Here is a 60,948-nt window from a genome sequence, read left to right on the forward strand (position 1 = left end):
GATCCCTCCTCATTGAAAGTATGGGGAATTGAGAAATACAAACCCCATTGGAGGGGTGACAAAGTGATAAAACTGAGTCAGTTAGAATCTCGCTGGATCCATGAGCTCCGTACTTTAACGCCTTTGGGCCATAATGTGGAGTTTGACCTTTAATTGTTTTATTTCCAATTATTAGAGTCAATTTTTGCTGTACCTTGTTTTTTCTGGCCTCTAAGGAGCTTTCATTATGGTTATGTGAGTACCATTTTGTTGGGCCAGTATCCTTTGGATCTTTTCATCATTTTTTAATGGATTGAGAATATTATAATGCTTGATATTTTCCACATTGTTTCCTGTTGTTTAGTACCATTTATTTTGGGCTAGTATCCTTCGGATCTTCCCAATGTTAATGGATTGGGAATATTACAATGCTTGATATTCCCACATTGATTCCAGTTGCTTAATCGTTATACTTTTAATTTTGAATAGGTTCCATTTCCAGTTACTTTATCCATGTGGTATTTTATTATGTATACATGAGATGGTAGTGCTATCTACGTGCATTACTGTGATTCACCCATTAGAGGGGGGTTCTCCATTTCTCCATCTTTTTATCTCTAATTGTTATATTTTAACTTTTAATTTTATGAATATTATTTTGATTCAATATATAGAACATATTTTCCTTGTTTATACTGATTATTTTTAATAGGTTCTATTTCCAGTCATTTTACCCATGTGGTATTTTATTATGTATGTATGAGATGGTAATGCCATTGTTGTGCAATACTGCGATTGCCCATTAGAGGGGGGTTCTCCATTTCTCCCTCTTTTTATCTCCTTATCTTTAATTGCCATAATTTATGATTTTGACTTTTAATTGTATGATTAATATTTGATTCAATATATAGATGTTTGTGCCAATACTACCTAGATCTTAATTAATTTTAAGTTGTTGGATCATCGCTTTTAACTGCACTATGTCTAATGTTTAGAAGCATTTGTTCTCTCTGCTGTACGCTCGTGGTCTAGGGGTTGCTATGGCTACCTCTCTGCCGTAAGAGCGATCCGCCTCCGCCTGTCTCCATACCCTTTGAGAAAGTGATGTGACAGTCACGCAACGCGTCAGGGAGGAGAGAGGTGGGTCGTTCGGCTGCATTCGGCTCCCCGATCACGGCCGGGATTGGTGAGCAGTAATTAGCTGCAGTCTTTCATCGTTGGTTGTGGTTTTATATGTAAGTGACTAGAGGCTTAAAATAAAGATTTTTAGACTGTATCACACTATGGAGTCCCTCCTTCTTTTTATTCTTGGAGTGTTATCTGCCTGAGTCATCTGGAAGCAGAAGCCGGGAGACCCCGGGGGGATTCGTCATCAGGGAGATTGGGAGTTGCCCGTGTTATCCTGGCTGGCTTATTTGGCTGTTATCGTTCAGCCGTGAGGTGAGAGGCTGGGGGAACCATCATTTCCACTTCACTTTGTTTAATATCGGTCACACCTGGAGGAATCTATTTGGACACATTTTCTACCTATTGTCACGATGGGGATCTGACTGTGTATGGGACTTTTTTTGGGACTATTTATGTGATTATTTATTACTAACCATTTTCACTTTTATTACATTATTTTTGCTCACATTATCGGCTATACCTGGAGGAATTTATTCTGACACATTTTTCTAAACAATTATCACGATGGGGACTTGATTGTGCTATGGGATTTTTTATGGGTTTATTTATGTGATTTATGCATTGTTCACCAATTTTTCACATATTTTTCACTTTATTTTGTATATATTTTGTTTTTGAAGTACTGGATTCCAGAATTTATTTAAGTTGTAAACTGAAAGCTGCACTTTGGCTGTGCTCCACTTGGTGCACGTACCGTTATTATTATTATTATTATTATTTTCAGATTATTATCAATTATGCTGCACTGTTTTTATGCACGTGATTTATTCTAAGCAATTGCTTTCTTTGAATATTTAATTTGCTACATTATTGGTGGACCAGTTCCAGATTATCTTAAGTAGCTTATAGGTTTTATTGTGGTTTCATTGTGTGTGACACATTTTTCACATGACATTTGACACTTGGGATATGTGTTGTGGATTTTCGCTACACTTTTAATTGGTTATTCTTTTGATTTCTGCTACATTTTTACCCTATGTCTTCATTACTATGTTTCCCCTGTTTTTTCATCATTTTGAGGAATTCGTTGATTGGAAACATTCCTCTCTAATAGATTAACCCATAGGGGCTTCACGCCAGCTTGATTTAGATTCACTCTTTGATGCAATATTGGTTTTTGTGACCTCTGGTTGCACTATTTAGTGGAATATTAACAGTTTTTACTTTATACCTGGAGTTCATATATTTTTTGATCTTCCTGGTATGGTGTGAGTTGCACAAATATAGGGTTTCAACATTTAGTTAAGCGCCACAATTTACTACCTGTTATCTTGTCAATTGGTGTGTGAACACTGTTATTTGTGGCAGCTACCATTATTTTTACCTCATTGGGTCTGTGTTTATTTAGGATTGTGTAGTAGGTGCTTTATCTTTTCGCTCCGTCCATTTTTTTGGTGTGCGCACAAGTATTTATTACTCTCAGTAGCTAAAAATGATTGGGATAAGAATGAAAAATGCTGGGGTCAGAATGATAGTCTTTTCTATTTGTTAAGATTCAATTTGCGACAGTCATGAGACCAAAATTGTGTGTGATGACCAAAAAAGTAAAACTATGTCCCATTTTTCAAACACAGGAAAGTCTCAGCCAGGAGGTTGCGGGGGAATGTGGCAGTCAGGAGGTAGCGGGGGTAAGTGGCAGCCAGGAGGTGGCTGGACCCAGTAGCCTGACCGAATCCCAGGTTCCTTCCCTCCACCTTCCAATAAAAAGGCCCAGGAAGGGGAGGAACATGGAGGAGTCAGCGCTTTCTTTGATTCAGCAGGCTAAATCTTCAAGAGGCCTATGCCTGCATGACAGCCAGCAAAATGCCGGAAATGGAGGTGGGCCAACGCCTCATTTGTGAGGAAGTCATCTATCAGGCCCTAAATAAGGGGGTGAGGGGCGAACTCACAAACAAAAGTCATGTTTGTGAGTTGGACCATACTCCTCCTCCACCTCCTGCCACAACTCCAATACCACAGCCACAGTCTGGAAGGAAGCGTGCAAGGAAGCCTTGAGAGTGATGGCCAGGGTTCGGTCTGGTCTGGCAAAAGACGCAGGCTGTTGTAAGACCACAGCCTCGGTACATATATGTCATCTGCTGCTGCTCCCAATCTCTTGGAGTCCTAGACCGGATTGTGCTCCCTATTAAATGGACTACTCAGGCTACCAATTTTGCCTGTCAAATAATTGATATGTGTGCCCTGGGGTACAAAGGCTTCACCAATTTCAACAGTTTATCCAGCGTTGCCTTCCTCTTTAATTTGTTATGACCCGTAATAAATGTCTATTTTTTTCACAAATACTTGGCTATGTGTTTTACTTCAAAAAGGACAGTTTGTTTGTGAGTAGGCAGGTATATTTCAAAAATACAATGTCAAATTAACAAGGGACACCAACACCAACCAACTTCCTTGAGGTTAAAAAATATAAGATAATGTGTTGTGGTAACTTGACACACAAAACAACAAAAAATATTATGGAGATCACTAGAAAAAAAACATTAAAAAAAAAAAATTCCGACAGCAATTGGTGGAGCATGGAGCATACACGCGATCGGAAATTCCGACAACAAGCTCACATCGAACATTTGTTGTCGGAAATTCCGATTGTGTGTACAAGACATTATATATATATATATATATATATATATATATATATATATATATATATATATATATATATATTAAAAAAAACATTCCAGTGTGGTTGTACAGTGAGTCCGATTAGTACAGATCAGACTGGGGTTATCGGTCACCCTGTGCCCCTAATAGACACAGGGTGACTTAGACATAGGAGGTCCATGGGGAGCTCAAACAAGGGTTTCCCAACCTCTCCAAGGGATTCTGGGTTCCACGGGCCCGCCACCCAAAGTGACTCTCGTCACATATCTCCCCTTTCCGCAGGGGACTAACACAGGAGACCCCAGACGGGTTGACTCCGCAGTTAGTCAGTAGTTCCAGTCAACCGATGCCTGTATCCACACAGTACCCCTAATAAATTGTCCCAAACAAAGCATTACTCACCCAGCCAACCTCTGCCTCTCTCAGAGAACATACCCACCGCTGGGGAGAAGTGCAGACTGGCCCTTCTCCCTGGAGTCCTTTCAGCCACTGGAAAGAAGACAGGGTGGCTGGGCTCACTTCATCATGCTGTTGGGGATCTGGGTCGACTGCCCAGCATCTCTGGAGTATACAGGTGGATACCGCATCTTTTGTTAATTGAGGGCAGAGGCCAGCAGCACTCTGCCCTGTTGCCAGCCCTTATGCTAGGTTGCTGGCATCATTCTGGGGTGCCATCTGCTGCTGGAAAAGGAAGCCGGCTGCTTCACCTCCCTTACCCTCATCTGGCTGCTGGGACAACATGGTACTGTCTCCCAGGTGCACGGATCCTTGCTGGGGAGGAAAGACGACCACCTTCTCACATAGAGGTTCACCATCTCCTGTCCGTAGAACCCAGAAGATGTTATCGGTGCTGGGCAGAGGTTATCAGACCTCTGCCCTGTTGTCAGCACTTCAGCTTTGGGGACAGCAATCTCTGAAGTTACCATGGCCGATTCTCTGGCATGCTGCTGAACGTGTTCTAGCAGTTTCCTGTATGCCCTTTCCAGATAATGTTCCTTAGCAAATATTCCAGTTCCAGACAGTTTAAGCTCTGAGACCCCTGCAAGACTGAGCATAGCCTCTCTATAATCCTGCAGGTTGTGCTTCATTGCCAAACACAAAACCATCTGTAAGGCTCTCCCACAGCAATCCGGGGCTGCCAAAGTCATATCCCTCTGAGAGCATTCTGTTGTCTCCCCTAAATATCCCTGCTCTGCATGCCATTGCAGAGCCTGATATCTATTGTCCAGCTCTATCTCCTGCTGGATCAGCCTGTCCAGCTTGAACACCCATTGGTCCTGGGGGCTGCTCTCCCAGGAATGGCATCCGTAACTCCGGTTGGTCACTGGCTTGTTGCTCTGGGGTTGGAAAGCATTTGCCTTGGTGTCTACCAGCGACCTGGAGGGCTCCAATCCAGATCTGCACTCAAATCTGCTGCCTGATCTCCAGGTACTGATCCGCAAACACAGACCTGGGGATTGCTGAAAGGGCGCTCTGCAGCAGCCCTTGCAATTCTGATGTCAGATACATATCTCCGCTGGGACAACTAAAGTCTGCTATCCCAACCTTGGATCCAGGTGGAGGATTGGATGTCCCAGACTGCAGGAAGCCTCCGCTTGAGTGCTGTCGCACTCCGCTTGAGTGCTTCCATCAGCACACTGCTTCCTCCAGTCTGGACCTTCAGATATCAGATATTACAGCCCATCTATTGTAACTAAGAACCGGGTGAGACTAGCTCAGTAACACAGCTTGAATATGGAACTGTTTTTGAAAACACAGGCACACAGATATTCAATCTTCTCCTCAGTAGACTGACCAATCAGCAGGGAGAGCTGTTGGAGGAATCCCCCCCTCCCCTCTCACAGCTAATCTACATAGACATATACATCCCATAATAGGTTGCTCCCAAGACAGACAGACACAATGGGATACAGCCACAACTCAAACGACACAACAGAGACCACACCATAGTATAAGACACATATATATATATATATATATATATATATATATATATATATATATATATATATATATATTCATTCCAGTCTGGTTGTACAGTGAGTCCGATCAGTACAGATTAGACTGGTATTCTCGGTCACCCAGTGCCCCTAACACAGGGTCACTTAGACATAGGGGGTGCATGGGAGCTGAAAATAGGGTTTCTCATCCTCTTCAAGGGATTCTGGGTTCCATGAGCCCCCTGCACAAAGTGACTCCCATCACATCTTCCAATCAAAGGGTGTAGCAATCGACATAGAGTGCTGCTGAGGCAGAATGTTTAATTTAACCGCAATGAGGAAAATGCAGGCTTGATGGAGAGGTAAGAGCGCAATGGAAATGGGAGTAGCTGGCTGTATCTTGGATAGGGTCTATGGATAAACAGCAGAACCAGATGCATAGGTTGGTATAAGTCAGAACCACAACAGGAGATTCATAGCCAGATGTTGCTGGATATATATAGACTGGTGAGGAATCAACACACAAGTCCCATATAGCATTTACTGGGCAGCATATAGCCCCTGTATGTCAGGGCTGGCTCTGCCCTTGCTTCTCTTCTCCTGCCTTCGCCTTGGTCACATCAAAAGAAACCATCTCCTGCGTTCCTGTTTAAAGACAGCTTTGGCTTTGCTGACATCCCTTCTGGCTCCTTATCCTGCTTGCTGTTCCTCTACTTGGATCCCTGACTTCTGGCCTGGCTGATTACCTGATCTGGTTACTGAACTCTGGCTTGGTTGATTACCCGATCTGGTTACTGAACTCTGGCTAGGCTTTGACTACGCTTACTCTATTTACCTTTTTATTTTTATTAATAAACAAGTGTGATTTTACTGTACTTCTGTCTCAGTCTGGTTCATGGTTCTTGACAGTAGGCGAAGGCCATGAATTCAGAAGATACAGTCAATCCACTTGTTGGTAATATTTTTTCCAGATTGGATGAGCAAGATCACCGCATGGATCAGTTTGCCATGGCGTTACCATATCTTTGCTTTCTGAGAGAGCCTTGGCCTGGGCTAACCCTCTATGGGAGACGCAAAAACCTGTTGTCTTGAGTTACCCTGAGTTTGTGGCCTCCTTTAAAAGGGTATTTGACGTTCCCGCATGCTCCGCTTCTGCTGCCAAGTGCCTCATGTCCATCAGAGTACGAGAACTGTTGCCGACTAAGCCATTGAGTTCTGTACTCTGGCAGCAGAGGTTGCTTGGAACAATGAGGCCCTCGTGGCTGCTTTTTCTCATGGTCTCTCAGATTCCATCAAGGATGAGATAGGAGCCTGAGATATACCCACTGAGCTGGAGAGCTTGATCTCATTTGCCATCCTCATTGACTCCAGACTCAGAAAGACTTTCTTTTAAGGAGCGCTTGCAGAAGCCTCCTGTACATTTGCCTCCCACCCGTGCCTCCTGGTACCAAGTCGGTCAGTGAAGATGAACCCATGCACTTGAGCTTCACGTGTCTCTCTGTGGATGAGAGAGCCTTTAGGAGGAGGGAGAGATTGTGCCTTTATTATGGCCAGGCAGGTCACTTTTTGAAGTCTTGTCCTACCCGTCCTGGGAACACCCGAACCTTGAGGTCCTGTCATGGACAGACCTTAGGTGGCATTGTGTCGTCCCCAGTTATCCAGAAGGATAAGCCCCTGGTTTCGGTCACCCTTTCTTAGGTCATCTATCGAGATACAGGCTCTAATCGACTCTGGGGCTGCAGGCCTGTTCATTGATGCTGCCTTTGTATCAAAACACTCGATTCCACTGCAGCTGGTTGACTCTCCACTTGCCATTGAGGCTCTTGACGGGAGAGCTCTACAGCCTGCCCATGTGACTCATGAGATTGTTCCATTGTCCACGGCTGTAGGGGCTCTTCACCATGAGATAATCCAATTCCAAGTGATTTCCTCTCCTAAGTTTCCGCTGGTTATTGGTTATCCCTGGGTACAATGCAGTGAAACATGCTTCTGGAAGGTAGCCAAGGTCCTATGTACCTCTTCACTCTCCTCCCTGCCAGAGGAGTACTGTGATTTTAGCAATGTCTTTGACAAAGGTCAAGCCGGTAGTTTGCCTCCACGCTGGCCGTATGATTGCGCAATTGACCTTCAACCTGGTGCCACTCCCCCTCGTGGACGGGTTTACCCTTTGTCGGTCATGGAGGATAAAGCCATGGAGGAGTATGTTGCAGACACACTTTCTCGGGGTTTCATCCACAAATCCTCGTCTCCTGCTGGTGCTGGTTTCTTCTTTGTGAAGAAGAGTGGTGAACTGAGACCTTGTATTGATTATAGGGGTCTCAATCGTTTCACGATTAAGAATGCCTACCCGATCCCGTTGATTAGAGTTATTTGACCACCTCAAGGGAGCAACGGTTTTCACTAAGCTTGATCTGAGAGGGGCTTCTTGTGAGGATTAAGGAGGGCGACGAGTGGAAAACTGCATTTAATACCAGAACATGCCATTATGAGTATCTCATAATGCTTTTTGGCCTTTGTAACGCCCCGGCAGTTTTCCAGGAATTTTTTTAACGATGTCCTCTGAGATTTGTTAGATGTGTGGTGGTTTATCTCGATGATATCCTCATATTTTCCAAGTCCCTGGAGAGCCACCACACAGTTATCTGTCGTGTGCTTCAGAAATTAAGAGAGAACAATCTCTATTGTAAACTGGAGAAGTGTGAGTTCCATCGGGATCAGGTTAAATTCCTGGGCTATGTCATTTCCACTGCTGGTTTTTCGATGGACCCAGTGAAACTTTTGGCAGTCCTTGACCCGTGGGGTTACGTCCTCTGCAGCATTTCCTGGGTTTTGCAACTATTATCGGAAGTTTATTTTGAACTTCTCATATCTGGTCAAGCCCCTGACCGATATGACCAGAAAGAATGGTAACCCACAGAGTTGGTCTTCGGAGTCCATTAACCACTTCAGCCCTGGAAGAATTTACCCCCTTTCTGACCAGAGCACTTTTTGCGATTCAGCACTGTGTCGCTTTAACTGACAATTGCGTGGTCGTGCGACGTGGCTCCCAAACAAAATTGACGTCCTTTTTTTCCCACAAATAGAGCTTACTTTTGGTGGTATTTGATCGCCTCTGCGGTTTTTATTTTTTGCGCTATAAACAAAGGCTGATACGTATTCTACATATTTTTGGTAAAAAAAATCGCAATAAGCAATTGATCGGTTTGCACAAAAGTTATAGCGTTTACAAAATAGGGGATAGTTTTATGGCATTTTTATTAATTTTTTTTTTTTTTTAAATAGCGGCGATCGTGACACTGACATTATGGCGGACACATCGGGCATTTTTGACACATTTTTGGGACCATTGTCATTTATACAGCAATCAGTGCTATAAAAATGCACTGATTCCTGTGTAAATGACACTGGCAGTGAAGGGGTTAACCACTAGGGGGCAGGGAGGGGTTAAATCAGTACCAGGGAGTGTTTTTTATAACTGTCAGGGCGATGGGCTGTGTGTGTGACGTCATTGATCTCTGCTCCGATGACAGGGAGCAGAGATCGAGTGACACTGTCACTAGGCAGAACGGGGAGATGCTGTTTACATCAGCATCTCCCTGTTCTTCCTCCCTGTGAGGCGATCGCGGGTATCCCCGCAGCGATTGAGTCCGCGGGACCCGTGACCCGACTCACGGAGCCTGCCGCGGGCACCACCGGCCGCCTCTTAAAGGGCAACGTACAGGTACGTGATTTTGCCTGTACGAGCCCTTCTGCCGCAGTATATCTGCGTGAGGCGGTCGGCAAGCAGTTAAAGCCTTTGAAAGTCTCAAGGCTGCCTTTCTTTCTGCTCCTGTGTTGGCACATCCTGATCCTACGTTATCTTTTATCCTTGAGGTTGATGCTTCTGAGACTGGTGTTGGCACCCTTCTGTCTCAATGTCCTACCTCTGAGAGTGCTATGCATCCTTGTGGCTACTTTTCCAAGAAATTGTCACCTGCCAAATGCAATTACGAGATTGGTGACAGAGAGCTGTTGGCAATCTTTTTTGCCCTGAAAGAATGGAGACATCTCCTTAATGGTACAACTGTGTTGGTTCTCATTTTCTTACTGACCATAAGAATCTCACATTCTTGTCTGAGGCTAAACGCCTCTCTCCCAGAAGGGCACGATGGACTCTTTTTTTCTTGTCAAGTTTCCATTACATTATCTCATTCTTACCCGGTACTAAGAATGTAAGGGCTGACGCGACACGACAATTTTCCTCCACTTAAGAAGTTGCCCACTTCTAAGGAACTGGCTTCCATTGTTGCTCGGGAGATCTTTCGATTACATGGGCTACCCAAGGTGATTGTCTCGGACAGGGGTAGTCAGTTTGTGTCCCGGTTTTGGCGAGCCTTTTGTGCACAGTTGGGAATTCAGCTTGCTTTCTCCTCTGCATATCACCCGCAGTCTAATGGGGCTGCAGAACGAGCCAATCAGTCCTTGGAGCAATTCCTACGTTGCTATATTTCTGACCATCACAACAACTGGTTAGACCTATTACCATGGGCAGAGTTTGCTCACAACAGTGCCTTGAATTCTGCTTCCTGATTGTCTCAGTTTATGGCGAATTATGGCTTCCAACCTTCCATGTTGCCTGACTTGTTTGTTCCGCAGAGTATTCCTGCGCTAGTGGAGCATCGCTGTGGTCTTCGTTCCACTTGAGCACAAGTCCAGGAGGCTTTGCGTCATGCTAATAATAGGTACAGACTCCATGCTGACCGCAGACACCTGCCTGCGCCTTCCTACCAGGTTGGGGACAGGGTCTGGCTGTCATCTCGCAACCTCCGACTTCTTGTTCCCTCACTGAAGTTCGCACCTCAGTTTATTGGACCTTTCCGTATCCTTTGCAGGATTAACCCAGTGGCTTACATGTTGGACTTTCCTCCTAGTATGCGCATCTCAAATGTGTTTCTTGTCTCCTTATTAAAACCGTTGATCTGCAACCACTTTACCACCTTGGTGCCATGTCCTCACCCTATACAGACTGAGAACCATGAGGAGTATGAGGTACAATCCATTCACTCCCGTAGGTTCCATGGGCGCATACAGTACCTGGTGCATTGGAAGGGGTACGGTCCGGAGGAACGCTCCTGGGTCTCATCCTCGGACGTACATGCTCCTGCCCTCCTCCATGATTTCCATAGACATTTTCCCCTTAAGGCCGGTGGTCCTCCGAGGTGGCGGGGGCGTTGAGGAGGGGGTACTGTCAGGGCTGGCTGAGCCCTTCCTTCTCTGAGCTGGCCGCTCAGCTGTTGGCCAATTGCCAGCTCTCATCTCTCTCCACAGTTAATCAGCTGTTGTGGATCTGCTCGTCAGTCCCACCTATTTAAAGATCTCCAGCTCACTTCATTCCTGCCTTCGACTTGGTCACATCACAAGAAACCATCTCCTGCGTTCCTGTTTAAAGACTGGCTTTGCTGACATCCCTTCTGGCTCCTTATCCTGCTTGCTGTTCCTCTACTTGGATCCCTGACTTCTGGCCTGGCTGATTACCCGATCTGGTTACTGAACTCTGGCCTGGTTGATTACCCGATCTGGTTACTGAACTCTGGCTTGGCTGACTACCCGATCCAGTTACTGGACTCTAGCTATGCTTTGACTACGCTTACTCTATTTACCTTTTTATTTTTATTAATAAACAAGTGTGATTTTACTGTACTTCTGTCTCGGTCTGGTTCATGGTTCCTGACACTGTACATCAGTATGCTCACCACGTTTTGTCTCACAGAAGGGGGAGTTGTTGCAAATCCTCATGCCGTGTGCAGTCCATGCTTGCCAGCTCCTATTCCATAGTCCAATAGCCCAGAGAGATTGAAGTCCTACAAAGCAAACCTGCTTCCCTAAAGTTGGGTGGGGTGGGAGGGTGAGTCAAGCAGGGTAACCAGAGTTGCTGACCGGTTTCGTCCCCCTATCAGTGAACTTCTTCGGATGAAACCGGTCACGGTGATGTCACCACCATAGGCGTGCGCATGGGGTGTGCAGGATGTGTCTGGTCACACCATAATAAACCAGGGTGCCATGACTTTTTCCTTGCGGAGCAGCCGACATTCTATTTCAGCATCTCCGTCAATTGAAACTCAGACACTGAACAGGAGCAGCTGGGAGCCTGCAGGGGGAGGAGAAGAAGTGCCCGGCGTCGGCGGAGACTGAGGGCACCCCAGAAAAGAAGCAGGATTCTGGCAATGAACTCTGTCCAGCCCTGCCCCCTCCCCCTTCAGAGCCTGGCCGGCAACCTGTCAGATCACTCTGCACAATGTTGAGGTGTCAGTGGAGAATTGTGGGCCATCGGCGCTGGATCAGAGATTGAAGCTCCATGATCGGCCGATGAGCATGTTGTTTATGCACAGACAGCTGACCAGGAACAGATTTTGCAAGAGACCAACCGCAAACTCAGCCACAGTAAGGGAAACACCAGCCTGAGGCGCAGGGGGGGTGAGGGAGGAATTCTGAGCAATCTTTCTTATTACTGTGTGTTGTGTGTGATGATCGAGAGTGAGGGCTGGCGCCAGCATAAGACACACTTCCCTGCACATGAGAGAAAATAGTGTGTCCACTCCATGTGTCCTGTCACACTGTCTGTCCTCATGTTACTCTGCCCCCCCCCGTCACACTGCCCAGGTCCCCCCTCTCCTGTCACATTGCCCAGGTCCCCCCTCTCCTGTCACACTGCCCAGGTCCCCCCTCTCCTGTCACACTGCCCAGGTCCCCCTCTCCTGTCACACTGCCCAGGTCCCCCCTCTCCTGTCACACTGCCCAGGCCCCCCCTCCTGTCACACTGCCCAGGCCGAACTCCTGTTACACTGCCCAGGTCCCCCTGCCTCTCCTGTCACACTGCCCATATCCTATCACAATTCTAGGTCCCCCTCTCCAATTACAATGCCAAGGTGCCATCTGTGTCATAGCAAAGAGTCACCTCAGTTCCTGTGCCCCATCCTTGGTGTAAGCTGTGTGTTCAGCACATACTGCACAGTCTCAAGTAACTAGCACACTGAGTGATTGCACACTGGGACAGAGATCACCTTGCTGATCCTTCTGGCACCCAAAGAGGGAAGAGCAAATGTTTTATACAGGACGGTGCACAGTGTACATATAGAAAGTCTGTTCTGTGTGGCTTTCAAAAAAGTAGACGTTCATATGCTGAGATCTACCGTAAAAAAAAAAAATAATTTTATATATATAAATATTAACATTTTTGTGAGACAAGTTTGTGATCAGTGATGTGCACTTGCTGTTTATTCATGGTCCAGCAAAAGGCATGACATTTTGTTTAAGCTGCCCTTTATCATTGACATGCAAGAAAATGTAGGGGCTCTTTCACATGTGCATTTGAGAGGTGGTAAGGTGGCGTTGTATCGCCTCCACCCTGTGTGCTTTAACCCCTTGAACTCCACACTGCACGCAGTTTTAGAGAGCTTGCAGAGCGCCACTATTCATTTGAATTTGTCACTGTCAGTGGATACTACACCTGCTAAAAGCAACAGGGGGTGTAATTGCATCTGCGGCATAGGCGTGCGCACTACGCCTATGCCGCACTACATACAGTGCCGATTTCCCCTACTGCCCAGGGTTCCCCCGTGTTGAACCCTTCCCCCCTGGCCCCTAAGTGCTACTGGCTTCCCCCCTCTCTTCTCCCCCAGGGATGTTTCAGGATGGAGAGTGGGGGGGAAGGGGCTAGTAAATATGTAATTTAACAGCACCTTCATTTTCTAAATGAACACACTCTCACTCTGTTCATTCATAACTGAAGCATAGTAGTTATAATAGTTACTATGGTTCAGTTTGTGAATGAACAGGAAGCTGTTCAGCATAGAGCACTTCCCATTCATTCACTGTCCAGTGCAGCTGAGGCTGCAGAGAATGGCATGTGTGTTTGAGCTTTGGGGTGCACACCCTAATGCAATAGGCTGCACACACCTATCTGCGGCATGTAAATGTGGAAAAAAAAAAAATATATACTGTATATATGTATACACACGCGCACGCGCGCGCGCGCGCACACACACACACACACGTGTGTTTAAGCTTGGGTTCGCTGTACACAAACAAGAGTTGGATATAAAAGTCTGCAGCTGTTTATTATTGGTTTCAAAACAATAATACTTCAACATATAAAGATTAAATAAATAAACTGTAAACAACCTAGCCACTACGACTCAGGCTGTATATAATAATAATATATTGACTTTAATAACTTTCCAACCATGTAAATAAACAATAATGATTTCATTTTATTATACTAGTCCCCCTTTGTAAGCAGGTACTCTACAAAGGTGACACCACCACATAAGTACAGCCATGACAAAAAGGGGAGGGGGGGGAGGGGAACACCACAGCTATGTCTTCTGCGGGGAATGATCCTGACTGGACGGCACCTTTCTTATATAGCCCCCTTTAGAGCCAGAAAGAACCAGATTTAACTGGATTTTCCCGGGCTAACACACAAGACCCTAGAAGAGGTCGCCTGTGACCTCTCCTAAGACACATGAGTACTGCAGGTCTACCTGAGAGCAGGGCTCCCAGGAGGAGCTTGAAACTGTCTAATGTCCTGACGCTCTCCCATGAGGAAAAGGGGAATTGAAACTGCCTTCCCCTTTTCCTATCATGGAACAGCAGGCAGGAATGTCCCTAAACTCTATGTTTAATTTAAATAATACACAAACAAGAGTTGGATATAAAAGGCTGTGGCTTTTTATTATTGGTTTCAAAACAATAATACTTAAACATATAAAGATTAAATAAATACATTTTAAACAACCTAGCCACTATGACTCAGGCTGCATATAATCATTTATTGACTTTAATAACTTTCCAAAAGACAGGTGGCATATAACCACCTGTCCCCAGAACCCCATACCACGGCCATTTCAACACAGGAACTCAGATACGTATTGAAAATATCCAAACCTATATTAGATAAATGAATGCCATCCTGTCTGAACAAACCTCTCAGACAACCATCTAATTCTATACAGTGGGGACGGAAAGTATTCAGACCCCCTTAAATTTTTCACTCTTTGTTATATTGCAGCCATTTGCTAAAATCATTTAAGTTAATTTTTTTCCTCATTAATGTACACACAGCACCCCATATTGACAGAAAAACATGGAATTGTTGACATTTTTTGCAGATTTATTAAAAAAGAAAAACTGAAATATCACATGGTCCTAAGTATTCAGATCCTTTGCTGTGATACTCATATATTTAACTCAGGTGCTGTCCATTTCTTCTGATCATCCTTGAGATGGTTCTACACCTTCATTTGAGTCCAGCTGTGTTTGATTATACTGATTGGACTTGATTAGGAAAGCCACACACCTGTCTATATAAGACCTTACAGCTCACAGTTCATGCCAGAGCAAATGAGAATCATGAGGTCAAAGGAACTGCCTGAAGAGCTCAGAGACAGAATTGTGGCAAGGTACAGATCTGGCCAAGGTTACAAAAATTTTTCTGCTGCACTTAAGGTTCCTAAGAGCACAGTGGCCTCCATAATCCTTAAATGGAAGATGTTTGGGACGACCAGAACCCTTCCTAGAGCTGGCTGTCTGGCCAAACTGAGCTATCGGGGGAGAAGAGCCTTAGTGAGAGAGGTAAAGAAGAACCCAAAGATCACTGTAGCTGAGCTCCAGAGATGCAGTCGGAAGATGGGAGAAAGTTGTAGACAGTCAACCATCACTGCAGCCCTCCACCAGTCGGCTGAGCGACCCGACGGAAGCCTCTCCTCAGTGCAAGATACATGAAAGCCTGCATGGAGTTTGCAAAAAAACACCTGAAGGACTCCAAGATGGTGAGAAATACGATTCTCTGGTCTGATGAGACCAAAATAGAACTTTTTGGCCTTAATTCTAAGCGGTACATGTGGAGAAAACCAGGCACTGCTCATCACCTGTCCAATACAGTCCCAACAGTGAAGCATGGTGGTGGCAGCATCATGCTGTGGGGGTGTTTTTCAGCTGCAGGGACAGGACGACTGGTTGCAATCGAGGGAAAGATGAATGCGGCCAAGTACAGGGATATCCTGGACGAAAACCTTCTCCAGAGTGCTCAGGACCTCAGACTGGGCCGAAGGTTCACCTTCCAACAAGACAATGACCCTAAGCACACAGCTAAAATAACAAAGGAGTGGCTTCACAACAACTCTGACTGTTCTTGAATGGCCCAGCCAGAGCCCTGACTTAAACCCAATTGAGCATCTCTGGAGAGACCTCAAAATGGCTGTCCACTAACGTTTACCATATAACCTGACAGAACTGGAGAGGATCTGCAAGGAGGAATGGCAGAGGATCCCCAAATCCAGGTGTGAAAAACTTGTTGTATCTTTCCCAAAAAGACTCGTGGCTGTATTAGATCAAAAGGGTGCTTCTACTAAATACTGAGCAAAGGGTCTGAATACTTAGGACCATGTGATATTTCAGTTTTTCTTTTTTAATAAATCTGCAAAAATGTCAACAACTGTTTTTTTCTGTCAATACGGGGTGCTGTGTGTACATTAATGAGGAAAAAATGAGGTTAAATGATTTTAGCAAATGGCTGCAATATAAGAGAGTGAAACATTTAAGGGGGTCTGAATACTTTCCATCCCCACTGTATGTTTGAAACATATCATACCTAACCCTAATAGCAACTTGGACACTGCTTTATTATCTCGTTTTCTAATTTTCTCTAAAGGGCGCATGGTTGGTAAATAAAGCCAACCCAGCCTTTGTACTACTTCAGAAAAAATGACAACCGAGCGAGGAAAAGATAACTGAATTCTGAGTAGATCATCTCTAATTCTATAAATCAAATCCAAAGTCTTTTGCTTACCAATGTCGTTCCCTCCCAAAATGTATGATTAATACAACCAGGAGGGGAAAACGTCTAACAAGCTTCCTTAACTCTACAAATAAATCATCCCAACGCATACCCCTTCTACTAAACCAAAAAACTAGAATTTTCTCCGGATCCAAACCCAGGTTCTCATTATACACTCTATCTCAAGCTTTTAGCTGTGCCCAAAAAACAAACGAATGTCCAATGATCCCAATCACTCGGCATTCACCTAAAATGAATCAAAAATGTTTTATTAGGGCGAACATATAATAAATAAGTATTAGATTTTCATCTGCCTACTTTCTTAATCAAATTATCCTCTAAACCCAACCTGGAAGACTCCGTATCTGGACTAATCCTAAATGACCGAGACGTGAGCTGAGAATCCTGCAAATTGAATTTTTTTAAACAGAGTTTTAGTACACCAACAAATTGATATTTATTTAACGGAGAACCTGACTCATGAATGAAAAAACTAGACCTCTTTACTGGTCTAATAAGAAAATACATATGGGAGAGCCTTGACAGGTGCATAAATTGATCAAAGTACCCTTTCCCAATTGATCTGTTTTTCCTTGTCAAAAGAAGTTTATTGAGTATACAATGTTATAAAGATACATAAAGTAAGTTTACAAGGATCTATAAAGTAAGCTCATTGTTTTACAGTAGGGTTTATATAGGTAAATATCATGAAATTTCAAATATTAAACATTGGGTTCACGTAAACCTAATTTAAAGATATATATCATTTCCTTAGTTACTTTTGTAGGTATTTAAATGATTTATACCTACTATACATATTGTTTACAAGTAGAGTGTATATAGGTCAAATAAATTCTGATAATGAGCTTTAAACGTAAGGTGTAGAAAAGGAAAGAGAAAGAAGAAAAAGGGTTGAAAGGTAGAGGTATGGTCCACAAGGTTGTCCCGCTCGTCAGTTTATTATTCTTTTTAGTTCTCTTTGAAGCCTTAGAATGGGTGTCTCTGTAAGTCATTTAATCTGTTACCATGGCAACAGGACAGAGTCATTGAAGTTTGACAGGAACTGTTGTTTTATCCAAGGATGCCAAAGTTTTTCAAATTTTGGAATTTGATTTTGATCGATGGCTACCATCTTAGCATGGGACATTGTATTATTCATTCTGTGAATTGTTTCTGCTAGTACCAATGTAGGAGATTTCCATGCCTTGGCCACTGTTTGTTTTGCAGCCGTTATTAGTTGGATCATAAGTTTGAATTGAGAGAGTGTTAACCATTCCGGTTTTAGATTAAGTAAAGTTAAATATGGATCTGGTTGTATTATTTTTTTAAATATTTTAGATGCAATCACGAAGACTTCCTTCCAGAAGGTTTGGATTACTGGGCACGTCCACCATATGTGTAAATATGTGCCTATTTCTGGGAATCCTCGAAAACAAAGAGCTGAGGTATTAGATGAATATTTTGCCACTCTAGTGGGTACAAGGTACCAGCGAGTTAGGACTTTATAATTTGTCTCCAGTGCTAAGATGTTGGGTGAAGATGACTTAGATGTGAGCCATATGTTAGACCAGTCCGTGTCTTCTAAAGTTCGTCCCAGGTCCTCCTCCCACCTCTGAACGTAAGAGGGTCTATTAAGATTTGCTACTCCATATAATTGATTATAAAGTGATGAAATTGTACCTTTAGCAAATGGATCTTTTGTACAGATTGATTCAAAAATGGATAATTGGGATAATGGTGTATCCCCCTTTAGGAATGGTGTATAGAAATTTTTGATTTGGAGATATCTAAATATCTCAGAGTTTGGTAGATCATATTTTTCTCTAAGCGATGGGAATGAAAGGAATGATTTAGATGCTATGAAGTCATTTAGTGTCTGAATGCCTGATGTTGTCCAAGCTTTAAAAGAATTTGGGTAGATCCATGCCGGATAAAAGGCCGGATTTCTGATAAAAGAAAGGAGAGGATTGTGTGGAGATTGTAACTGATATTTGGTTTTTAGTTTATCCCAGAGAGATAAGAAGTGTTTAGTTATGGGATTATGAATTTTAAAGCGGTCTTTAGGATCAAGCCATAATAAATTTGATATTAATAGAGGGTCATTTTCTGAAGCCTCTATAAATACCCATAATGGGATTTCCTGTTTTGCATGGTATTTGGACAGACTGGCCAAATGTGCTGCTCTGTAGTAGTTAGTAAAATTAGGGTATCCCAGGCCTCCTTTATTTTTGGGAAGATGTAGTGTGTGTATAGGTATACGTGGTTTAGAAGAGCCCCATATAAACAAAGTTGTTCTTTTTTGTACTATTCTCAAAAAATAGGAAGGAATTGGAATAGGGAGGACTCTGAATAGATAAAGCAATTTGGGTAGAATAGTCATTTTGATTGCATTAATCTTCCCTATCCAGGATAAAGGAAGTTGCGACCATTGTTTTATTAGATTTGTGATCTGTCTTAATACAGGAGGATAATTGGTTGAGAATAAGTCAGAATGAGAGGCTGTTAAATGAATTCAAAGATATGGGATTGATTTTTCTGCCCATGTGAATGGGAGTGCAGCCCTAGCCGGGATCAATTCCATGTTTGTGAGTGAAATATTAAGCACTAGGCATTTCTTAGGATTAATCATAAGGCCGGATAGGGCTGCAAATCCATCAAGAGCTGGTATTAAGTTAGGACCAGAGACCTGTGGTGATGATAGAAAAAGTAATATATCGTCTGCAAATATACATAATTTGTGTGTAATACCTCCTACTTCAATGCCAGTTATAGTTTGGTTTGTTCTGATGTATTGGGCCATGGGTTCGAGTATAAGGGCAAATAATAAGGGAGATAATGGGCAACCCTGTCGGGTACCTCTTTCGATATTAAAGGCTTCAGATTTGTATCCAGCATATTTTATATAGGCTTTGGGTTTATTATATAATGCTTTGATCCATGTTAAAAAGTGGGGTCCAAAACCCCATTTTTGTAATGAATATTGCATATATTGCCAGGATACTGTGTCAAATGCCCTCTTAATATCGAGAGATAGAAAACATAAAGGGATTTTCAGTTTTTTAGCAATATGTGCCAATAACACTGCCCTGCGTATATTATCGCCTGCCTGTCTATTTGGCATGAAGCCTACTTGATCTCTATGTATTAATTTTCCTATAATGCTATTGAGGCGTTTTGCTATTATTTTTGCTAATAATTTAATATCGAGGTTTAACAGAGAGATAGGCCGATAATTCACACAGGAAGTATCATCAGAAAGGGGTTTTGGGATCATACAAACAATTGCCATTAGTGTTTCTTGCCGAAAAGAATGTCCATCTAGAAGTTTGTTAAAAGTTTCAGTGAGAATGGGAGAGAGTATTTCTGAGAATGTTTTATAGTATAAAGCCGAGTAGCCGTCTGGGCCTGGTCTTTTGTTAAGTTTTAGGTCTTTTATGGCGTTAGCAACTTCGTCTATAGTTATAGGCTCATCCAAACTGCTTTTTTGATTCTGAGATAACTCAGGTAAGGTTATTTTTGAGAAGAAGGATTCAGCCTCTGTAGGATTAAATTCATTGTTTGTCTTGTATAAAGTTGCGAGATGTGAGTGAAATTTATGGACTATTTTAACTGGATTACAAGTGTAAACATTTTTTAATAATTTCAAACGTATTGGTTTGAAAGATTTGTTAGTTGAATTTAATGCCCGAGCCAAATATGTACCTGGTTTGTTTGTATTCATGTAGAAATTGTGTTTGGAGCGTTTGAGGGATTTATCAACTGACTCAGTGAGAAATAGATCGTATTCCAATCTAGATTTTTCCAGATGAGATTTTGTACTCTGAGATGGATTATCTTGAAATGATATGTAGGCTGCATTAAAATTGAGTTCTAGTTTTTTTGCTAGATTTTTGCGTTCCCGTTTAACCACTTGAGCCCCGGACCATTATGCTGCCTAAGGACCAGAGGTCTTTTTCCAATTTGGCACTGCGTCGCTTTAACTGCTAATTGCGCGGTCATGCAATGCTGTACCCAAACGAAATTTGCGTCCTTTTCTTCCCACAAATAGAGCTTTCTTTTGATGGTATTTGATCACCTCTGCGGTTTTTATTTTTTGCGCTATAAACGGAAAAAGACCGAAAATTTTGAAAAAAAATGATATTTTCTACTTTTTGTTATAAAAAAAATCCAATAAACTAAATTTTAGTCATACATTTAGGCCAAAATGTATTCGGCCACATGTCTTTGGTAAAAAAAATGTCAATAAGCGTATATTTATTGGTTTACGCAAAAGTTATAGCGTCTACAAACTAGGGTACATTTTCTGGAATTTACACAGCTTTTAGTTTATGACTGCCTATGTCATTTCTTGAGGTGCTAAAATGGCAGGGCAGTACAAAACCCCCCCCAAGTGACCCCATTTTGGAAAGTAGACACCCCAAGGAAATTGCTGAGAGGCATGTTGAACCCATTGAATATTTATTTTTTTTGTCCCAAGTGATTGAATAATGACAAAAAAAAAAAAATATTTACAAAAAGTTGTCACTAAATGATATATTGCTCACACAGGCCATGGGCCTATGTGGAATTGCACCCCAAAATACATTCAGCTGCTTCTCCTGAGTATGGGGATACCACATGTGTGGGACTTTTTGGGAGCCTAGCCGCGTACGGGGCCCCGAAAACCAATCACCACCTTCAGGATTTCTAAGGGTGTAAATTTTTGATTTTACTCCTCACTACCTATCACAGTTTCGGAGGCCATGGAATGCCCAGGTGGCACAAAACCCCCCAAAATGACCCCATTTTGGAAAGTAGACACCCCAAGCTATTTGCTGAGAGGCATATTGAGTCCATGGAATATTTTATATTTTGACACAAGTTGTGGGAAAGTGACACTTTTTTTTTTTTTTGCATAAAGTTGTCACTAAATGATATATTGCTCACACAGGCCATGGGCATATGTGGAATTGCACCCCAAAATACATTTAGCTGCTTCTCCTGAGTATGGGGATACCACATGTGTGGGACTTTTTGGGAGCCTAGCCGCGTACGGGGCCCCAAAATCCAATCACCGCCTTCAGGATTTCTAAGGGTGAAAATTTTTGATTTCACTCTTCACTGCCTATCACAGTTTCGGAGGCCATGGAATGCCCAGGTGGCACAAAACCCCCCCAAATGACCCCATTTTGGAAAGTAGACACCCCAAGCTATTTGCTGAGAGGCATGGTGAGTATTTTGCAGCTCTCATTTGTTTTTGAAAATGAAGAAAGACAAGAAAAAACATTTTTTTTTTTCTTTTTTCAATTTTCAAAACTTTGTGACAAAAAGTGAGGTCTGCAAAATACTCACTATACCTCTCAGCAAATAGCTTGGGGTGTCTACTTTCCAAAATGGGGTCATTTGGGGGGGGTTTGTGCCACCTGGGCTTTCCATGGCCTCCGAAACTGTGATAGGCAGTGAAGAGTGAAATCAAAAATTCACGCCCTTAGAAAGCCTGAAGGCGGTGCTTGGTTTTCGGGGTCCCGTACGTGGCTAGGCTCCCAAAAAGTCTCACACATGTGGTATCCCCGTACTCAGGAGAAGCAGCAGAATGTATTTTGGGGTGTAATTTCACATATTCCCATGGCATGTTTGAGCAATATATCATTTAGTGACAACTTTGTGCAAAAAAAAAAAAAAAAAAAAAAAAATGTGTCTCTTTCCCGCAACTTGTGTCGCAATATAAAATATTCCATGGACTCGACATGCCTCTCAGCAAATAGCTTGGGGTGTCTACTTTCCAAAATGGGGTCATTTGGGGGGGGTTTGAACTGTCCTGGCATTTTATGCACAACATTTAGAAGCTTATGTCACACATCACCCACTCTTCTAACCACTTGAAGACAAAGCCCTTTCTGACACTTATTGTTTACATGAAAAAGTTATTTTTTTTTGCAAAAAAATTACTTTGAACCCCCAAACATTATATATTTTTTTAAAGCAAATGCCCTACAGATTAAAATGGTGGGTGTTTCATTTTTTTTTTTCACACAGTATTTGCGCAGCGATTTTTCAAACGCATTTTTTGGGGAAATAACACACTTTTTTAAATTTTAATGCACTAAAACACACTATATTGCCCAAATGTTTGATGAAATAAAAAAGATGATCTTAGGCCGAGTACATGGATACCAAACATGACATGCTTTAAAATTGCGCACAAAAGTGCAGTGGCAACAAAATAAATACATTTTTAAAAGCCTTTAAAAGCCTTTACAGGTTACCACTTTAGATCTACAGAGGAGGTCTACTGCAAAAATTACTGCCCTCGATCTGACCTTCGCGGTGATACCTCACATGCATGGTGCAATTGCTGTTTACGTTTGACGACAGACCGCCGATTGCGTTCGCCTTAGCGCGAGAGCAGGGGGCGACAGGGGTGCTTTTTTTTTTTTTTTTCTTTATTATTTTTCTGCTTTTTTTATCTTATTTTTAAACTGTTCCTTTCATATTTTTTTTTTTTAATCATTTTTATTGTTATCTCGGGGAATGTAAATATCCCCTATGATAGCAATAGGTAGTGACAGGTACTCTTTTTTGAAAAAATTGGGGTCTATTAGACCCTAGATCTCTCCTCTGCCCTCAAAGCATCTGACCACACCAAGATCGGTGTGATAAAATGCTTCCCCAATTTCCCAATGGCGCTATTTACATTCGGCGAAATCTAAGTCATAAAATGCTCGTAGCTTCCGGTTTCTTAGGCCATAGAGATGTTTGGAGCCACTCTGGTCTCTGATCAGCTCTATGGTCAGCTGGCTGAATCACCGGCTGCATTCTCAGGTTCCCTGTTGAGACAGGAGAGCCAGAGAAAAACACGGAAGACGGTGGGGGGGGGGGGCATTCCCTCCCACGGCTTGTAAAAGCAGTCTAGAGGCTAATTAGCCACTAGGATTGCTTTTACATGAAAGCCGACCGCTGGCTGAAAAGAATGATACCAAGATGATACCTAAATCTGCAGGCATCATTCTGGTATAACCACTCAAAGTCGTGAATGGCGTACCTGAAGACAAAAAAATGGTTAACAATAAAGCACAGTAAACGGTAAAGTATAAAAAATTGCATACCTGAAAAAGCAAACATGATAAAACATAATAACAATAAAACATTGCAGAATAGAATACAGTAAAAAAGAGCAGAACAATAGAGAGAGAATAGAGAGAGAGAGAACAATAAAACGACAACTATTTTTTTTTTATTTTATATATATATTTTTTTTTTGACACTTTTTTTGTAACTAACTTTTATAACTGTAACCGGTTCCAGGTTCGGGTCTCTCAAAATGCGATGGCATCTTGGGAGACCCTGTGAAAGTGTGCCTAGTCTGTGCAATGCTGTACCCTACGCTAATACTCAACTAGTGCATGGTAGCGTTCAAAACATTCACCAATGCAAAGACCAGGATTGTCAGGACAGGAGGGACAATAATAGCGGGTGTCACGCCTATATCCGCGCTTCCTGCAGACACAACATCTTTTTTGGGGGTTCGTTGGGTAGGGGTACTCGGGAGGACATAAAGAAAATGCCTCTCATGCAGCCGACTGCATTTGATTGGGGATGTGAATGGGGGAAGTACGGGCGCTGCAGAAGCGGTGTGTTCCCAATTAGGATTGGCGAATGCAGCAGGAAGGGCACTATGGGCACGACGGGCCTGTGTTTGTCTTTTTGGTGGCAGCGGGACACTACTTGTGCTTGTCACCTCACCAGCTTGAACTGCACTTATGGGACTCGCCACGTCACCAAGTGTTGCTGCAGTGCTGGTTTGACTACGACCGGGGTGTACTAGGCCGCTGGTGCTTGCCAGTTCACCAAAACGCTACCAAAAAAACTGTTAGCGATCGCAGGGATCAAGGCCTGACTCTGCAAACGCTGCAGTTATGCGTTTAGTGTTTTGTAAGTGTCAGTGATCGATCGATACTGCACTTGGGTGGGCTGGGCTGGGCCGGGCGGAGGGGCAAAACGCAGGTGCTAGCAGGTATCTGGGCTGATCCCGCTAACACTGCGTTTTTGGGAACCCTAAACTGCTGGGGACGCTAGTATAGATCTGATCGGATCAGATATTGATCCGTTCAGATACTATACCACTAAGGGAGGTGTATGCTGCATGCGTGGGTGTTAGCGGTACTGGCGCTAACCTGACGCTGCCTGGGGCTGGTGCTTGCCAGTTCACCAAAACGCTACCAAAAAAACTGTTAGCGATCGCAGGGATCAGGCTTGACTCTGCGAACGCTGCAGTTATGCGTTTAGTGTTTTGTAAGGGACAGTGATCGATCGATACTGCACTTGGGTGGGCCGGGCCGGGCGGAGGGGCAAAACGCAGGTGCTAGCAGGTATCTGGGCTGATCCCGCTAACACTGCGTTTTTGGGAACCCTAAACTGCTGGGGACGCTAGTATAGATCTGATCGAATCAGATATTGATCCGATCAGATACTATACCACTAAGGGAGGTGTACGGTGCGTGCGTGGGTGTTAGCACTACTGGCGCTAACCTGACGCTGCCTGGTGCTTGCTTGCCAGTTCACCAAAATGCTACCAAAAAAACTGTTAGCGATCGCAGGGATCAGGCCTGACTCTCCGAACGCTGCAGTTATGCGTTTAGTGTTTTGTAAGTGACAGTGATCGATCGATACTGCACTTGGGTGGGCCGGGCGGAGGGGCAAAACGCAGGTGCTAGCGGGTATCTGGGCTGATCCCGCTAACACTGCGTTTTTGGGAACCCTAAACTGCTGGGGACGCTAGTATAGATCTGATCGGATCAGATATTGATCCGTTCAGATACTATACCACTAAGGGAGGTGTATGCTGCATGCGTGGGTGTTAGCGGTACTGGCGCTAACCTGACGCTGCCTGGGGCTGGTGCTTGCCAGTTCACCAAAACGCTACCAAAAAAACTGTTAGCGATCGCAGGGATCAAGCCTGACTCTGCGAACGCTGCAGTTATGCGTTTAGTGTTTTGTAAGGGACAGTGATCGATCGATACTGCACTTGGGTGGGCCGGGCCGGGCGGAGGGGCAAAACGCAGGTGCTAGCAGGTATCTGGGCTGATCCCGCTAACACTGCGTTTTTGGGAACCCTAAACTGCTGGGGACGCTAGTATAGATCTGATCGGATCAGATATTGATCCGATCAGATACTATACCACTAAGGGAGGTGTACGGTGCATGCGTGGGTGTTAGCACTACTGGCGCTAACCTGACGCTGCCTGGTGCTTGCTTGCCAGTTCACCAAAATGCTACCAAAAAAACTGTTAGCGATCGCAGGGATCAGGCCTGACTCTCCGAACGCTGCAGTTATGCGTTTAGTGTTTTGTAAGTGACAGCGATCGATCGATACTGCACTTGGGTGGGCCGGGCGGAGGGGCAAAACGCAGGTGCTAGCGGGTATCTGGGCTGATCCCGCTAACACTGCGTTTTTGGGAACCCTAAACTGCTGGGGACGCTAGTATAGATCTGATCGGATCAGATATTGATCCGTACAGATACTATACCACTAAGGGAGGCGTATGCTGCGTGCGTGGGTGTTAGCGGTACTGGTGCTAATCTGACGCTGCCTGGGGCGACGCATATCACCGCCGGGCGATCAGGGGGCTAAACCTTTATTCGGTAATAAACGGCGGGTGCCCTGACACTATAAAAAATAAACGAACTAACCAGCGTCAACCGTAACGTTTATACGGTGATCAGTGGTGAAAGGGTTAACTAGGGGGCAATCAAGGGGTTAAAACATTTATTAGATAGTATATGGGGGTCCCTGACACTATAAAACGCTGACGGCGAACCTAAATATTTACCTCACTAACTAGCGTCACCAGTGACACTAATACAGCGATCAGAAAAATGATCGCTTAGCAACACTGGTGACAGGGGGTGATCAAGGGGTTAAAACTTTATTAGGGGGGGTTAGGGGGGTACCCTAGACCTAAAGGGGGGTAATACTAACTGTCCCAACACTGTAACTGTCACAAACTGACACTATGCAGTAATCAGAAAAAAAAAAAAAAACCTGCTGGTGTCAGTTTGTGTCAGGGGGGGGGTGATTGGGGGGGGATCGGGGGGCGATCGGGGGGGGGGTCGGGGTGTTTTGTGTGCCTGGCATGTTCTACTGTGTGTGTAGTGTGTTGTGCACTTACATTGATGTCTTCTCCCCTCGGCGCTGGAACGGAATACCGAGCCGAGGGGAGATGACATCATTTCCTTTGCTGCTGTTTAGCATACAGCAGCAAAGGAATGTTCCCATTGGCCGGCGGCGATCGCGAGGTGGGGGGCCACGAACGGATGGCCTCCCCCTCATCTCGGATCGCCGGGGAACAGAACGGGACCGCCTCAGGCACCGGGGGGGCAAAACGCAGGTGCTAGCGGGTATCTGGGCTGATCCCGCTAACACTGCGTTTTTGGGAACCCTAAACTGCTGGGGACGCTAGTATAGATCTGATCGGATCAGATATTGATCCGTACAGATACTATACCACTAAGGGAGGCGTATGCTGCGTGCGTGGGTGTTAGCGGTACTGGCGCTAATCTGACGCTGCCTGGGGCGACGCATATCACCGCCGGGCGATCAGGGGGCTAAACCTTTATTCGGTAATAAACGGCGGGTGCCCTGACACTATAAAAAATAAACGAACTAACCAGCGTCAACCGTAACGTTTATACGGTGATCAGTGGTGAAAGGGTTAACTAGGGGGCAATCAAGGGGTTAAAACATTAGATAGTATATGGGGGTCCCTGACACTATAAAACGCTGACGGCGAACCTAAATATTTACCTCACTAACTAGCGTCACCAGTGACACTAATACAGCGATCAGAAAAATGATCGCTTAGCAACACTGGTGACAGGGGGTGATCAAGGGGTTAAAACTTTATTAGGGGGGGTTAGGGGGGTACCCTAGACCTAAAGGGGGGTAATACTAACTGTCCCAACACTGTAACTGTCACAAACTGACACTATGCAGTAATCAGAAAAAAAAAAAACCTGCTGGTGTCAGTTTGTGACAGGGGGGGGGTGATTGGGGGGGGGATCGGGGGGCGATCAGGGGGGGGTCGGGGTGTTTTGTGTGCCTGGCATGTTCTACTGTGTGTGTAGTGTGTTGTGCACTTACATTGATGTCTTCTCCCCTCGGCGCTGGAACGGAATACCGAGCCGAGGGGAGATGACATCATTTCCTTTGCTGCTGTTTAGCATACAGCAGCAAAGGAATGTTCCCATTGGCCGGCGGCAATCGCGAGGGGGGGGCCACGAACGGGTGGCCTCCCCCTCATCTCGGATCGCCGGGGAACAGAACGGGACCGCCTCGATCGGACCCCCCACCCGCGGAAGGCAAATCACGTACATGTACGTGATTTTGCCTGCCCGTGCCGCTTTGCCGACGTAAATCGGCGTTAGGCGGTCCTTAAGTGGTTAAATAGTGCCATTTGTCTTTGTATTGTACCACGCAAGACAGGCTTATGAGCTTCCCACAGTGTTATTGGGGAGATGTCTGTTGTATTATTAATTGATATGTATTCCTTTAAAGCTTGTTCAATGGCCATCTGATGTAGTGGGTGTTTGAGCATTATGTCCGGTAAGTACCACGTTGGGTCATGCACTTTTGGTATGGCTGAGGCTATAGTAGTGTATACTGCATTATGGTCAGACCACGGAATCGGAATTATATCTGATGCAATAATTTCTGGTATCATTCCTATTGTTAGAAAAATATGATCTATTCTGGTGAAGGTTTGATGAGGGTGCGAGAAATAAGTGAATTTCTTTTTCATTGGGTTACTTTCTCTCCACGAATCTACCAGATTGTATTTGGAAAGAAGTTGAGAAAAAGGTAATCTAGAGGTTATTTTGGATGGTGTAAAAGGTGATTTATCTAGAAATGGGAGGAGGACCTGGTTCGAATCCCCACACATTATCACTGTTCCTATTTTGTGTGTATTAATCACTTGTAATATATGTGAGAGGAATGGTGTAGGTTGTTTGTTAGGAGCGTAGTAGGAAATCACGTGATTGCTGTATCCATTATATAACCCATGAGTATCAGGTATCTACCTTCTGGGTCTTTAATTTCTGATGATAAGGTGAATGGTGTGGATCGGTGAAATGCAATTAGAGTTCCTCTTTGCTTGGTACAGGCAGAAGCCGTGTAAATTTGTTGATAAAAAGGAGAAATATATTTTGGAGTAGAATCTTTGGTGAAGTGTGTTTCTTGGAGGCATACTATGTGAGCCTTCTTGTTATGGAAAGTACGGAAGGCTTTGGTCCTTTTTTGAGGGACATTTATTCCCTGAACATTCAGGGAAAGTATATTCAGTGGTGCCATGGCAATAGATCAAATAGTTTTGACTTACTTTTTGTTATGCAGAGCTGACTGCGCAGATCAACCTGTGTGGACTGAAGAGATGAATAGATAGAAAAGAAACCAGTGAATTCTGGAGTAAAGAGTAAACAAAAAACATATGAGATTAGATGATACATTGTATAAATTATTTTTTGCAAGTAATCACAATTTACCCGTGAAAGAGAATAAATATCTCTCTCAGGGGAATAAGTGCCTTCGTCACACTCCCACATAATATGGTTGGGAGAATGAGGAGGGCTAATGGGGGTACACGGATCTTCCGCTTACAGGAGAGAAGTGCTATGTCAAAAGACATCAAAATGATGTTTCATTAATTGGAGTGCAGAATATAGTTTTTGTTGAAATTATTTATTCCAGGGTGGTTGTATATGGTTAGTCTTGCCCTAGGCTAAATAATTCAGTTAGAAAGGTACTGTTAATAACTTTGGTATTGATGAAGATAGTTTGAATTATTTTGGGATTTTAACCCTTTTAGAGTAAACAATTACATATTTTATTCATATGTAACTGTTTAGATATGTTAACTCATAAAATTGAGGTTGTATTGCTTCAGATTAGAATAAACAAAAACATAATTCTAGGAACTAGTTAGGTAATAATATATTTGTTTTAAGAAAAGAAAGAAAAAGCTTCCATTACTTCTGGGTTATTGAACATATTTGTCCTAAAAAGTAATAAATCTATTGTTATTACCTGATAATATATAACTGAACAAGAATTTCCTTATCTCACTTATATATTCTAAGGCTATATGAATCAGAAGTAATAAGAAATATAACTGGAATGTAACATGATCCCACACAGTGTGTGACTATCAGAATGCAGTTACATTCAGTTACAAATACAGGTTTTTTATAGAGAACCATCTCTTAGTATAATAAATGAAGAGATATCAGGAATTAGGATGTCAGTCCATTGAATCTTCTTGGTCCATGGATGATGTGGCATAACGGCCTCTTTTGTGAGAATGATGATTCCCATTTTGTTCTGAAATTTTCTGGGTGCTGCCTGAAGGTGAAGATGATGCCATTCTTCTGCGTGTGGGAGTGTTGCTGCTTGTGGGTTCTGTCAGATTTAATTTTAAAAGGGTTTGTTGTAGTTCATCTGCTGATCTGCTTCTGTAAATTGTACCTTGGTAGTTAAATCTGACTGAAAAGGGGAAGCCCCATTGATACATAATGTTGTGGCGTTGCAGTTCCATTAGTTGGGGTTTCATGGATCGTCTTTTAGTAATAGTAAGTTGGGATAGGTCAGCAAAAATTTGATAATTGTGTCTTTGAAAATTAAGTTCCTTTTTTTCTCTTGCAGCAATTAGTATTTGTTCTTTCGTTCTGTAATAATGAAATTTTGTGATTATATCACGTGGGGGTCCATCTTTCCTTTTGGCTGTGAGGGCTCTGTGTACTCTGTCCAGTTCTAAACGTTCAATAGGGATATCTGGCTTTAGTTCTTGTAATAGAGCAGTAATAGTAGATTGCAGGTCTGTCACAGTTTCAGGTATTCCCCTTATGAGCAAGTTTGAACGTCTGGCTCTATTTTCGTAATCTTCAAGCTTAGTTTGAAGTATTAAATTCTCTTTTTTTAATTGTTCCAATTCTGTTATATTTTCTTGGGTTGTAATTTTAATTTCATCCATTTTTATTTCTAAGGCTGCGGTGCGGTTTCCCAGCTCTCTTATTTCTTTGGTTAGGCTTTTTGTTATTTGGTCTGAGGTTTGTTTTAAAGCCTTATAAAGCATCTTTTCAAATTGTAATAATATTACTGGGGATACTGAGGAGGCTTGTGGAGAAGTTTGTGAGAGGATTTGTTCTGTATCTGACTCAAATGGAGAGTCTTGCTGTGACATTTTCTGTCTGTGAGAGCGCCCTGATGCTGTATCTTGTGAGGTGACTGGAGCTGCTTCAGCTGCAGTGAGTGCCTGTGAGCTCTTTGTGAGGTGATTTTTATTTCTGCCACGGTTTCCTCCCAGTACCATATTTCCTGCCCAAACTTTCACAGTTTGTTCCCTGGGGCAAAAAGGTTCAAATGGATACCTTTTGAGCCTGCAGGCTCCGCTTTGTCCTTCTCTTCTCTCCTCAGCGGTGTGGAGCTCTAACAATGCATGTCTGCTCCGCCTCCTGCCCCCCGCCAATTGATCTGTTTTTGACCTACTAATAAAATTGTTAACATGTGTATTAGAAATAATAATGTCAGAAAATTGAATTGCAAATAGCTATGAAACTCTAAGAGCAGCGAAAAAGGTAATAGCAAATACTGCTTGAAATAGCACTGACTCAAAAGAAGAAAAACTAACCTTGTCTGTAACCGAGCAAATTTGTTCTAAGATCGCAGGGGTAATTGGTTTACGAGAATCTGTTTTAAAATTAGTCTTTTTATATCCCTTCAAAGCCTGTTTGACTGAGAAAAATTGCATACAAGAAAGTAAATTATTCTTAGAAAAAATGAGACTCCAGACAGTGTCTTTTGAACTTAAGACCATGCATATTTTTTAGTAAATTAAAAATTAAAAATAAAGAGTCCGCCAAGTCATTGTCCTTTCCAGCAACATGAATTGCCTTTAACCAGATGTTCAGGCTCAGACAATTTGAATATCAAATGGCGCAACAGGACAGAGACTTAGATGTTAAACTGAAATTGATAGCATACATCACACCCTTATTAACACAAGGACAACAAAAATGGACTTTGTAGGAACCAATTCTAAAACATATATAAATGTATTTATTAAACATATGGTACAAAAATCAATTTTAAAAACATTGCAGTAAAATGCAAGCAGCTAGCTAGACCTCTCTGATGTGAGTTGAATACAATAAATGCGAAACATTGGCGGAGATGGAATCCTGCAGTAAACTGGAATATAGAAGAACGAAATAAGCTCTACATGTTTCGCAATTTGATTGCTTCTTCAGGAGCTATAAAGTATTCTACAAAAGAGAGATACAATTACAAGCAATCAGTAACAATAGACAGACAAAAGTTTATTTAACCACTTCAGCCCCGGAAGGATTTACCCCCTTCCTGACCAGAGCACTTTTTACAATTTGGCACTGCGTCGCTTTAACTGCTAATTGCGCGGTCATGCAATGCTGTACCCAAATAAAATTTGTGTCCTTTTCTTCCCACAAATAGAGCTTTCTTTTGATGGTATTTGATCACCTCTGCGGTTGTTATTTTTTGTTCTATAAACGGAAAAAGACCGAAAATTTTGGAAAAAAATGATATTTTCTACTTTTTGTTATAAAAAAAAATCCAATAAACTCAATTTTAGTCATACATTTAGGCCAAAATGTATTCGGCCATATGTCTTTGGTAAAAAAAAATGTCTAAGCGTATATTTATTGGTTTGCGCAAAAGTTATAGCGTCTACAAACTAGGGTACATTTTCTGGAATTTGCACAGCTTTTAGTTTATGACGGCCTATCTCATTTCTTGAGGTGCTAAAATGGCAGGGCTGTACAAACCCCCCCCAAATGACCCCATTTTGGAAAGTAGACACCCCAAGGAAATTGCTGAGAGGCATGTTGAGCCCATTGAATTTTAATTTTTTTGTCCCAAGTGATTGAATAATGACAAAAAAAAAAAAAAATTACAAAAAGTTGTCACTAAATGATATATTGCTCACACAGGCCATGGGCATATGTGGAATTGCACCCCAAAATATATTCAGCTGCTTCTCCTGAGTACGGGGATACCACATGGGACTTTTTGGGAGCCTAGCCGCGTACGGGGCCCCTAAAACCAATCACCACCTTCAGGATTTCTAAGGGTGTAAATTTTTTATTTCACTCTTCACTGCCTATCACAGTTTCGGAGGCCATGGAATGCCCAGGTGGCACCCCCCCCCAAATGACCCCATTTTGGAAAGTAGACACCCCAAGCTATTTGCTGAGAGGCATGGTGAGTATTTTGCAGCTCTCATTTGTTTTTGAAAATGAAAGACAAGAAAAAAAAAATTTTTTTTTTTCAATTTTCAAAACTTTGTGACAAAAAGTGAGGTCTGCAAAATACTCACTATACCTCTCAGCAAATAGCTTGGGGTGTCTACTTTCCAAAATAGGGTAATTTGGGGGGGGTTGTGCCACCTGGGCATTCCATGCCCTCCGAAACTGTGATAGGCAGTGAAGAGTGAAATCAAAAATTTACACCCTTAGAAAGCCTGAAGGCGGTGCTTGGTTTTCGGGGTCCCGTACGCGGCTAGGCTCCCAAAAAGTCTCACACGTGGTATCCCCATACTCGGGAGAAGCAACAGAATGTATTTTGGGGTGTAATTTCACATATTCTCATGGCATGTTTGAACAATATATCATTTAGTGACAACTTTGTGCAAAAAAAAAAAATTGTCTCTTTCCTGCAACTTGTGTCACAATATAAAATATTCCATGGACTCGACATGCCTCTCAGCAAATAGCTTGGGGTGTCTACTTTCCAAAATGGGGTCATTTGAGGGGGGTTTGAACTGTCCTGGCATTTTATGCACAACATTTAGAAGCTTATGTCACACATTACCCACTCTTCTAACCACTTGAAGACAGAGCCCTTTCTGATACTTTTTGTTTACATGAAAAAATTATTTTTTTTTGCAAGAAAATTACTTTGAACCCCCAAACATTATATATTTTTTTAAAGCAAATGCCCTACAGATTAAAATGGTGGGTGTTTCATTTTTTTTTTCACACAGTATTTGCGCAGCGATTTTTCAAACGCATTTTTGGGGGAAAAAACACACTTTTTTAAATTTTAATGCACTAAAACACACTATATTGCCCAAATGTTTGATGAAATAAAAAAGATGATCTTAGGCCGAGTACATGGATACCAAACATGACATGCTTTAAAATTGTGCACAAACGTGCAGTGGCAACAAAGTAAATACATTTTTAAAAGCCTTTTAAAAGCCTTTACATGTTACCACTTTAGATTTACAGAGGAGGTCTACTGTTAAAATTACTGCCCTCGATCTGATCTTTGCGGTGATACCTCACATTCATGGTGCAATTGCTGTTTACATTTGATGCCAGACCGATGCTTGCGTTCGCCTTAGCGCAAGAGCAGGGGGGGACAGGGGTACTTCTTTTTTTTTTGCTTTTTTATCTTATTTTTAAACTGTTCCTTTCATTTTTTTTTTAAATCATTTTTATTGTTATCTCAGGGAATGTAAATATCCCCTATGATAGCAATAGGTAATGACAGGTACTCTTTTTTGAAAAAATTGGGGTCTATTAGACCCTAGATCTCTCCTCTGCCCTCAAAGCATCTGACCACACCAAGATCGGTGTGATAAAATGCTTTCCCAATGGCGCTGTTTACATCCGGCGAAATCTAAGTCATAAAATGCTCGTAGCTTCCGGTTTCTTAGGCCATAGAGATGTTTGGAGCCACTCTGGTGTCTGATCAGCTCTATGGTCAGCTGGCTGAATCACCGGCTGCATTCTCAGGTTCCCTGTTGAGACAGGAGAGCCAGAGAAAAACACGGAAGACGGTGGGGGGGTCATTCCCTCCCACTGCTTGTAAAAGCAGTCTAGAGGCTAATTAGCCACTAGGATTGCTTTTACATGAAAGCCGACCGCTGGCTGAGAAGAATGATACCAAGATGATACCTAAACCTGCAAGCATCATTCTGGTATAACCACTCAAAGTCGTGAATGCCGTACCTAAAGACAAAAAAAGTTTAACAATAAAGCACCGTAAACAGTAAAGTATAAAAAAATTGCATACCTGAAAAGCAAACATGATAAAACATAATAACAATAAAACATTGCAGAATAGAATACAGTAAAAAAGAGCAGAACAATAGAGAGAGAATAGAGAGAGAGAGAGAACAATAAAACGACAACTATTTTTTTTTTAGTTTATATTTTTTTTGTGTTTTTTTTTTTTTTTTACACTGTTTTTGTAATGTAACTTTTATAACGGTAACCGGTTCCAGGTTCGGGTCTCTCAAAATGCGATGGCATCTTGGGAGACCCTGTGAAAGTGTGCCTAGTCTGTGCAATGCTGTACTCTACGCTAATACTCGTGTATGGTAGCGTTCAAAACATTCACCAATGCAAAGACCAGGATTGTCAGGACAGGAGGGACAATAATAGCGGGTGTCATGCCTATATCCGCGCTTGCTGCAGACACGACATCTTTTTTGGGGAGGTTCCTTGGGTAGGGGTACTCGGGAGGACATAAAGAAAATGCCTCTCATGCAGCCGACTGCATTTGGTTGGGGATGTGAATGGGGGAAGTACGGGTGCTGCAGAAGTGGTGGGTTCCCAATTAGGATTGGTGAATGCAGCAGGAAGGGCATTATGGGCAGGACGGGCCTGTGTTTGTCTTCTTGGTGGCAGCGGGACACTACTTGTGCTTGCCACCTCACCAGCTTGAACTGCATTTATGGGACTCGCCACGTCACCAAGTGTTACTGCAGTGCTGGTTTGACTAGGACCGGTGTGTACTAGGCCGCTGGTGCTTGCCAGTTCACCAAAACGCTACCAAAAAAACTGTTAGCGATCGCAGGGATCAGGCCTGACTCTGCGAACGCTGAAGTTATGCGTTTAGTGTTTTGTAAGTGTCAGTGATCGATCGATACTGCACTTGGGTGGGCTGGGCTGGGCGGAGGGGCAAAAAGCAGGAGCTAGTAGGTATCTGGGCTGATCCCGCTAACACTGCGTTTTTGGGAACCCTAAACTGCTGGGGACACTAGTATAGATCTGATCAGATATTGATCCGTTCAGATACTATACCACTAAGGAAGGCATATGCTGCGTGCGTGGGTGTTAGCAGTACTGGCGCTAACCTGACGCTGCTTGGGGCTGGTGCTTGCCAGTTCACCAAAACGCTACCAAAAAAACTGTTAGCGATCACAGGGATCAGGCCTGACTCTGCGAACGCTGCAGTTATGCGTTTAGTAAGTGACAGTGATCGATCGATACTGCATTTGGGTGGGCTGAGCTGGGCCGGGCGGAGGGGCAAAATGCAGGTGCTAGCAGGTATCTGGGCTGATCCCGCTAACACTGCATTTTTGGGAACCCTAAACTGCTGGGGACGCTAGTATAGATCTGATCGGATCAGATATTGATCCGTTCAGATACTATACCACTAAGGGAGGCATATGCTGTGTGCGTGGGTGTTAGTGGTACTGGCGCTAATCTGACGCTGCCTGGGGCAACGCATATCATGGGCGATCAGGGGGCTAAACCTTTATTCGGTAATAAACGGGGGGTGCCCTGACACTATAAAAAAAAAAAAACTAACCAGCGTCACCCATAACAGTTATACGGTGATCAGTGGTGAAAGGGTTAACTAGGGGGCAATCAATGGGTTAAAACATTTATTCGGTAGTATATGGGGGTCCCTGTTGCTATAAAACGCTGACGGCGAACCTAAATATTTACCTCCCTAACTAGCGTAACCAGTGACACTAATACAGCGATCCGAAAAATGATTGCTTAGTGACACTGGTGACAGGGGGTGATCAAGGGGTTAAAACTTTATAAGGGGGGGTTAGGGGGGTACCCTAGACCTAAAGGGGGCTAATACTAACTGCCCTACCACACTAACTGTCACAAACTGACACCATGCAGTAATCAGAAAAAAAAACTGCTTGGTGTCAGTGTGACGGGGGGGGTAAGGGGTGATCTGTGGGGTAAAGGGGGGTGTTATGTGTGCCTGGCATGTTCGACTGGGATGTGTAGTGTTGTGCACTCACATTGCAGTCTTCTCTCCTCGGCGCCGGAACGGAAAATACCGAGCCGAGGAGAGATGACGTCACATCCCCTGCCTCTGTGTACTATACAGAGGCAGGGGAAGATTCTGATTGTCTGGGAGCGATCGCGAGGGGGGGGCCACGAATGGATGGCCTCCCCCTCCTCACTGAACGCTCCCAGACCAAAGCCGACCGCCTCGGGCACCGGGGAGGGTCCGATCGGACCCCCCGCCCATGGGAAGGCAATCACGTACCAGGTACGTGATTTTGCCTGCCCGTGCCATTCTGCCGACGTATATCGTCGTTAGGCAGTCGGCAAGTGGTTAAAAGGTAGAATGTCTCCAGTGGTTTGCAGGGAGTGTCAGGCAGGGCCGGACTGGCCTACCGGGATAGCAGGAAATATCCCGGTAGGCTGCCTGCTCCGAGGCCGCTGTCAGCTAGGAGCTTTGTAACTTTTTTTTTTTTTTTTAAAGAACAGCTGAGAGAGAAGCGGCTGTGCTGTGATCAGGAGGCGGGGCTGGCTGAGGAAATGTGTAGCAGGGAGGGCCGGAGGAGCAAGGAACCATCGTGCAGCAGGCAGTGTAACCCCCCTCCCTCTCCAGCCCGCCACATTTAAAAGTGTCGAGGTGCTGCATCAGGGATGAATGGGGCCGTCAGGAGGGAGATACATAACGCACAGTACCTGAAGCTGAGGAGATAGAGAGAAGGTATGACCACAGCCACAGCCAAACGAATCCTGCAGCACACAAGAGCTCTGGCTGTATGGAAACAAGATCGTCTGGAACAATGTCATATATAATGCTGGCCGGCCGGTGTCATCCAGAAATCTCTGCCTTTGGGCAGTGTGCAGGTTACTATCAGCCTCCCCTCCCTCCTGTCTGGCTCCATACTCTTTTTTTGTTTTAGCTACCTAACCTGCACACTGATAAGATCTCTGGGAGACCCTGCAGCCAGCCAGCATTCTGTGTCCAGTGACAGGTCACACATGGTTGGCTGTTAACCATTTCAGCTCAGCTATTTAGCCAGAGCTCTGTGTGTTCTGCACAGTTTGATGTTTTTTTGGATGATTTACTGCTGATTCAGGCTGGAAGCTTCACAGACTCATTAACGGTTTACTGTTCTCCACTAATCCTGACCACTTCACTGTAAGACAATTAGAATTTTGGAAATTGGATGTTTCTGTCTTCTGGCACTTAGTTGTACTTTAAAAGGAGGATTACTAACTTGATCTTGAAGAGCTGGTTTAAGTAGAGTGGCGCAGCCCTACTATACGCTTTTGCACGGAGTTCAGCCATACATGCATTCCCTGCCCATCTCCTGTACTATGTCTGCAGTCTCTGACCATCCCGTGTATCATGTCTGCAGTAAGGATGAGCCCCGGCGTGTTCGCACAGCCCACTTGCAGAGCCCGCCAGGAAGTCGGCGCTGCGCTAATCACAGTGCGCAGCTGCAGAGATCGGGAAATGTCTCACTGCCTGTGATTAGCACAGTGCCAACTTCCTGGCCGGCTCTGCCCGTGGGCTGTGCAAACACGCCGGAGCTCATCCTTAGTCTGCAGTCTCTGACCATCTCCTCTAATGTGTCTGCAATCTCAGACCATCTCCTGTATCATGTCTGCAGTCTCTGACCATCTCCTGTACCATGTCTGCAGTCTCTGACCATCTCCTGTATCATGTCTGCAGTCTCTGACCATCTCCTGTATTATGTCTGCAGTCTCTGACCATCTCCTGTACCATGTCTGCAGTCTCTGATCATCTCCTGTACCATGTCTGCAGTCTCTGATCATCTCCTGTATCATGTCTGCAGTCTCTGACCATCTCCTGTACCATGTCTGCAGTCTCTGACCATCTCCTGTATCATGTCTGCAGTCTCTGACCATCTCCTGTACCATGTCTGCAGTCTCTGATCATCTCCTGTACCATGTCTGCAGTCTCTGATCATCTCCTGTACCATGTCTGCAGTCTCTGATCATCTCCTGTACCATGTCTGCAGTCTCGGATCATCTCCTGTACTATGTCTGCAGTCTCTGATCATCTCCTGTACTATGTCTGCAGTCTCTGATCATCTCCTGTATTATGTCTGCAGTCTCTGACCATCTCCTGTATTATGTCTGCAGTCTCTGACCATCTCCTGTACTATGTCTGCAGTCTCTGACCATCTCCTGTATCATGTCTGCAGTCTCTGACCATCTCCTGTACTATGTCTGCAGTCTCTGACCATCTTCTGTACTATGTCTGCAGTCTCTGACCATCTCCTGTATCATGTCTGCAGTCTCTGACCATCTGCTGTATCATGTCTGCAGTCTCTGACCATCTCCTGTATCATGTCTGCAGTCTCTGACCATCTGCTGTATCATGTCTGCAGTCTCTGACCATCTCCTGTATCATGTCTGCAGTCTCTGACCATCTCCTGTATCATGTCTGCAGTCTCTGACCATCTCTTGTATCATGTTCACAATCTCTGACCATCTATTGTAGTGTGTCTTACATTATTTAGTGGGTGCTACACTAGTAAAAGAATGAAAGGTCCTGCATCTCAACCATGGGAGATACACTCCTCTTTTATGGGAGAACTGAAGGGACTCCTCCTATGAACTGGTGGACACTAATAAGAGGTAATGGGGGGGTGGAGCTCTCCCATAAAGAGGAGTGTATCTCCAGTGGTTGAGACGCAGGATCTTTCATTCTTTTATTAGTGTAGGACCCACTAATTAAGGGGTACTTTGATGCAGTAAGTGGGCTGCCATATAGTGTGACCAAATCCCCATTTTTTTTTTTTAATATTTTCTGTTTTTTTTTAAATATCCTTGCAGGATTTAAATGTCATTTTTTATGTGTGCGCTGTAATATTTTTACTGTTTGTTGGTCTTATCAGCACCATCTTGAATGTAAACGCAACGTAGGGTGTGCCCCCCAAGTATGATTTTGTTTTTTTACACATACAGAACTCACATCGTGTGTGTGTGTATAATATATCTCTATCTATATATATCTATCTATCATTTTATGCAATAAATGGGCATGTAGATATTTACTTTCCGGAAAGAGGGAGAGGAAAGGGGGCAAGAAAGGAAATGAGAGAGGGGAAAAAAGAGAGAATGCATGGAAAAGAGGGGGAGAGACATAATAAGAGAGAGAACAAGAAAGATGGATAGAGAGAGAGAGATGGGGAAAAAAACAAGAAATTATGATAGAGGGGAAAGAAAGGAGAACAAAAAGGAGTGGTACATCCTAAAATGTACCATAAGGGGTTTAATACAGTATGAGTGGAAGAGACTCGGGGAGCGCTAAATGTCCACCGGTTAGGGGTGCAATTTACTTGCCTACCTTGGGTGCTGACAACCCACGCTACGTCCCTGGGGCTGGTATGAAATTATTTCCAGGGCTGGTTTTTATTCCCAGTCCGGCCCTGGTGTCAGGAGGTGATCAGAGTTAGCTCCCAAAATCATTGTGCATGCAGTGACACAGAGTATACGTGGGGGCGTGCCTGGTATAGGACATACAAAAATAAAAAAATTGGTACTGGTGGTAAGGGGGACGCAGTCAACCACCAGTTAAAATACAGAAAATAGTTCTATCAACAAATAGGGGAGACAGAGGGGTAACTCCATGCAGGAGGGCAAAGGGGAGTATAAAAAATATAACCACTCACACAGGCATTAAGCTCACCTTGGATCAATTGATGGTAACCTGGATAAACAAACAATCCCTGCAGGGTATAGGCCTGAAAAAATGATAAGACTGAGCAGCAATCAACAACATTGCCTATAATATAAATGTAAAAATATATGTAAAACAGCCATAATGACAAAATAGTGGTAGTCAAATGGGGGGGGGGGGGGGTTATTTTAAATAACCAAAAAGGAGAAATTGGTGTTCAAAGAGACCACAAAAAACACCTAACCTTATAACAAGCAGAGGGCAAGCTGTAGTATCAACGAAATTAATAGCAAAAGAGACCAGGGTATATTGGAGACTGCTGGTCAGACAGCACATGCAGGCAGTAATTACATCCAGGCTGTCTACAAAGGGCAGAGAGCATAGAGCTAGGATAAATATTATGAATCTTCCACAAATAAAGAATATACAACAGCCGAGTTTAAACAAATGAGTAGATAAATAACTTTGCTGTATAGATGGATAGATGGTGAGAGTCCAGGAACGAACCTCCGCCATAGAGGGTAGTAATGGTATAGGGCTGAAAGTCAGCCCTATATACACGCCCCAGTCAGGTGTGCGGAATCACCACAACAACTGACTCGGCCAGGGAGAGCTGCGCGCGCACCCCCACTGCGGCCGCGCCTGCGCAGTGTGAAGGAACAACCGCGCCAGGCGTCACCGCACGAGAGGGATGCAGTCCTCAAGTAGCAGGGCTGTGAGCTCCTCCCAGTGGTCACTCCTAAGAATGACAGTGGAGGAATGAAATGGACAATGAGACATAGTATAAAGGGAAAAGAAAGGAAGGGAGAAAGAAAAAAAGAAAAGAAAGGAGAGAAAAAAAGAAGGGGGGAAGGAAAGAAGTAATGGTGGAACAAAAAAATAAAAAAGAACAGGCACAGTATAGGGTCATGATGGAAAAAAGAAGAAAGGGGGGGGGGACCAAGGAACAGTCCTGGATACAAAAGCCACATAAAGCAGTCCACTAAGGGACTGAAATGCAGCTACCCTGCCGCACGTATGGTTCTGTAACAACAGCACGCTAAAGGAGCCACAAATATGGTGTCCAGACAGTCTCCAGAGACAAAGAGCCAGAATCGGGAATAATTGAAACATATGAAATCTAGGGAAGGAGAAAAAGAAAATATATGATTAGATATACATGTCAAACTGTGATATAGTATTAAGCATGTATTTCGGTAATTTTGCAAAGGACAGTAAGGAGTTGATGGCAAGGAAACAAAAGACATATCTTCAGAGGGTACCCTTCAGGAGGTTGAAGGAGAGAAGCTATATTCCAATTTACTGCAGGATTCCATCTCCGCCAATGTTATGCATTTATTGTATTCAACTCACATTAGAGAGGTCTAGCTAGCTGCTTGTATTTTTACTGCAATGTTTTTAAAATTGATTTTTGCACTATATGTTTAACCAGTAGCTGCCCGCCCACTGTTATATGACGGTGGGACGAGGCAGCTCTCGTTCTGGGCGGACGTCATATGACGTGACCGCCTTTCTGAGCCACTAGGGGCTCACCGTCTCACTCGGGACCGGATGCGCGTGCCCGGCGGCCGCGATGTCTGCCAGGCACCCGCGATTGCCCAGCAACCGAGCAGGACCGTGGATCTGTGTATGTAAACACAGATCCACGTCCTGTCAGAGCGGAGAGGAGACCAATGTGTGTCCCTTGTACATAGGGACTGCGATCGGTCACCTCCCCCAATCAGTCCCCTCCCCCCACAGTTAGAATCACTTCACTAGGACACACATTAACCCCTCGATCACCCCTCGATCACCCCCTTCCCTGCCAGTCACATGTATGCAGTAATCAATGCATTTTTATAGCACGGATCACTGTATAAATGTGAATGGTCCCAAAAATGTGTCAAAAGTGTCCGATATGTCCGCCGCAATATCGCAGTCATGATAAAAATCACAGATCGCCGCCATGACTAGTAAAAAAAAAATAATAAAAATGCTATAAATCAATCCCCTATTTTGAAGTCGCTATAACTTTTGCGCAAACCAATCAATATACGCTTATTGCGATTTTTTTTTTTTTTACCAAAAGTATGTAGAAGAATACGTATCGGCCTAAACTGAGGAAAAAAATTGTTTTTAAAAAAAAAAAAAAATTGGATATTTATTATAGCAAAAAAGTAAAAAATAATGTGTTTTTTCAAACTTGCCCCTCTTCTTTTGTTTATAGCGCAATAAATAAAAACCGCAGAGGTGATCAAATACCACTAAAAGAAAGCTCTATTTGTGGGGAAAAAATGATAAAAATTTAATTTGGGTACAGTGTAACATGACCGCGCAATTGTCATTCAAAGTGCGACAGTGCTGAAAGCTGAAAAATGGTTTGGGCAGGAAGGGGGTGAAAGTGCCCTGTATTGAGGTGGTTAATAATAAATACATTTATGTATGTTTTATAATTGGTGCCTACAAAGTCCATTTTTGTTGTTCTTGTGTTAATTAAATTGTCATTTAGGACGTGGCACTGTTCTAACACAAAATTCCCACAGTTCCATCCTGTGCTTGAGTTTAGTTGACTTATTGATGTCTGCTGATTGGGTGGTAGTACCTGTTACTTGTTGATGGTTTTTTATTATCCAATTAACTAGTACTAATTAACTATAACTGTGTTGATTGGTGATTTAGCCTCGGACACCTTGGTTGTTGAATTTATCATTTTGGTGTTGTTGGTTTGGAAACGCATGTAGCATCGTTTATGCAAAAATGGACTTTGTGGGAGATGCTTGGTCTGGATATATGAACGAAATCCACACTAACTGTAATACATCCACTAGAGATGACTTAGCACTTAACCAATACTTGTCTAAAACTAGGAGGCTCCTAAAGAAAAAATCGAACCTGTATTGTCACGTAGAGTTTTTTCAACAATACATACAGGACAATATTTGTCCAATTGAACTCAGAATACAGATATTTCCCTCTTTCAAAAATACTACTCCTGAACTCAAACTTGAGTGGGAAAAAGAGAACCAAATGTAGTACTGAATTGATTAAACTCTTAGTTACACAATACAAAGCGGATCTCCTCTCCCTAGACCAGGAACTTGTCTCCCTTCAAGCACAACAAGAATCTGTTAAAAATCATGCACAATTCGATAAAAAATGGCAGGGACTCAAGGAATATCTAAATAGACTGAACAAAGATATTATCTCGAAAAAACAACCTAAATTGTACCAAGACAAGATGGCCTTCTTGGAGGGCTATGCCTATCGCTGGCACTCAACCCCACAAAATAAAAGATCTAGACAAAGTACCAAATCTACTAATTATGGCCCTGGCCATTCTTCCAGGGAAGAGGATACCGAATTGGATTTCTCCCTCTCTTCCTCATCCATTCACCCCACTCCTTCCCACTCTATTAACACACGATTCAATCCTAACCTAGGAGCACGACGAAGAGGACTTAAATGATGGTCAACCATTCACTCCTCAACCCAAAAAACGCCCTAAAGAAGCTACCAGACACAACTCGCATGCCTTGAGAGCACATTCTGAACAGACCCGATCGGGTTCGAATTTTCACACAACCACACACTTAGGAACCTTAGCAACACAGGCACTTAATTTGTTACACAACCCATCTGGGGTTAATCCAATCCCCAACAATGGGGGCCAACTTGGATACAGACACTCTTCCTACACGCTCTACAACTAATGCGATATTGCCTACACCTCATTCCACGGCATCTTTGTCGATTACCACAAAACACAGCACACTTGATCAACACCTAGTGTCCATGGGGCCATCACCCTCAAATTTTCCCATGACCCCCACAATGACCCTTCACACATAGAACTCAATGTTATCAACCTCACTACTTATATTTTTTCTCAAACTGACCTGGACGTTCTTAGATATGGTCTCAGTTTTTGTTCTACTTTCCAGCTGGATAAATACGACTCCATTAAAGATGTCTACCTTTTTTGTAGAAAGTTTACTTAAATTTCTGTTCGATCATGATCAAATTCGTTCTAAACAAGATAGAGACCTATCCAAAAGTATCAAACATTTCACTATGGAGGAGTTCCGGGCCTTCAGAGACCTTATCCTCCTATTGGAGGAGAACGAAACCGTAGACCCTCCAACACACAATACTATTACCAATAGCCCCTCACCAGCTGTCAAACCTAGACCTGCTACCAAATTCAAACCTAAATCCAGGAAATTCCCTGACCTGACGACAAACCCCCAAATATGGGCCTTTATGACGGCCACAACTGGGGAATTGAGACACCTCACAGTAGACCCTATGCCAAAAAATGTATCTTCTGATCAACTTCAATCTATTTCCAAACTACGTAATCATCCTGATCTAGTCATCAAGCAGGTGGATAAGGGAGGAAATGTGGTATTGATGACCCATGATCAATACGTCGGGATGTGCATGGATATCCTCAGCAATCACTCTTGGTATCGCCGGATTTCGGCCAGTTCTACTCAGGGATTCATCATAAAATACAAATCCATAATAGGAAATGCCTACCATGTGGGTTTGATTGGCCAGGATACCCATGCATACCTCGACACTAAGTTCCCGCGAACTCCCACATTTTATTCACTACCGAAAACTCATAAGAGTCTACATGCTCCTCCAGGCCACCCTATTGTCTCTGGCATTGGCTCATTGACTGAGAATGCCAGTAGACTTATTTATTTTTTCCTGACCCCACATGTCATCTGATTGCCCTCCTATGTCCAAGACACGTTAGATCTTCTCAAACTTATTGAGGGGGTTGCAGTCCCTCCCGATGCCCTGCTCCTGACTTCGGATGTAGTCAAGCATCCCTCATGAGCAGGATGGTTCGCACCTTCCTCAGAGAAGAGGACCACCACTGTTGGCCCTTCAGTGAATTCCTCCTAAAATGACTTTCTTTCATCTTGTCACACAACTGGTTCACTTTCAACGGCTCCCACTACCTCCAGGTGCAGGGCATGGCCATGGGCACGTGTTGTGCCCCGGCCTATGCCAACCTATACCTGGGGGGGTGGGAGTGGGACATCTTCTCCAATGAGGTAATTAACAACCACACCAGTCATGTACTGATGTGGCTCAGATATATTGATGACATATTTGTTATCTGGGTGGGCTCACAGCAAACCTTAGACACCTTTGTTGACCTCCTCAATAAAAATACCTACAATTTGAAATTCACAGCGAAGAGTGACCTGTACCAGATTCCATTTCTCGATCTCTCAATTTTGAAAGATCGAGATAACTGTCTTGCTACTACACTTTACCGTAAAGAATCAGCTGGGAACGCGATTTTGAACGCTTCCAGCACCCACCCATTGACACTTATCTGGAGCATCCCCTACGCTCAGTATATCCGCTTAAGAAGGAATTGTACCAATGATAACGAATTTAGACATCATGCGGACCATCTTAGGGATCGGCTCCTTCGACGGGGATACTCTAAATCACTTTTGCGTAAATCTTTCAATAAAGCTTTTAAACAACCCAGAAATACCTTACTTTACCAACATAAAACCAAGTCAGATGACCATGCCACTCTGAAATTCATTACGCAATATTCTTCCAAACAATATCAGTTACGTAATGTGTTGGATAAACACTGACACATCCTACATGAGGACCCCATCCTCAGCAAATATGTCACTGACCGTCCTGAGATTGTCTTTAAAAGGGCAATCTCCCTTCGGGATAAACTTACCCAAAGCCACTATGTCCCTCCTCAAGGACCTATGATCAGTGAACCAGGAATTTTTAAATGTGGACACTGTGCTATATGTCCCTGGATTTCCCCAGGTTGGAGATTCAAACTACCTAATGGGGAACTTTTCTATCCACACTTTCGGGCTGACTGTGGCACCCAGGGGGTAATCTATTTAATGACCTGTATATGTGGGATATTTTATGTCGGAAAAACAATACGCCAGTTACGACAGAGAATTAAGGACCACATTTGTTCATCTGCCAATGGTAGGATGCTCAGCCCCATTAGTAGGCATCTTGATCTTTGTCATAAGTTCAACACCTCAGTTGCTTTCTTTATTGTCTTGGCAGTGGTCCTACAGGACCCCAGGGGAGGTAATTGGAACAGGAGAATACTACAGCATGAGAGAAAATGGATTAAACGCTTAAACGCCACACGATGGCCAGGTATTAATGAAGTACAGACCTACAAGTCATTTCTCTAACCCACCATTTGTTTGGCTACTCTTTGACGTCCTATTATACTAACTTGTTGCGATATATCCTTATTTGCCTCATGCTAATGTGGTCTTGCTTCTCTCCTTCAACCTCCTGAAGGGTACCCTCTGAAGATATGTCTTTTGTTTCCTTGCCATCAACTCCTTACTGTCCTTTGCAGAATTACCAAAATACATGGTTAATACTTTATCACAGTTTGACGTGTATATCTAATCATATATTTTCTTTTTCTCCTTCCCTAGATTTCATATGTTTCAATTATCCCCGATTCTGGCTCTTTGTCTCTGGAGCCTGCAGTGGAGACTGTCTGGACACCATCTTTGTGGCTCCTTTAGCGTGCTGTTGTTACAGAACCATACGTGCAGCCGGGTAGCCGCATTTCAGTCCTAGTGGACTGCTTTATGCAAATTTTGTATCCAGGACTGTTCCTCGGTCCCCCCCCCCCTTTCTTCTTTTTTCCATCATGACCCTATACTGTGCCTGTTCTTTTTTTATTTTTTTGTTCCACCATTACTTCTTTCCCTCTCCCTTTCTTTTTTTCTCTCCTTTCTTTTATTTTTTTTTCTTTCTCCCTTCCTTTCTTTTCCTTTTATACTATGTCTCATTGTCCATTTCATTCCTCCACTGTCATTCTTAGAAATGGCCACTGGGGGAGCCCACAGCCCTGCTACTTGAGGACTGCGCTCCTCTCACGCGGTGATGCCTGGCGCGGTTATTCCTTCACACTGCGCAGGCGTGGCCGCAGCGGGGGTGTGCATGCAGCTCTCCCCGGCCGAGTCAGGTGTTGTGGTGATTCCGCATACCTGACTGGGGCGTGTATATAGGGCTGACTTTCAGCCCTATACCATTACTACCCTCTATGGCGGAGGTCCGTTCCTGGACCCTCACCATCTATCCAGCAAAGGTATTTATCTACTCATTTGTTTAAACTCTGCTGTTGTATATTCTTTATTTGTGGGAGATTCATAATATTTATCCTAGCTCTGTGTTCTCTTCCCTTTGTAGACAGCCTGGATGTAATTACTGCCTGCATGTGCTGTCTGACTAGCAGTCTCCAATATACCCTGGTCTCTTTTGCTATTAATTTCGTTGATACTCTAGTGTACCGGTCACAGCCAAATAATCAGACCAGTGGTGATGTGCAATCTCAACTTTACTTAACAGTGAACTTCAACATAAATTGTACCGGAAATCATGCAAAACTGGGTATACAGTACAGAACATTAATATGAACCGTAAAGGAAGAGGATATAACTATTACACTGCCTATCAACTAATGTTCACAAGGTGGCAGCAGCGTGTTCTGAGTCCAATCTACAGATAGAAATGAAAACTTAAGAATCTCACGTGTCCCAAAATAGTAATCATTCGTTCCACAGACTGTGAGCTGAGCGGACCTCCTGCTGACACAAACTTCACGCTGGCACTGCTTTCTACTTGCTTTGGTCAGAGGGTTCTGGTGGCTGGCACTTCCTCCCATGGAGTTTGTAGCTTGCCCTGCTGATGTGCACCTTTGCGCCTGATCAAGACCCTGTCTCCTGGCTTCAGGTCATAGACCTCCGTTCCTGACTCTTCTTGTTCCACCCAAGTTCGCTCCTTTACAAACTGTTGGACTTCTGACAGGCGTTGCCTCCACTCTCGAATCCAGGTTGCTGGAGTATACTCCAGATCTTCAGTGGGGACAACACCCCATAGATCTGTGGGTCCCCCAAGAGTACGGCCAAACATCACGTGGTAAGGAGACCGAGCTGTTGCTGGGTGCACAGTATGATTATACTTCCAAACCACTTCGGCCAAGTAATGGGTCCATCTGGTTCGTTTCTCACGGGCCAGCCCTCTCAACACTTGTATCAGGGTATGATTAAACCTCTCGCAGGCGCCATTACCCTGTGGGTGATATGGGGTCGTATGCGTCTTCTTGACACCTAAGGAGTGACACCACTCCTGGAAGAACTCACTTTCAAAGCAGAGCCCTTGATCTGAATGTATCTTCTGAGGGCAACCATAATATAAGGGAGACAGAAGTGCTTCCACACTGCTTGAGCTGCAGTCTTTGCAGTCTGGTCACGAGTTGGTACAGCTACTGCAAACTTGATAAAGTGGTCCACCATGACAAGGACATGGCAATGTCCATCTTCCGACATGTCGAGGGTAAGGAAGTCAACTGTCAATACTTCCAATGGGGCAGACGTGTTCAAAGTCATGGGAGGCACCTGGACCTCAGCCCCCTTGGTCACGGAGCATACCGCACATTGCCGACATATCTGATCAATAAACTGGAACAGCCCCACACACATGGCTTGCCTTTTGAACCAGGCAAATGTCTTGTTTTCACCCCAATGTCCTCCTTCCACATGGATCCTTTCTGCCACTGGTCGAGCTCTGGCCCGGGACAGTACGACCTGCCAAGTTACCGAAGAGTCATGCGTTTCTGCCCAGTTACAATCTTCCAATACCTGGATGAGGTCCACCCGTGGTCTACTCTTAGGTCTAGCCCCCATTAAGGGTGGGATTTCTTCGTCTTTGGCCTCTTCATCCGCATCTCGCTGTGGTTGGGCTGAAGGGTACCGTGATAGGGCATCAGCCATGTGGTTCCCCTTTCCTGGGTGGTAATGCAGGGAAAAGTCAAACTTTGCCAGACGTACTGCCCATCTTTGTTCCAGAGTGCCAAGTTTGGATGTCTGGAGATGTACTAAGGGGTTATTGTCTGTCCAGACTTTGAACTTAGACCCTGTGAGATACTCGGTGAAACGTTCTGTGACGGCCCACACCAGCGCTAACAGTTCCAACTTGAAGGAGCTGTAGTTTGCAGGGTTTCTCTCGGTTGGATGAAGGCTGCAGCTGGCATAAGCAATAACCCATTCCTTACCATCTTGCATTTGTGAGAGCACGGCCCCCAGGCCCTGGTTACTTGCATCAGTTTGTAACCGAAAGGGAAGGGAGAAATCAGCAAAGGCCAATAGAGGGGCTGACACCAACCGTTGCTTTAAGACGTCAAATGCCTCTTGCTGTTCCAGTCCCCATTCTACCCTCTTGTGACCTCCTTTCTGGTCTACTCCATGTAGTAACTTCTGGATTGGAGCAGCATGATGGGCGTAGTGCTTGATGAAGCGTCGATAGTGCCCCGATAACCCTAGGAAGGCTCTAACCTCAGTCACGGTTGATGGTGCCTTCCATTCTTGTATTACCTTGATTTTCTCTGGGTTGGGGAGCACACCCTGTTTTGAAATGACATGTCCCAAATATTCAATCTCACTTTTGAACAGGTGGCTTTTTTTGGCTTAAGCTTCAGCCCATACTGATGTAGCCGGGCTAGAACAGCATCGAGGTGGGCGAGGTGCTCCTCGAAGGTGGCAGAGAACACCACAATATCATCAAGATAAATCAAGATGCTATCCAGGTTCATATCCCCAAGACAAATGCTCCATTGTCCTCTGGAAGGTAGCAGGTGCATTGTTCAGTCCAAAAGGCATTCTCTTGAACTGCCATAGTCCCATAGGGGTGATGAAAGCAGTTTTTGGTCGATTGGCTTTGGCCACAGGGATCTGCCAATACCCACTGGCGAGATCAAGCGTGGAAAAGAACTTGGCTTTCCCTAGAGCTGTTAGGGACTCATCAATCCGCGGCAGGGGATAGGCGTCTCTTGTAGTGACAGCATTCAATCTACACAGAAGCGGAGGGTGCCATCCTTTTTCCGCACTAATACAACAGGAGCTGCCCATGGGCTCTTGCTGTCTTCAATTATGCCTTGTTGCATCATCTGTTCCAACATCTGCTTGACTTCCTGATAAAGGTGAGGGAGTATGCTTCTGTAGCGATCCCGGATGGGTGGATTTCCTCCTGTTGAGATCTCATGTTCAATTCCATTGCTACAGCCCAGGTCAAAATCCCCCTGGGAAAACGCCTCTGACCACTTATCCACCAGTTGCCTTACTGGGTGGGTGTGAGTTCCTCAGTGGACAGCTGTAGAAGTGGAAGTATCCATTCTCCTACCCATGCTGGGTCTGCTCCAGCTGAACATTTGGCAACATTCACTTTAGCTACATAACGTCGTCCGTGAAATTTCTGGAGCTCTATGTGGTCCACTTTGGGAGAAATCACACCTGAAATCAGGGCCAGTTCCGCCACTGGTGTCCCTGGGGGCAAGTGAAGTGGGATCGTCTTACTGTTCCGCATCCTAACTAGCACGGTGCCTTGACGAACTACTGTGAAAATTCTAGCAAAAAACGAGGCCATATCTGAGGGTAAGGGTTCCACTAGCACTGGGACGCCCTGCAGTCTATGGCATGATCCAACATTCATGGTAAGTACAAGTTCTTTGCAGGGAGGAATTACAATCTCTGTCCCAAAAGGAACCCTCACGACACCAGCCTTTTCATTAATGTTTGCAATACTTGTGTCAGAGCCCTTTAGTGCTGCCAAGGTAAGGAGCAGCTTTCTAACTTCTTTAGGTGGTCCCAGGTGTGTAGGACACCGTTTTAACAGCTCAGGCCTCAGCCCCTGGATGATATTCATGCCCAATATCACCCGCGGTCGACCTTTTCCGGATGCTCGTGTAACCACAACACCTTTTTGGCCAAGGTCCTGTCCCCACAGTTCTACTTTCATCCAGGTAATCCCGAGCACTGCTATAGGAAGTTCGTTGGCAGCTGTCAGTGAGATCCAGGGGATATCCTGACTCATTTTCTTCTTTGGGAAGTATCGCTGGAACAAGGGTTCTGGTAGAATGGTGACTTGGGACCCAGTGTCGAAAAGACATTCGACCTCTTGGCCATCAAAGTACCCGTGTACCACAGGGCAATCGACCCCCATGCCCTCCGTGTGTGACGGGGGAGTCGTTTTACTGGGCCGCCCTACTGCTTGACTCCTAGCGGCGGGGCGCTCTGAGTTTAATGGCTCCCTTGGTATTCGATTAGGACAGTCCCTCAAGCAATGTCCCTTTTGTCGACAGCCCCAACATGGAGAGGGTGACCTCTCCCATCTTGGTCGTCTGTGGGGCAGTGATCGGTTTCTCCATGAAGGGGTGTGTTCCCTTGGCCCACTTGGATTGTCTCGCTCATGTCTCAGCGTGGCAAGTTCTGTCTGGAGCTGGGCCATTCCTTCTGTCAGCTTGTGGATGGCCACCTCCCACGGAGCTGTGTGTCCAGTTTGTGGCGGTTTACATGGTTTATCACCTGTGCTGGCCATGAGGACATCCGTGATGGCACGTCTGGGTTCCGAATATAGGATAGCTGCTTCCAGAATTTTGTGGAATTTTAAGTTTGGGTTACTTCTGTCCTTCTCTTGTAACTTTTCCCTGACTTTGTCAGACAGAAGGCCATCCACAAACTGATCCTTCAGCCACCCATCTGTATCACTCCAGCCAGCACGTCCTGCTCGCCTCCTCTCCTTGCAGCGGATCTCGGCTGCTATATCCTGCAGTTCCAGGGAATACTGCGGAATGGATTCTCCCACTCTCTGCCTTCTACTGATAAAGCGAGCTCTAAGATCCCTTAATGAAACCGTCTGGGTGTACACTGCCTCCAAGCAGCTGATTATCTTGTCTAGGGAGTCCTGGTCCTCTGCTGGAAGGTGTAGGATCAACTTCCTTGCTTCCCCTTCAAGGGCATTAATGGCCAGGTCTGCCTGCTGCGCAGGTGGGACCCCATATGACCGGATTAAGCCCCGCAACCTCCTAATCCAATCATCTAAGTCCTGATCCGGTCCTGTGTACTTAGGCAGCTGTTGTGGTAGCAATCCTGCCAGCAGTAGAGAAGCTATGGCAGACTGTTTAACTCCCTCAGTGCCACTGCGGACTGGCTCTGCCCTTGTGCTGTTCTCCTCATCACTGTCTGACATGGCTGTTTCCTGTTCGTGACGCCAAGTGTAGTGTAACGGTCACAGCCAAATAATCAGACCAGTGGTGATGTGCAATCTCTACTTTACTTAACAATGAACTTCAACATAAATTGTACCAGAAATCGTGCGTAACTGGGTATACAGTATTAATATGAACCGTAAAGGAAGAGGCTATAACTATTACACTGCCGTTCAACTAATGTCCACAAGGTGGCAGCAGAGTGTTCAGAGTCCAATCTACAGATAGAAATGAAAACTTAAGAATCTCACGTGTCCCAAAATAGTAATCGTTCGTTCCACAGACTGTGAACTGAGTGGACCTCCTGCTGACACAAACTTCACGCTGGCACTGCTTTCTACTTGCTTTGGTCAGGGGGTTCTGGTGGCGGGAGATAGGGCCAACTCACTTCATGGACAGCTTCCACCAATGGACTGTAACAGAGTCCTCTCCAGTGACTGGGGCTTGGAAAGATACTGCAAGCTCTTGTGCTTACTGCTGGTGGCCCGCACACCAGACTTAACAGCTCACTTGCCCAGTCACTGCTGTCCCATCAGGCAGGATCTCTCTGAGCACAGGAAGCTGGGTGGAGCTGACTTTTATATCCCCTGGGCGTGTCCAGGAGCTCAGAGGATTGTGGGGAGTTGAGTTAAAGGGACCTGCACCAAAATCTGGACAAAAGGGCATCCCACTACACTACTACAGCTTGCCCTCTGCTTGTTATATCAGGCCTCCCCTTCTTCATTCTTACTAAGAGTATAAGGTGAGGTGTTTTTTGTGTGCCTCTCTTCTCTTTTTTTGGTTATTTAAAATACCCCCCCCCCCCCATTTCACTACCACTATTTTGTCATTATGGCTGTTTTTACATATATTTTTACATTTATATTATATTTATATTATAGGCAACGTTGTTGACTCAGTCTTATCATTTTTTCAGGCCTATACCCTGTAGGGTTGTTTGTTTATTTATCCAGGTTACCATCAATTGATCCAAGGTAGGCTTAATGCCTGTGTGAGTGGTTATATTTTTTATACTCCCCTTTGCCCTCCTGCTTGGAGTTACCCCTCTGTCTCCCCTATTTGTTGATAGAACTATTTTCTGTATTTTAACTGGTGGTCCCCCTTACCACCAGTACCAACTTTTATATTTTTGTATGTCCTATACCAGGCACGCCCCCATGCATACTTTGTGTCACTGCATGTACGCTGATTTTGGGAGCTAACTCTGATCACCTCCTGACACTCCCTGCAAACCACTGGAGACATTTAAAATAAACTTTTGTCTGTCTATTGTTACTGATTGCTTGTAATTTTATCTCTCTTTTGTAGAATACTTTATAGCTCCAGAAGAAGCAATCAAATTGCGAAACATGTAGAGCTTATTTCGTTCTTCTATATTCCAATTTACTGCAGGATTCCATCTCCCCCAATGTTATGCATTTATTGTATTCAACTCACATTAGAGAGGTCTAGCTAGCTGCGTGCATTTTTACTGCAATATTTTTAAAATTGATTTTTGCACTATATGTTTAATAATAAATACATTTATGTATGTTTTATAATTGGTACCTACAAAGTTAATTTTTGTTGTTCTTGTGTTAATTAGATTGTCATTTAGGACGTGGCACTGTTCTAACACAAAATTCCCACAGTTCCATCCCGTGCTGGAGTTTAGTTGACTTATTGATATCATCACACCCTTATTGTCAGCCCTGACTAAAATCTTCTTATTCATAAAATACTGACCCCAGATTTCCAATGCCACAATAATTGGGAATAGTTCAAGTAGAACAATGTTTTTTAAATAACCCTTCTTATGCCATTCAAGACTCCATCGTTCCGTGCACCAATGGGAATGCCAAATTGCAGCAAAGCCAAATGATCCAGCGGAGTCGGTGAACAGAAGAAAATCCTTATATAAAATAAATTCCTCCTGCCACATTGCTCTACCATTAAAATGAGTAAGGATTGAAGCCATTAAATCTTCCCTCATGTCATGTGTAATTCTAATATTAGAAAATGGGGATTGAAAACCTGAAATTGCTACATATAATCTTCTAGAAAACACTTTCCCAATTGGAATAATCCTAGATGCGAAAGCTAACAGACCCAAAGGGACTGCATTTCTTTTAAACAAACCTTTCTTTTTACGGATTATAATTAATAGCAGAGCCCTGAGTTTGTGTACCTTTTCTTCTGGCAAACGAAACTCCATTAGATTTGTATCAATAGTGATACCTAAAAATTGCAGACAAGTAGAAGGCCATGCCGTCTTTTCGAAAGCCAGAGGAATACCAAAATGATAACAAATTTTAAAGAAAGTATCTGGTAAAATTGAACAATCAGAAGGCCCTAGAAAAAGAAAATCATCTAAATAATGAATTATGAATTTTGAACCAGATTCTATACTAACTACCCAATCTACAAAAGTAGAAAATTACACAAAGTAAAAGCAAGGTAGAGAACAACTCATAGGTAAACACTTATCAAAATAAAAACTACCGTTAAAAAAGAAAACAAATTAAAGGATGACGGGTTTATAGGTAAGAGGCGAAAAGCCGATTTAATATCTGCCTATGATAAAAGAGCACCCTTCCCTAAACATCTAACCTTTTTAATGGCGTAATCAAAAGTAGTATAAGTTACTGACGCCATATCCTCTGAAATCTGAACATTAAGCGATTGACCTTTTGGAAATGACAAATGATGAATTAATCTGAAAGAATTTTTTTCTTTCTTAGGTACAATGCCTAAAGGGTAAATTCTAAAATTCTCAAATGGAGGAAAGCTAAAAAGGACCTTCAAATCTCCCTTCCTTAATTTCTTTTGAAATTTTTTCTGAAACGATATCACAAAAATATTCTACTGATTATAATTTTTTTACCAAAGTACATCCTGTTCCTGAAAATGCGGGTAATGAGATCCCCTATTAAAAGCCTTCAATTAGAAGGTTGGCTGTCAACCTGTCTGGAAATGTTCTGAACCATGGGAGCATATTTTGAAGCTTCACCGGCGTGAATGCTTTTTGAAAAATTCCCTGGTTGTTGATGGGTTGCAGACATTTTCTTAAAACATTTTGAAACTGAATGTGTTCCTGCACAAAAGGCACATTTGTGCCTATATTTACATACGTTTGGTGTATTTGTATTCTATGGTTTGTAGCAAGAGAAATACAAATAAGCCGCCCCTGAATCCCCCTTACTCCGCTGCGCCAAAGAAAAGTGCAAAGCTATATAAAAGATGTGTAAATGAATACAAAATGTGTGTACATACATAATGTACAGTGAAAAAAGCTGCCACTTAAATAAAAACGTAAATTGATCAGAATCCCAAAACTATACCTCTCACATGTGTACAGATAGAGATAGTGGCGCTATTGTAAATTGTGTAAAATAATGAGTCAGAGCAGCATGATGCCTATGACCCTCTAATTATACATAAAAATATTAGTATCATGAAAAAATTAATCTTATCATGAAAAAAAATTTTCAACACCCAGTGAAAAGTGTCACTGTAGATAATAAATTACAAGAATTGAATGATCAAGTTCAACAGTTGTTTTTCAATCTTCTTGCGTGATAAATCTTCTACTCTTCCACCACACCACCGTGATAGTGACATCACTCCCTCTGAAGAGCGAACTCACCAGATTGTATAGCCTCCCACTCTCGTGTTCGGCAAAACAGCAATTGAACCACACCTGGGTTGCATGTGATGAACACCTCATGACACCCACCCCCCCTGTGGCCCTCCTGACTCCACCCCCCCTGATGCCCTCCTGACACACCCCCCTGATGCCCTCCTGACACCCACCCCCGATGCCCTCCTGACATCCAGCTCTCATGACACCCCCGATGCGCTCCTGACACCCGTCCCTTGATGCCCTCCTGACACCCACCCCCCCATTCCCTCCTGACACCCACCCCCCTGATGCCCTCCTGACACCCAGTCCCCCTGATGCCCTCCTGAAACCCAGCCCTCCTGACTCCAGCCCCCCTAAAGTCCTCCTGCCACCCACCCCCCTGATGTCCTCCTGACATCCAGCCCCCCTGATGTCCTCCTGACATCCAGCCCCCCTGATGTCCTCCTGACATCCAGCCCCCCTGATGTCCTCCTAACATCCAGCCCCCGATGCCCTCCTGACACCCACCCCCTTGATGCCCTCCTCACAACCCCCTCATGCCCTCCTGACACCCACCCCCCTGATGCCCTCCTGACACCCACCCCCTGATGTCCTCCTGACACCCAGTCCCCCTAATGCCCTCCTGAAACCCAGCCCTCCTGACACCCACCCCCCTGATGCCCTCCTAACACCCACCCCCCTGATGTCCTCCTGACATCCAGCTCCCCTGATGTCCTCCTGACACCCACCCCCCTGATATCCTTCTGACATCCAGCCCCCCTAATGCCCTCCTGACACCCACCCCATGATGCCCTTCTGACACCCAGCCATCCTGACATCCAGCCCCCCTGATGCCCTCCTGACACCCAGCCCTCCTCTGTTTTCATGATGAACTCCGGCATCAGATTTGTGGGGATGACCAACTCCCCAGGCATGAAAAAGAGTGTGAATGAAAGTGAATGCAGAGTTTCTCCCTGAAGCTATCTTTTAAGGTAGGCTAAGTTTATATATTTTTAAAGTGACATTAGTTTTAGTAGATTTTTCTATGTCTTCTTTATGCTGTCTTTACTTTTAATTGGGGGGCTTGCTAGGGAACTTCTTTAAAAAAAAAAGGGGGGGTGAGGGGGGCGCTGCAGATCTTTGATCTCTTCAATGTTGTCCAGGTATATCTCCATCTCTCAAAGATTGCCTACCCCTGCTCTAACACCTTTATTAGGCTAAGAAGTGCTAGGAATCTCTGGCAATGTTAATGCATTTATTGTTAAGAGTGTTTTGGTATTGTCCAGAGTTTAAATTGGATCAATGTCATAGATCTGTTACAGATCTGTTTCCTCTATTCCTAAGGATCAGCAGCCATGCTTAGACATGTAGTTCCATGGCTTTAACTTGTAAAGGCCTGCTGATACCTTTGATCCCACCACACTTGTATTTAAGACTGCTTAACCCCCTGCTGTTAATTCAATTAGTTACACGCCCAGCCAGTCCTGTCTTTTCAAACTTAGCTCATTGCCTCAGGCTAATGTATTTTAATGTTCATAGCAGTCTATCTGCATGTCCCCATGTGTATCTCAAGTCTGCTTCCCTCAAAGTTTCCCCCTGCAACTCTACCTGTTCCTAGAGATTCCTGTGTGTCTGTTTTTACGTGGCTATTTTTTCCTAGTTGTCTGTTGTGTATCTGTCACCAGTATCTGTGTGTTTCCATGCACACCTGTCACTACTGTCTAGTGATCCCAGGGCCTCAGTGTTGCAAGGGATTCTTATTTTTTTTATTGGTTGTTTGTCCTAGTAGCAGCAGTCCCTTAGACTCTGCACCTTGGCCCTTCCAAGGGTCCTTACCTTCGTTATACATGTGGGCATGCTGTATTCTCCGCAGTTGGTGCCCATAGGTGTCTTTCCTGTCTTAGACTTCCTGACTTGACTCCTTAACTAGTAGTCTGTGTCCTTCATGCCAGTAAGACCAGTGCCCCAGTGCTGCACTATGCCCCTGCCATTCATGTCTGATTAGTGTAGGCAGTTTATGTTGTATGGGTGAAGGATAACATTGTCTGATTACCAGTTTGATGGGGTGTGCAGCCTTTATAAAGAATCAAGTGTTGGAAGGTTGATTTATTTCAATCCGGGTATTCAGACTATTCCCATACGTAGGTTAAAGAGAGGCTTAATGGAGATTGTCTTAGGAGCCAGTGGTGTGGCACTGGGTACCCTAAACACAATGAGTCTGAAGGCACTCAGAAACACATTGGGATGTCTGGTGCTACATGTCGGTGAAGGGTTTAGGAAATCCCACTTGCTCAGTCCAGCACCCATGGACAAAAGGAGGTGTTCCAGGACCCCAGGGAAGTGCTTGCCTCATTCTCAGTGGGGCCATTTCCACTTTGCAAAAACAGGCAGGTGGGGTAGTATCCAGGTTTACTATGAGTCATATAGATTGGTGGATGACTCAGTTCCATGGTTGTCAAAACATGACTTGCTCTGTTCTTATCCCAGATTGCAGGGACTCAACATTATGTGTATACCTCAGTCAATTTAGGTGCTATCCTATCAGAATCCACTGTGTTACACCTTAGAGTCCATCATGTTTTGATGGTTTATGAGTTATGTTTTTTGTTTTTAACCTGTAGCACTTTGAGATCTTTTGATGAAAAGGGCACTATAAATAAAATGTATTATTATTTTTATATTATTATTATTATTTTTGGATAACCTCCAGATGATTGATACTGATGGGTTCTGGAGAAAAGAAGGAGTTGTGTTATGCCAACAGGACAGAATCATGAGACAGCAATGCTAGCACAGGAAGTCCACCGGCTCCATCCACAGCCCCAAACACCGTCATCCGCTCAGCTAGAACCCCCTGACTGCAGAGAGGATGACTAGACATCGAAAGGTCCCTCAACAGCCGCATAAATTACTGGAATTTTTTGCCACGGCCCAGTGCGGGCTACAACAAAATGGCGGCGGTGCCGCGAGGAACCAGCGGCCTGCTCACAGCTCCGGAGAAAACGGCAGCCACAGGATGTCATCCTCCTCTCTCCCCACAGTCAGGCTGCACAGCGAATCCTCCTCTGGCACCTCCAGTCCTACCACACGGAGCCCAGCAAAAACAAAACCGAGGAGGGAATCCCCAGCAAAGCCGCAGACTGATCCTAATATGGAGGTAAGTGGGCCGTAAAACACCACACCAGCCCAGAGTGCACAGGGAGGGGACCCCATAGCTGACTTCCCCACAGCAGACAGACCCATTTCTGACACAGTACTAAAAGAAATGCTACTGTCACTGAGGTTGTCACTGCAGGCTGATATGGTCAGAGGGATCAACCAGTGTCAGAGGGAAGTGCAAGCATTAGATTCCATAGTGGATCATGTGTAAAGTAAGATGGCGGAATATACCTCCTCATACAACACGATGGTAGAGGCCCACACAGCACAGGGTGAGGACATAACATGGATGAAAGACAAAATCGCAGACCTTGAAGATAGATCCAGGAGGAAAAACTTCAAAATGCGAGGAGTCCCTGAGTCTGTGCCCCCCATCAACTCCTACAATATGCTCACACCATGTTTTCCACACTGGTACCAGAATTAACATAAAAAACATAAGCGCTAAAAAGTGAGTGAATCTTAACATAAGTCGGGTAACTCAAACCCAATATATAGTGAGATAACACTAAATAATAGTAAACACTAGTGAAGTGCCTGTAAATATCCAAACAAAGCAATGAGAAAGAGACAATATAAAAAATGTCCAATAACACTGTGTTGTGCTCCACAAACTGAAGTCAAAGGCTAAAGTCAGTGTATACAGAAAGTCTTCTCAAACAGCTGAAGTGCTTGGACCCATGGTGTAGACTAAAGACTTGAAAAGTACATCGATCATGGACAGCACGACAAAACATCTAGGGTGAAATACTCTTACCGGAACGAGTGGGACGTGTCAGCCTTATAGCTGTACGTCTATCAGGGCTTGTGGAGGTAGCCTCCCATATGGTCTTCTCCAAGAGTTCTCCCTTCGATCACGATCTCCGATCGACCAGGTTAATCATAGAGCCGCGGTTACTGTTAGCCAATACAGTCAAAGGTGGGGGTGAATCGTCCTCTCACACGTTCTCAGGTTCCAGGTAAGTTCCAAGGGACCAATCAAGGACAAAAACGTAAAAGAGAAAAAGGAGAAAGGGGGCTCCACATGGCGCAGGTCAAAAAATAAAAGGATTTATTGAATAAAAAACCTTACAAATTAAAAGTGATCACAAGATAAAAAATAGTTGGCAATGTGGAAAGCTGAACTCCCTACGCGTTTCGACTAAAAAGCCTTCAACTGGGGCATAAAACAGCCTCTCCACACTGCCCATATATATAGACTGTAAACACCATTGTAAATTTGTCGGATCCGCCCCCATCATGGCGGAACCGGAAGTGCAAGGTTGAATAATGTAACATCATAAATTGACTCCTAGTATGATTAGTGCACTGACAGTCACATGTAGGCATGCATAGTACAATAGGTTATGGATATATAACACTTTCAAAGTGAAACCGAGTGTAAACATTAATAAAAGAGCTAAATATTCCAATATCAGATCGGCTTGCGTTCCAAGCCTCACATTAGCAGAAGGGACTTGCGTTCCAGGAGCCTAAACCATGTGACCGAAAGGGAAGCAACAACTGGCGCACTGCTCCGCTGATGCTTCACCCGGTCATCACTGGGGGCGTGTCAACATGGTCACGGAGGGAAGGAGAGAGGAGATATGTGCTGACATCCAATGCGCCGCCAGAAACTCCTCCACTTCCTCCTATGAGGCATGCGTTCCAAGCCTCTGTATGGAGAGAGGTGGACGGACACACCAAAGCCACCTACGTCAGCAATCAAGGCCCAACCGGCCAATCGCTGGCAGGTCGGACAAACGGACCACTCCCCCTCCTATCTGCCAGATGTTAAGCATTGGTTCACGTCATGTGTTGTTATAACAACACTACAGCATAGACCGCTATGGCAACAAATGACGAATGTCATAGAGGTACTGCCAAGTCAGACCTTGGTTA

The 60,948-nt window shown here is 44.1% G+C and overlaps 1 protein-coding gene across 1 annotated transcript; it reads right to left on the reverse strand.

The window, feature by feature from the left end:
- Positions 1-29,798: 29,798 nt before the first annotated feature.
- LOC141133973 (uncharacterized) lies at positions 29,799-60,406 on the reverse strand. The gene is made up of 2 exons (XM_073623572.1): positions 59,825-60,406; positions 29,799-31,041 (listed from the first exon to the last, which is right to left on the reverse strand). Exon 2 carries the CDS (start codon positions 30,864-30,866, stop codon positions 29,799-29,801), a length of 1,068 nt encoding a protein of 355 aa, XP_073479673.1. The 5' UTR covers positions 30,867-31,041; positions 59,825-60,406.
- Between the last annotated feature and the right edge of the window lie 542 nt (positions 60,407-60,948).

The sequence above is a fragment of the Aquarana catesbeiana genome, linkage group LG03 (genome assembly GCF_042186555.1).
Source record: "Aquarana catesbeiana isolate 2022-GZ linkage group LG03, ASM4218655v1, whole genome shotgun sequence".
NCBI classification, from domain to species: Eukaryota; Metazoa; Chordata; class Amphibia; order Anura; family Ranidae; genus Aquarana; species Aquarana catesbeiana.

Excerpts from the sequence above, each read along its gene's own strand:
- LOC141133973 (XM_073623572.1), bottom strand. The coding sequence starts at position 30,866 with ATGGTACTGGGAGGAAACCGTGGCAGAAATAAAAATCACCTCACAAAG.